This window comes from Tasmannia lanceolata, unplaced genomic scaffold, assembly GCF_043159265.1.
Source record: "Tasmannia lanceolata isolate RefF3 unplaced genomic scaffold, GAP_Taslan_0.1 ptg000007l, whole genome shotgun sequence".
NCBI lineage: Eukaryota > Viridiplantae > Streptophyta > Magnoliopsida > Canellales > Winteraceae > Tasmannia > Tasmannia lanceolata.
Window position 1 is genome coordinate 14533073 of NW_027518684.1, and position 72089 is coordinate 14605161.

The 72089-nt window shown below is 39.8% G+C and overlaps 4 protein-coding genes and 1 pseudogene across 5 annotated transcripts; 2 read left to right on the top strand and 3 right to left on the bottom strand.

The window, feature by feature from the left end:
- Positions 1 to 3438: 3438 nt before the first annotated feature.
- GFAT (putative glucosamine-fructose-6-phosphate aminotransferase) lies at positions 3439 to 15657 on the top strand. The gene is made up of 11 exons (XM_077385419.1): positions 3439 to 3804; positions 5283 to 5455; positions 8077 to 8188; positions 8311 to 8456; positions 10344 to 10508; positions 12590 to 12950; positions 13049 to 13299; positions 13429 to 13543; positions 13692 to 13947; positions 14242 to 14410; positions 15291 to 15657. Exons 1-11 carry the CDS (start codon positions 3579 to 3581, stop codon positions 15372 to 15374), a joined length of 2058 nt encoding a protein of 685 aa, XP_077241534.1. The 5' UTR covers positions 3439 to 3578; the 3' UTR covers positions 15375 to 15657.
- Positions 15658 to 18193: 2536 nt separating this feature from the next.
- On the top strand, positions 18194 to 23711 carry LOC143882034 (magnesium-protoporphyrin IX monomethyl ester [oxidative] cyclase, chloroplastic-like; annotated as a pseudogene). The gene is made up of 5 exons (XR_013252077.1): positions 18194 to 18732; positions 18880 to 18944; positions 19343 to 19670; positions 22966 to 23065; positions 23395 to 23711. The product of XR_013252077.1 is annotated as a magnesium-protoporphyrin IX monomethyl ester [oxidative] cyclase, chloroplastic-like (transcript).
- A 1626-nt stretch (positions 23712 to 25337) lies between these two features.
- LOC143880611 (uncharacterized) lies at positions 25338 to 27729 on the bottom strand. Its single transcript, XM_077383597.1, has 3 exons — positions 27307 to 27729; positions 26411 to 27157; positions 25338 to 25856 (listed from the first exon to the last, which is right to left on the bottom strand). The coding sequence occupies exons 1-3, from the start codon at positions 27727 to 27729 to the stop codon at positions 25338 to 25340; spliced, it is 1689 nt and encodes a 562-aa protein (XP_077239712.1).
- Positions 27730 to 37546: 9817 nt separating this feature from the next.
- LOC143882035 (Protein kinase superfamily protein) lies at positions 37547 to 45049 on the bottom strand. The gene is made up of 2 exons (XM_077385420.1): positions 44834 to 45049; positions 37547 to 40228 (listed from the first exon to the last, which is right to left on the bottom strand). Exons 1-2 carry the CDS (start codon positions 44838 to 44840, stop codon positions 38118 to 38120), a joined length of 2118 nt encoding a protein of 705 aa, XP_077241535.1. The 5' UTR covers positions 44841 to 45049; the 3' UTR covers positions 37547 to 38117.
- A 15952-nt stretch (positions 45050 to 61001) lies between these two features.
- On the bottom strand, positions 61002 to 67274 carry LOC143882036 (uncharacterized). The gene is made up of 2 exons (XM_077385421.1): positions 67062 to 67274; positions 61002 to 63563 (listed from the first exon to the last, which is right to left on the bottom strand). The coding sequence occupies exon 2, from the start codon at positions 63398 to 63400 to the stop codon at positions 61448 to 61450; it is 1953 nt and encodes a 650-aa protein (XP_077241536.1). The 5' UTR covers positions 63401 to 63563; positions 67062 to 67274; the 3' UTR covers positions 61002 to 61447.
- Positions 67275 to 72089: the final 4815 nt, after the last annotated feature.

Sequence of the window (72089 nt, forward strand, 5' to 3'; positions counted from 1 at the left end):
GTCTAAAAAAAGTAGGTACGGGCTACTTTTTTTAATGATCCAAACCGTTCATCTGTTTGAGTACAACGGAAATGTGAAGTCTAAAAAAAGTAGGTACGGGCCACTTTTTTAATGATCCAAACCGTTCATCTGTTTGAGTACAACGGAAATAGGTTGTGCCTAAAAAATCATTTCCATAGGATGATCCTAACCTCCAATCTGTAGAAGATTCCATAAATGATATTTGGAAATCTCTATATTCAAATCAGTTCAGATCAGAGGGTTAGGATCATCCTATGGAAATGATTTTTGAGGCACCACCTATTTACGTTGTGCCCAAACAGATGAACGGTTTGGATCATAAAAAAAAGTGGGTTTAGACCTCACGTGTTTTCACAGCCACCCATGATATAAATTCTCGTCATAAACAATGTTTTAATTTTCTGAATTTGGTGAGGGCCGAAACCGAAACGTTCCGAAGCTGAAATTTACCACCTGTTACCGAATTTCGGCTCAAATTTCAGTTTCGGATAGGACCGATATTACCTCCGAAACTAAAATTTAAAACCTTGGTCATAAATACACTGAAGGGCTGTTATGCGTAAGAAAAGGGGGTGAATATATCACTTCCCCGGAATTAGGTCAATATGGATAATTCATGGGACACGCTTGTATGGTGTCGGTCATGACCGTTGATCTTATAGGTCGCTATTAAGAGTGGACACTCCTAACTGTTCAATCTATGTGATTTTTGTTTCTAATTGAATGTGAATTATTTCTCTTTCTTCGCTCAAAGTTCCTTCAACCATGTACATTGTGGCTGCCTTCGGACTGCCAAAAATCAGAATCGGCATCCTATCTCGATTCCTATTCTGATTCTTTTATAATTTACTTTTCAGTACCGTCATTTACTCTTAGTAGTTGTCGCTTGCTCATTCAAATTAAGGAAGCAATGAATTCATCATCTTTTCAGGTGAGTCTTTTTCTTTAATTCCCTTTCCCTCTGCACTGACTGTGTTGCTTCATTAGTTAGTCAATCAGACGGTTTGTTGGTTATGAAGTTGTGGAACAACATCGGAAATTTGTTTCACGGTGAATTTTTCATCATCATCGTCTTCCTAATACACTTCACTATGCAAAACCCATTAGTTGTGGTACACCATAGGGGTAATAATGAGTGATTTGGTGGCGACGTTGCTTAGTTGTATTTAACGGGGTCTCCCCACCAAAGCACATAAACCACCGTTAAAAATACTCCTTGTCTCTCCGCCTTCTTCCATGTCCTCTCTCTCTCTCTAGAAATGGAAATCATTTATTTCTCTCAACGCCAACAACAAAGAAAATCTCCCTCCCATCTCTCCCAAACACCCCAACGTTCTTTCTGCGATCTCCCCATCTTCCACGCTCATCAAGAGAAAAGGGAAGCCTCTTCAAGACATTTCCCATGTCTTTTTTTAATAAGTTTTCCCACATCTTATGCCCAAACGACAATGCAATCCTTTCACCCATTTTCCCTTTTCCCTGGTATAAGCCATTGGCGATCCATTTATATTCCATTGATGCCTTTCTGCTTCCCATGACCGATCGTTCATTTCATTTGCTGATATGGATTTGGCTCGTTCAATCATCCATGCTGCAGATCCTCTAAAGAGGAAAGCTATAGATGTCCCATCGGTCATGATCAAGTTTATTGCGAGAAGAAGTAGCATCAACCGAGCTCTTCCATTAGTCGCGATCAAGTTTAATTATGATGGAAGCTCTTGGGTAATGGCAGAGAGAGAGAGAGAGAGAGAGAGAGAATTTAAAACTGAGGATCTGTGGAGCACGTTCTTAAGAACCGTACTTCTTGCTGCCTCGAGCTAAGCTATGGTGTCGCTAAAACACTGCTCGATGAAGGCGACAAGAGAAAGAAACCAGAAGGAGAGAGAATAAAATGAAGAATAATGATATTCATTGTCTTTTTCACGAGAAAATTGAGACATCAAGACATTTCCCATGTCTTTTTTTGGTAAGTTTTCCCACATCTTATTCCCAACCAGCCATGCAATTCTTTTACCCATTTTCCCTTTTTCCTTATACATGCCATTGCCGATCCATGTATATGCCATCGATGCCTTTTTGCTTCTCATGATAGATCAGTTCATTTCATTTGCTGATATGGATTTCGCTCATTCAATCATATGTGCCTCAAATCCTCTAAAGAGGAAGGCTATAGATGTCCCATCGACCGTGATCAAGTTTATCGCAACTTGCGAGCTGAGAAGAAACAACATCAATCGAGATCTTCCATCTGTTGTGCTCAAGTTTTATTGTGATGTAAGCTCTTGGCAAACGTAGAGAGAGAGAGAGAGAGAGATTGAGGAGAGGGGGGAGTTTCGTTTGAAACCGAGGATTTATCGAGCACGTCCTTGAGAATCGTACTTCTTTCTACCTCGATCTATGGTGTCGTTGAAACACTGCTCGACGAGGGTGACAAGAGAAAGAAAACAGAAAGAGAGAGAAAATCTTTTTTCACGCGAATTCCATGTGGGTGGTATGACAAAAGTACCACCCACACGAACTTGACGCTCGGGCACCATATAAAAAATCCTTTTTCATAGACGAGAGGCTTTTTAAAATATGCAGTTCCATGATCATCGTAAGGAAATGGTTTTTTTTTTTTACACAATTTACTAATGTTGCAGGACATCAAATGGATGGTTTTGATCACCCTATGGTGCAATCCGTACACTGCTTTCTGAAAAATAATGGTCTATACGCAGGGATGGAGCCAGGAATTTACAGTTGGGGGGGCTGGATTAATTTACACTTGTCTTCGTTGGTCATTGGGGGAAGGGAGGGGGAGGGGGGGCATGGCCACTAAACTAGCTTGGCATGCATGCATAGCCATGCACCATATAAAAGAACTTAGCAAGTCATGGGGGCCAGGGCCCCCCTCAAGCTCTATGTGCCTCCGCCCTATACGTGCTAACACTATATAAGAACTCATATACATAAAGCGGATTAGATAGTGCCATCGCATAAGGCATTTCGCGGATGGTATGTTGCATGTAAGACCAGCCACCTCATGAATAAAGACAAAAGAAACTTACTCTTATCTAATCTAATCCAAAACTGTCGTATCTGACACCTCACCTGGAAAAAAAAAAGAAAAAAAATTATCCGGTTTTCAAGTGGAGCCCATAAATGGCGCCCAAATTGGGAAATAAGTAGGCGAATTTATCGTTTCCCTCTGGTTTTTACTACATTTCTTTTGAGCAATATCAAACTCGAAATTTCCGTGACGAAAATAACCCTATTAAAAGTCTACTCCACGGTGTCATCTTTCTAACGTGTGAAGATATAATAGGTCTTCTTTTTTCCTTCCAACGAGGCAACCTCCGTGTGCGCGTGGGCGTTTCCGTAATTTCATCTTATTTAAAAGTCTTCAAAATCAAACACAGGAGGAAAGTGAGAGGAAAATCGTGTTTCTTCTTCTTTCGTCTGCGTCCTGGTTTATATCTCTCTCTCTCTCTCTCTCTCTCTCTGCAAGTCATCTATTTTCCAGATCTATAATCATCTATTTCCCAATTCCTGTAGTAGAGAAAAAGAGAGAGAAAATGTGTGGAATTTTTGCTTACTTGAACTACAATGTGAAGACGGAGAGAAGACATATTCTAGAAGTTTTGTTCAACGGATTGAGGAGATTGGAATACAGAGGGTACGATTCTTCAGGGATTTCAATTGATTCGGATCTTTCTTCAGATCCAGATGTGAAATCTCGACAGCCACTCGTTTTTCGCCAGGAAGGGAAGATCGAATCGCTTGTTCGATCTGTTTACCAAGGTAATGGTTCAGTTTTTTCAGAGAATTTCAAGAATTAGGGTTTCTAGGGTTTCAATTTTTTCCCCTTTTTTCTTTCTTTCTTCCTTCCTCTTTTTTTAGGAATCATAGTTTTTTTTTTATATATATATATATATTTTATGTAATCTGTACTTTCGTCATTTTAGTTTTTGTTTTATTGTCAAGAATTAGGGTTTTTAGGGTTCAGATGTTTTCCCTTTCTTCTTTCTTCTTAATCGCTTTTAGGGATCATGGATGGGGATCGGAATACAGTGGGAAGTTGTGTTTTTTAATATTTTCCTGTAATCTATACTTTCTTACTTTTTTTTTTAGTTTTTACTGTCAAGAATTAGGGTTTCTAGGGTTCCTTTCTTCTTTCTTGTTCCTTTTTAGGGATAATATATGGGGATCGTTTTTCAGGGATCATTGATGGGGATCGGATTCCAGTGAGAAGTTGTGTTTTTCATATTTTTCTGTAATTTATGTTAAAGTATAAAAGATTAATAATGCTATCTCCAACTGCTTAAGCTTTTGGTGTAATTGGTTTCTTCACATGGTATCAGAGCCAAAGGTCCTGGGTTCAAAACTCCTTGATATTAAAAATCCACATGTAATGGCCAGCATGTGGATTTTTTATATTTTTAGGGGCCACATAGAGGGGAGTGTTAAAGTATAAAATATTAAATAACCCATCTCTAACAGGTTAAGTTTTTGGAGTAATTGGTTGTTTCACGATCTATACTTTCTTCGTTGTATTTTATTATTTTTTTGTTTTTTTGAAAGGTTCTTCGTTGTTATTTTTTATTGTGTTGTTTTTGGGGTTTTTATTTAATTTCATCTATGGGCGTTTTGAAAGGAATTGGCGATTTATCTTAGGATTTCTTTGGATCCCACTCTTAGGATTTCTTGTTTTTATCTTGCTTTTGTCATTTTTTTTTAATTCTGAAATTGAGGAGTTGCATTACGACTGGTGGGGTTGGTTCTCTTCATTTTTATCTTATATTTTTGTCATTTCATATAATGTGTTTTTTTCCCTTTAAGTGGTGGTCAGCTGAGAATTTTTATGGTGTCCAAATGGGGAAATATACTGAAATCTTAGTGAAAAGATATTTACGTAGAATTCAGTGGTTCTTTTTAGGGGGTTTTCTCGGATGTTCATTGGAAGACATTTCAAATCCGTCGTGTTTTTCAATTTATTTTATCATTGTTCTTTAAATAATAATTTTGAGGCGATAATTGGTGCTTAAATAGTAAAAGCTAGTCAGTTCCCTTTTATTTTTTATTTTTATTTTCCGTTACTTAGCTAGGCTAAATAAGAAAAAGTTTATGATCTCTGAAAAGACTTACCTCAAATTATTGCTTTCCAGTATATGAGTGAAAGGAAATGATTTTTTGTGTTTCTTCTTCTTCTTATTATTATTATTTTTTCAAGATAAGAATTTGGAAGCTATAATGATTTTGAGGGTATTTGTTGTTTACAGAGGCAAACACGATAGACTTGAACTTGGAGGAATCATTCTCTGTTCATGCTGCAATAGCGCACACTCGATGGGCAACTCATGGAGTGCCTTCTCCAAGGAATAGTCACCCACAGTCATCTGGTGCTGGGAATGAATTCCTAGTGGTTCACAATGGCATCATTACCAATTACGAGGTTTGCTCAATTCCTTCATTATGTATTTTCTCTTCCCTTTCCATTTCATGTTTCTGGATATTGTTATGTTTTATTTGAACTTTCTCCAATTCCTCGTGCGCAATTGTTGAGGATTTGTTTGTTTGTATTCATCTTCATTACTTTTTTCTGTTTCATATTTTTTGGGATACTGTTGTTATGGACATTTGTTGATTCCTGGTTTTAGTAATTTGTTGCTATTTCTTTTCCATGCATTTATTTTTTTCTTAGAAAAATCGTAGTAGTGCTTTATTTTTTAAAGGGAGGTTTAGTAATAAAGGGGGAGGCTATAGGATATCATCCCAAATATATGTTTGAAACTTTTGATTAGTAGCTGACAGATATTCTCTAAGTACTGATGCTCCTGATGCTCCCTAGATTCCTGTTGTTCCCTTCAATATGAAGTTATTTTTGGGTTTTAAATTATTTATTAAGCTGCATTAGATGATTTTTTTTTTCTTTTCCTCATATTGGCCAGGCCATTAGGAGAATCCATCAAAAGCAAGAAAAGCAGAACATAAAGAGAAGGCCCTTGTTGGCCAGCACCCAGCATTGCCTATTCAATTCTCTATGAACATAAGTTGCAAATAGGTAGCACCTTTATTTTCGTTAGGTAAGCTGGAATTGAACCCCCGACCTCAGAGTAAAGGGACAAACCCTTAAGCAGCGAGCTAGAGTCCCAACCCCAAAATTTGGACCATTTCTCGAGTTGTGCTTGTCATCCTTGCGTAGGGGGATAGGGAGCACCAATGCTAGAGAATTATTATGAATCCTGTCGACTATGTCTGAGGTCTACCATCTTTCATGATGTGATCCGATAGCCCCATGATTAGATTGATTTATTTTTATTTGATGGACATCTTTTTTAGTATTTATCCACCGTTTGTTTATTTTAGTTGCATTTTATTTATCTTAGATGCGGGGATGTCCACATCAGCCTATGGGGTGCCATTTTCCCCTTTTCCCATGGACCACTACCTACCATGATCAGGCCCACTATCCATGACTCACTACATTAGATCGAGGCCCAACCCATCACTTAAACCCTAAAAGATCCTTCTAATCTATTGGCTAGTACCATGACCCCCACCTAAACCCCTAGTCCCCTTCTTTATTTCGCATTGGCTTACCCTTCTAATTTTCCTATTAGTTGCCCTTCATAGCCCACCACTTATAGTATTTACACCCATTAAACCTTTCTCTTGTTTCGTATTGGCTGCCCTTCTTGGCCCACCACTTACCTATACTCCCCATTCTTATAAAACATTCATACGCCCAAAGAAACCCTTACTTTAGAAAAATTGTCGACAATGAGGGATCTCCCATTCCCCACGTTTGGGTGCACCCACCCCACCCCACAACACACACACATTCTTCCCTGCTTCTTATTTCTTCAACTCCCTTCTCCCTCACGGCTGTGTGCCACAGCCCTTCGTCCCCTTTCTGCTCATTACCTTCTCCCTTACGCAACCTATTAGTACTCATGCAGTTACGTTAGTGTTTTACCCTATGTTACATGAATTCTTTTGAATGGGTGAAGAATCCGCGTCAGACATGTCTCGGAGTCCAATACTTTAGGATTCATGGAGACACTTCTAGGTCTCTTTTAATTGTTTATTTTTTCTGAATACTACTACCAGAACCTTACATGTTGTAAGTTTTATCCATTCTAATAGTAAGTTTTTATATCTTTTATTTGAAAATAAAACATTACATTTACTGAACCTACTAAAATTTTTAATATATTATTTATTATAAGGGAAAACTGTTTGTGAGCTTGAGGTCATATATCTTTTATCCATTATAATTAACATTTCAGAAGTTATTAAAATATTTTGGCGAATCCACGAAGCTTTCTTTTTAGGTTTGCCAAATCCGACACTCAATACCCATGTCGGATTTCGACACTCGTACCCGTACTGATGCAACATAGGTTTTAACAATTTTTATTATTTATTTTTTCATTTCTTTACTTAAAATAATTGTTACTGCACTTCAAGTAGCAAGAAACAGACATGCATGTGGATTATACGCTTTCCTACACGGTACAAATCTAATCAATCATGTTAAAATGATAGTCATAGTTTTTAGTTGAAGTATATATGCCAAAAAATATCAAAAATAAAAGTAAACACAATAATGTCGCCGAAATATTGTATGTTGCTCTATATTTTGGACCACAAGAATCCATATCACCTGAGTTACAGGCATATTGCTGATATGGCCAATACAAAGGGCTGATGTAGGTGATGTGATACATATTGTTTCGGCCTCCAACCAATATGCTGAGTGATACCGATATTTTAAACCTTGTGTCTGAGTGTGATTGTCATTCTTGTCTACTGAATCAACCTTGGAGGGAGTCGAATAGCAATAGCCCCAGTTCTTTTCCCATAACGCATTTACATATTTTGTGCACCTTGATTTTTCACACATTGCTGAACTAAGAGTAGGGATTCTTATTTTGACTTAATAGGAAATGAGGGATCTGAACTATTATTAGTTTGCCCAAGATGTACGCTTGTTTCAAGCAATATGCATTCAATTTCATTTCTTATTGAATAAAACAATATATGTGCTCATACTGTTTTCTTTTTTACTAGGTTTTAAAAGAGACATTAGTCCGACATGGGTTCACCTTTGAATCAGATACAGACACCGAAGTAATACCAAAGCTTGCAAAATTTGTTTTTGATAAAACAAATGATGAACAAGGTGAACACCTTCATCTTAGAGATTGACTTATTAATTGTACTGTCCTAACAAATTGTATTTATTGAGCATGGGCACACATACTTTTCCTCACTTGTTTTTCAATTGACGTTTCTATGTTGCAGGTGGCCAAGCTGTTACCTTTAGTCAAGTTGTCTTAGAAGTTATGAGGCATCTTGAAGGAGCATATGCACTCATATTCAAAAGCTCACATTATCCAAATGAGTTGGTTGCTTGCAAACGTGGTAGTCCCTTGCTCCTGGGCATCAAAGTAAGTTCTAATTATATTGTTTTCGTCATTTGACAAAAAATAAGGTTTTAGATATCGGTTTCAATATTTATGTCAATCGCCATAAAAATGAAAGCATTTCGGTTTTAGCCATAGGCTTTGATAGAAACCCTATAAAATTATAGATATTTGTGAAAATGCATGCAAATGATGAAAATTTAAGATGAAACTTCAGAAAATGCTAGAATAAGTACAAATACACACTTAGAATTCATCACATAAGACAACCATCCATAATGGTTTAACAAGATCAAACACCTAATGAGTCTGGAACAATAAGGTCCATTATAAACTACAGGTCCATGATAAACTAAAAATGTATACAATCGCAAATATATACACTTCAGATAAACAAAAACAGTAGGGCAGTTCTCCCTTACGTAATAGGGCAGTTCTCTTCCTCGATTTATTTGACAGGGGTGGAGGATGTGCATTCCTATACACCTCCAGGCCTCGAGTGGGCCTAGCCTTTCCTTACCATTCCTTCATCTATTCCTTACATAATAGAGCTCCCTTTTTGCATCATCTTTTAGTCATTAGGACTAGTGCTTATTACACGGCACTGGCTCGGAAGTATGAATGGAAATACATGTAGTGCTTTCTCTCGTTATATGTCCCGCAATTATAAGTGTGGATAGGAAGCCATCTTCAAGACCTGTTACTGCCTCAATCCAGCTGCTGTTAGTTATGAGGAAATAGGGATGCATTGGGGACGCCATGATCCGCGACGGAAAAGTATTTGCAATGCTCCATTATTCGAAACCGACCTATTTCCATTTCCATCATGACTAAAACGCATATCGAAATTGAAACATGTAACCTTGCCTACAACAATTGTAATGATTACATCAAAACATAATTAATCACTTTTGTACCATATGTAGTCTTTTTCATTTGTAAATCTACATATATTGAAAATCTCCTGCAGCTCAATCCACCTCTAGTCAACTCTGCACTCATATCAGTTTTATGCACTGTTTGCTCATTTAAGCTATGTCTTTCTGGTGGTGAAATATTAGAATAGGCTGAAGTTCGTTTTCCAGGAAGTTTATAGGATTTCTTTCAGGAACTGTTAATATTCGAGCCACCTATTACAACAAAGGGATTACCCTTGGTTCACACATAGTTATAATTTGGTTAGCGTTCATACTATCAGGATACTGTGATTTGCAACTTGTAGGCCAATGCCAAAATGAAAAGAATCCATCCTTCGCCTGTTCAAATGAAGAGGAACGGCTAACTTTGTTATGTTTAAGGTGTTCCTCAAATCACTGCATTTTTCTTTGAGCAAACTTCCTCTATGAAAGTCAATAATTATCTTCTGCACACTTCATAGTTCATAATATGATGGAACTTTCTGATTCAACCTATGTCACAAATATCTCCGATATTTTCAAAATATCCGTTTTTATCGCGACATTTTGATAAAACGACAAAATCCTGATCCCAAGATTTAAAAAAATATAGCAATATTTTCATTTTTATCATAAAATATCGCGATAATATCACGATATTATCCCGATAATTTTTCAATAACTTTATTTTATATTTTTTCTTAAATTTTATATATTTTTATATTTTTAAATAATTTTATATTTATCAATTTTCCTGATATAAACCCAAAAAATAATTTTAACATATCCCGTGATTTTCCCTTGCCGAGCAATTCCCGAGAACAATATTTGTGACATAGGATTCAACTAGGGTTGACTTACTTTGAAGCAACCAACCCAAAAAAACATACTTTGAAGCATGGTACATATTACTTGACCATTCACCCTTTATTGGGTATGAGAGTTGCTTGTATGTTTTTAATTTCTATGTCAATCTGCTATTGGTTTAAACATGCAGAGATCATTTTTATCACAGGAATCGACTCAGGATGTAAATAATGGAACACCATTTCACGATGATAAATTCCTCACAAGCAAGGGACATCCCAAAGAACTGTTCTTTTCCAGTGATACCCATGCTTTGGTAGAACACACGAAAAAAGTGTTGGTGATCGAGGATGATGAAGTGGTACATCTCAAGGTGCTTCCCCATCTTTGTTTGCATGCTGCTAATTTAACACTTCAAATCAACATATATAAGCTTTTTCTGCTTGCTTTTATCTTCTCTTTGGATTCATATTGCTTATCTATGTATGGTTCTTTATGCTATTTGTCTAGTACTACATATGAATTGGTTATGGAAAAGTATACTTTGTCCGCCTACTATATTCTCCGATAAACATACATTGTTTTGCACTTTTGCTCATGACATAATTGTTGTATGATTTCTTATGCTGGGATTCAATCTCAGATTGAAGAGTCTACCTAATCTCAATGTTTGCATGATCTGTATTCGATGCATATTGGATAACTAAAATCCTGGTATGTCAAATATTCTATTTTTCATTTAAAGCCGTTAAATTTAATATAAAATTCCATGATTAGTAAACCAAAGCACAAACTATATTCATCATACAATAAATCATCATATAATTTACCACAACAATAAACAAAGCGCATACTCAATTCTATAATCACCATCATACAATTAATCAACATACAAAGAAGTGCCAGCAATAAACAAAGCATACTAGAATGATTTCCATATTGAAATCACAACCACTTCTCAAAATTCGAAACAAATAGAACATAAATAATTGAAACATGGGGAAAAACAAACAAGGGCTAAATCATGTAACAAATTTCCATATAAAGGCCCTGTTTGTTTTGGATTAAAGCCCATATGATATGCACCATATTAAGTATATTAATTTTATGGTGATTATAGTTCTCAAAATCCAAAAGAAACAGCGACCTAAACCATTTAAAAGATTTCCATATTGAAATCACAATCAGCTCTCAAAATCCAAAAGAAACAGGCCTAAAACATTGAAATCACATCAGTTCTCAACATCCAAAATAAACAGAAAAAATCAATGGAAAAAGGAGAAAAAACCCCTGGAATAGACAAAAATAACTTAGCAAAGATATGCTGAAGCAACCATCAAATGTCCCTATTTTTTCTTTTTCCTTTTTTTGGATTTTGAGAACCAATTGTGAGTCCAATCAGTTCTCAGAATACATAGCAAGCAACGCCTAAATCGTTGTTAAAACAGGGAGAAAAAATCCTGCAATAGAAAAAAAAACCTTCGGCTGGTATGGTAAGAAGTGGGAAGGATGAGCAGGAGAAGGAAAGAAGAGAAAAAGGAGGATAAGAATAGAGTTAGGGTTTTATTTACTTGTTTTGTTTTTAGGTTATAAGTTGGGGTGATGGGTTTATATACGATTTATTTCTAATTGCAAATCGTACGATTCAAGTGGATTTTATGGAAAGCTATTCTTCCTTCCGATTTGAATCGTTCAACCCTCAATTCAATTTGAATCGTACGATTTTAACAACTATCCACATAAACACCTATGACCTACCATATCATATAGTGCACTGTTGAAAATCTGCAATAAGGCTTTCGAATGAAAAGTTTTGTGCAAGTCCCTCATCTTTCAGCCTGGAGTTGCTTTGTATGTTTTCGCTAATTAAAATTTGTTTTTCATTTGATCAAAAGGACAATGAATCTTAGCAGCACTATATAAATGTGTGGGATTATCATAGAACTACGGTGGAGGGATGAGATCTGCTTTAGTCATTCGCGCGCGCGCGCGTGTGTGTGTGTTCACCTTATGGATTTCATTTCTGGAAGTATATAAAATGAAAATTTTACTTGCACAAGTCATTGGATAAGATTTTTATAGCTTTCGTACTTTTTTGCTCGACAATTATGTTGATGACCTTGGTATTCTGTTGGGTATAATTGAAGGGAGATGATATTTTCACTCCCCTTGCATTACGCATGCGATCCCCTTGTTACGTGATTTGACGTGAAAAGTGGACAACTTTAACGCTTTTTGACGTCAAATCATGTTATAAGGGGGGGGGGGGGGGGGGGGGCATGCGTAATGCACGGGGGTGAAAATATCATCGCCCTAATTGAAAGTATGGTTCAAATTTGTTCCTATGCCTTGTGTTTTCCTCCTGCATCTTGCCATAATTTATCATGATCAGAATTGTTTTTTTTTTTTTTTTGAAAATTATCATGATCAGAATTGTTGATATTGATATTCCAGGATGGAGGTGTATCTATCCTCAAGTTTGACCATCACAAGGCAGAAAAACATGGACGTCTTCCCAGACCTGCATCAGTGCAACGCGCATTATCTGTTCTTGAGATGGAGGTTGAGCAAATAAAGAAAGGAAATTACGAACATTTCATGCAAAAAGAAATTCATGAACAGCCGGAGTCCCTTACAACGACAATGAGGGGGAGGCTTATACGTGGAGGTTCCTGCAAAGCCAAGAGTGTTCTTTTAGGTGGGCTCAAGGATCGTCTGAAAACCATCAGACGAAGTAGACGGATTGTCTTCATTGGTTGTGGTACAAGCTATAATGCAGCTCTTGCTGCAAGACCATTCATGGAAGAGCTTTCTGGTAAGTACATTTGGCCCGTCAATATTCATATTGACCAAACACCTTAAGATTATGATGTTGTTATATTTCATTCCTGCTAATTATTTGATTGGAATTAGGTGTCCCTGTTACTATGGAACTTGCAAGTGATCTATTGGACAGGGAGGGTCCAATATGCAGAGAAGATACAGCAGTCTTTGTGAGTCAGTCGGGTGAAACGGCGGATACTCTTCATGCATTAGAATATGCCCAAAACAATGGGGCACTATGTGTTGGCATAACAAATACTGTCAGTAGTGCAATAGCCAGAAAGACGGAGTGTGGTGTTCACATAAATGCTGGGTGCGAGATAGGTGTGGCAAGTACCAAGGTACTAACAGTTCTTACATTCCTTAATTTAAGTTGTATTGTCCAAGTTCTATAATGTCAGGTCTTACATTCCTTCATTTAAGTTGTATTGTCCAAGTTCTATAATGAGTTTCACACTATAATACAACAGGCGTACACGAGTCAGATTGTAGTGATGGCCATGATGGCTTTAGCTATTGGAGATGACACAATATCTAGTCAAGCAAGAAGAGAGGCTGTTGTAGATGGACTATTTGACTTGCCAAGTATGCTTCATTTGGTCTCTTCCATAATATTCTACAAATAAGCTTTTGACATAGAAGTCTAAAACTTTCTTATCCTCATAATTGAAAAGGGGCATATAAATGTTACATAAAAGGTTTTGATCCTTTTATGTCTTGTTTCTTTTGACAGACAAAGTTAGGGAGGTGTTGAAACTTGACGATGAAATGAAGGATTTGGCAAAATTATTGATGGACGAACAGTCACTTCTCGTGTTTGGCAGAGGATACAACTATGCCACAGCTCTAGAGGGTGCTTTGAAAGTGAAAGAAGTGTCACTTATGCACAGTGAAGGAATCCTTGCTGGTGAAATGAAGCACGGCCCATTGGCATTAGTCGATGAAACTCTTCCTATTATTGTTATTGCTACACATGATGCTTGCTTCAGGTTGATTTCCTGTTATAGTTCAGTATTACTTATGTGATGAGCACCGAAATTTCAGCCAAAATGATGTAAAATACTGAAATAACAATTTCAGTATTTTACAATATTTTGGCCGAAATTTTTGTAATTTCGGTGGAAATCTTATAAATTTCGGTAGAAATCTTATAAATTTCAGCAAAATTTCGGATTTCAGATTTTTGCACGTTTGGTTTGGGTCCCGGCCGAAATCCTAAATTTCGGTATTTCAGCTGAAATTTAAAACCATGGTACTGACATTGATTTTGTACTTCATGACAGCAAGCAACAGTCAGTGATCCAACAACTTCATGCTCGTAAAGGTCGCTTAATAGTGATGTGCTCAAAAGGAAAGGCATCATTGGTATGCCCCAATGGAACCTGTCGAGTGATTGAGGTTCCACAGGTTGAGGATTGTCTTCAACCAGTTATTAATATAGTTCCATTGCAGGTATGCTTAGATGGATGTAGCTATAGTCACCTTGTTCATTTGGATAAAATTTGCACATGAGAGGTTCTATTGAATAATTTATACAAATATTGATACTCTTTTCTATCTCCTGAGTACTTGCTTTCGTTTCTTGTCTACTAGATGTTCTATTATATAGCAAAAATGATAACCTCAAAAAAAATTATTGCAAAAATGTATACACATCAAGGATTCTTTAAACTTATATGGAAATATTTCTATAGTGTTTTATGGAGACAGACTTATCATTGAAAGGAGCTGTTACACTACCAAAAAAGATCAGACTGGAATTCTTAGAACTTGCCTTTCAATCATGGTGGCTTGCGAGATACAATCTGAATGTTTCTCAATAGTGCATTGTTGTTTGTGCTCAAATGCAATTGTTCACAAGAACTAATTTATAATGTCTGTACTTATTTCTAACTAACTTTGTTTTATATACATGTTCTTATTGATAGATTTAGGTTCCATGCATTCAGACATGTTTGTTTCTACTTGCTATCCTGATATTTGATGAAACTGTGTGTAAGCTTAGAAATATTGATAAAAAGAAAATGGTTAACATAATTTTAAATAGATTAGCTCTGTCAAAGAATTAGTAAAATTGCAAAATGTATTCTTGTTTTGGTGGAGATAAAGTTGTGATTAAATGAGTGAGAATGCTTATAAATTTTCCCGTGCAGTGTTTCTTTGTGTAAATATACACAATGTGAGTTAGTTTTTAGTTTTTCATGATTACTCTCGGAGTTTACTTCATGGAAATGATATCAGCACAACCATGTTTTAATAATTTCACAAACTCAGCTTTTCTCTGCATTATTCACAAGACAAGTTTTCTCATTCCTCTCTGTATTTGTGGCAGTTATTGGCGTATCATCTCACTGTTCTACGTGGATACAACGTAGACCAGCCTCGGAATCTTGCGAAGAGTGTGACAACTCAATGAGGACAACGCGTCAAGAAGAATTCTTTTTTTTTCCACCTTTTAACTTAAAGAGGGCTAATCTTAGCTACAGGGGTCCTTTTTCTTTCTGGGCCCCAATTTCTTTTGTTTGGGCTATAAGTGGTTATAGTTTGTAGTTGATGTACAAGTATCCTCTGGCTACTGTCCTCAACTTCTTTTTCTTTCTCCATTACATAAGACGGAGGGCTTTACTAATTCAGGCTGTTTTTCTTTCTGGTTTGAGAACATGAATTGTGAATCATAGTTCAATATTTTCTTCTGTCCACCAGGCCTCTAAACCATCCTGCTGAGTAGTTCTGGGCTCAGCGATCTCTTAATCTCTTTTGTGTGTTTGGCAAGTGAAATATCACATGCCAAAGCAATCATCAGGAGCCAAATGGAGGACTTGAATGTGGAGCTCTTGCGCAATACATTTTCCACCATCCATAACCAAATGGATTGATTTAGGATTGTCATATTGGAATGATTCTGCACTTTTCTCCTTCTGGGATCTACTCAAATGAGGAATTTCAACTAGAAAAATCTGAGAGGGGATGAAAGAATTGCAACAAACTTCGAATCTACGTTACAAATGACAAATCTATCGATGGAGACTTGAATTTTGATATTCTCAACTTACTACGTAAATATCAAACAAACCAGGACTGGAAAACACCCAAAAAGAACAAAAATAAAACATCCATAGAAGATTAATGGGAGGTGATATATTTGCTCCCTTTTGTTCCCTGGGCTAACCCCCCTCTAGTGTATTTGTGGACTACTCTTTCACATTGCAAGGGGGCGGCCCGGTAAGAAAAAAGGGCGAATATGACTATGGTGGAAGAATCAGACTTGTTGCCGGATTTAATGGGGTCCATCGTAGCTTGGTGGTGGTGTGAGGTGGAGGTTGCCAGAGATCTGGTGTGAAGATGGCTACAGTGCACAATTAGGTGCGCTCAATAGCCCTGGGTTTTCGAGCGGGGCTATGGAAAATTGAAATCGCAAACGAGGTGGAGAAATCTGTGTGGCATGGCGGACATGTACCATGACTTGGTGGGGCTCACAAATCTGACACTTTTTGGTTGGATTCAATACAATTTAGGCTATTGGGTAATGTAATGGGGAATGGGGATAGGTAGCATATAATGGATATGTAAGCCAATTCTATTGTATGTAATGGCGCTACTGTTGTAGCAGGTTAAGGAACAACTTTGTCCCTTATTTGGCACTCTTTGGAATAATAAATGTCAATTTTTTTTAAAAAGGAAAAAGAAAAAGGGGGAATATATAATTTCTCATAATAATTTTTTTTTAAAACATTTGATGAAAAACAGAGCATTACCCATTTCGAGCCCGGGATATCCACATAAACCGAAACTGAACCACTGATTTGATGAAAGACGATGAAGGAGCGTCTGGAGCAAGATACCTCGGCGTACGTCAAATGTGCTGCCCTTGGCCATGTTTGGCAGCTATGAAATTTTTTTCCAAGGAATATAATTATAGCCCACTGCCCTTGCCCTTCTCTCACCGCTTGGTAATCTAATAATTCCATGAGAAAAAATAATTCAAACATAGCCCGTATGAAAAAAATCAAATAGTGTTATAAATTCGATCAAATACCAAGGCGGCAACCCGTACAGGTCTGGCCCATTGGCTTGAAGTCATGGGTATACTCCTCATTGACACGAGTTCGACACCCCAGGCTTACCCGATGCACATGGTTTGGAGGTGATTGTGCATACTCTAAAAATTGGAGATTATAAAAGGCGGAGAGAGAAAACCATCTCTTCCTTGATTTTTAATCCAAGAGAAAGCCTTTTTCTGACTTTTCCTTGGTTCAAAAACCAAGGCAGCAAGTTTTGTCTCTACCCGCACTTTACATTCTCCAGGGCATCATATAATTTCTCTAAAACTATACCTATGCGACATCTTTGATTAAGTTTATCCCTGTCCTTGTCACTCTCCTCAAAGCATGTTTTTTTGCACAAATTTTTAGCTTTAGGCCCTTTTGAAATGGCAATCACTTTTAACATCAGAAAATGCTGAACTTTCATTTTTCTTAGGAAAACAACACAATTTAAAATTTTAAAAGTAATTAAAGAGTAGGGATTTGCTAGGGTCCATCGCACAAGGCATTTCATTCCTGAGGTCGCTGGTCTGACATGCGACAGACCAGCCGCGAAATGCCTTGTGCAACCAAACGAGGCATAAAGAGTATTTTCTTCAAAAGAACTTTGCTTTAGTGTTAGAGGCATTTTGGTAATATTTTTCAAGAAGCTTAGGGGCCGTTTGGATACACGGATTTTAGAATCCATGTTTTAGTTTGAAAACAGTGTAAAAGAGGGTTCATGATCAAGGTTTTGTCTGTTGTCCAGACAGCGTTTCTTGGATTTTAAATAAGAAATCCAGGTTTTAGAGATCTCTCTTCCATCATGAGATTTCTAAAGCCTGAAATATGGGATGATCAGCTACTCTCTTGTTGACGGAAAGGATGATGGGAAATCAGAAAATAATGGCTGGCCCCCTTCTTCTCTCATCTCTCATCTACAATTTTGAAGAAATCCTAGATTCTAAAATCCGCGTATGCAAACACCCCCTTAACTTCTTGGATATTTCATAAATTTTAATGGCTAAATGGGAAAATTTTTGGCAAAAATCCCAAGAAAATACAGACACGTGTCACCATTCCAACCAATCCATGGATTCCCATTGATCAAGAACACCACAAGATCATCTGACACTTGTCAAGCCTCATTAAAAACCATAGATTTGAGTGGATGAGATTCAATCACTGTCAACCAAAAATAAAAAAAAAACCCACCACATATCCTTCCCCTTCCTCCCCAAAACCCCCTCTCCAACTACTATCTCCCTCTTCTAAATCCAACTCATAAACCCAAAAATGGCAGCTGAAATGGCTCTGATAAAACCCATCTCCAAATTTAGAAAAACCACCCCCAAATTTAGCACCCCAAGGCCTTGCTCTAACAACCTCAGACCCTACATTAACATGTCAACTACTACTTCTCCACCCACAAAGCCCAAAAAAGCTGCTAAAACTGCAATCAAAGAGACCCTCTTAGCTCCAAGGTTCTACACAACTGATTTTGATGAAATGGAAACTCTATTCAACACCCAAATCAACAAGAACTTGAACCAATAAGAGTTTGAAGCTCTGCTACAAGAATTCAAGACTGACTATAACCAGACCCATTTTGTAAGGAACAAGGAATTTAAGGAAGCTGCAGATAAAATGCAAGGCCCTCTCAGACAGATATTTGTTGAGTTCTTGGAGAGGTCTTGTACTGCTGAGTTCTCTGGTTTTCTTCTTTACAAAGAACTTGGAAGAAGGCTAAAGGTATGAGTTTTGTGAAACAACCAATTACTCTAAAAGCTTAAAAGCTATTAGAGTTGGTACTACTGTGATATAACTTGGAAGTTTCGGGTGAAAATGAGGTATTCTCAATTTTCCATTTCACTAACTTTTCGACAACTTTTGTTGCAGAAAACCAACCCTGTGGTAGCTGAAATTTTCTCACTCATGTCGAGGGATGAAGCCAGGCATGCCGGGTATGCAATCAATTTGGATATGTTCTTCCTTTCTTTTCTATTATTCTGTTTATTTGATATTGCCTATAAGAAATGTTGGCTAAACAATTTTTCATTGTTTATGATAATTTTTTTATGAAATGGGTTCAATTTGATTATTAGATGTATGCTGTCTATCTATTCTGATAAATAAATAAAAAAAGTTAAAATGTTTAGCTAAATCATGATTCTTGATGGCAATAATTTTTTACAATGGCACTGATAGTGGTAGAAGTGAATGACGTGATCCAATGGTGCAGCCCTTGTACCTGGTTTATGCAAGGGCTCCTGTGAGTTTAGCATCCCTCATAAAAGAAATATTGTGCTTGATTAGACCCCACACTCCCACTAATTTTCTGATTTTCTTTTATTCTTTGCAGGTTTCTTAACAAGGGTCTGTCTGATTTCAATCTGGCATTGGATTTGGGTTTCCTAACTAAAGCTAGAAAATACACATTTTTCAAGCCCAAATTCATTTTCTATGCCACATATTTATCTGAGAAAATTGGATATTTGGAGATATATAACTATCTACAGGCATTTAAAGGCCAACCCAGAATTCCAAGTTTATCCAATCTTCAAATATTTTGAGAATTGGTGCCAAGATGAGAACAGACATGGAGATTTCTTCTCTGCATTGATGAAGGTGCAACCGCAATTCCTCAACGATTGGAAGGCCAAGTTGTGGGCACGATTTTTCTGTTTATCGGTTTTTTTCTAACTTTCCTTCTTATCTCAGCATTAAGCATGGAAAGTCGAAACCGTTCTGCCATGATTTTGGCCCTATTTGTTTTGGATTTTGGGAATTAATTTTGAGTCCAAAACGGATTCTCAGCAAAGTTGAGTGTTTAGTTTGCTGTATAAAATCAATTTTGGATTCAAATCGATTCTCGATGCCAGCATTATGCGTATTTTACCTGGAATGAAGAATTGACGAGTCGAAATTCTATTCTTGGCTTAAAATCAATTCTCAAACTCCAAAGCGAACAGGGCCTTTGGGTTTGAGTCATGTTAGAAACTGTTCAAAGCTAAACTTGTATTTAGGTGTGCAACTCAGGCCGGGTTGGGTCAGGTTGAGGCCAAACCAAACACAGCCCAAGATAGCATTACCTCAACCCTAACCCGGCCCAACCCAAGCCTAGGGTCAAGGAGGGTCAACCCTAGTCCAACCCGCCACTAAATCTCTCAAACTCTAACCCAATCTGTCTAACATGATTTTCAAAATTGAGCCGAGTTGGGTTCGGGTTGGCGCAGGGTAAAAGTAGGAAAAATATAAATAAAACATAACACTGATATTAAATCGCAATAAAATTGCAATAAAATTAGGAGGATATGGGTCAACTTTCAGGGCAGGATGGGTTGCCCAAGGCTTCAACCCTAAACCGGCCTTACAATAAATCGGGTTGGCTTTTCCCAACCCTAACCAAACCCAATGAAATTCCAACCCAACATTGGCTGAAATTGAGTTGAACCCGCTTGGTTCGGACTGAGCCTGGCTGAAGTGGGAAGAGATCCACATCAGATTCTTGGTAGAACAAAGCAGTCTAAGGATCTCCACGTTGCAGAAAATTCTGTCATTACAGTTAGCAGAAAATTCTGTCATGACAGTTAGCCTTAACGTTTAAGCTAAGATCTTTAACAAACTAGTAGAGTTTTGTGAAGACTCACAATTTCTGAGTGTTCTTAAGACTCTTAGATCTTCACGTCCCAATTTTCTGCACAGGTAGCAGAGAATTCTGTCATGACAGTTAGCTTAAGGCTAATGTTTAAGCTAAGATCTTTAACAAACTAGTAGAGTTTTGTGAAAACTCACAATTTCTGAGTGTTCTTGAGACTCTTAACTAGAGACCTCGTTGTGATTCACACCAGAAGTGCCGAGTCAAAACCATTCGAATGCTTGAGCTTCCGTGCATTTCCTCCCCTCCCACATCACTGGCTGAGGGTGCAACCTTACTTATATTTGAGTAAGAGAATATATTTCGCAATCTTTCTTAAGGGGCTTAGCCCACACCCAAACATTCCCCACACAAACGTTAGAAGAGACCCAGAAAAAAAATAAAAGAAAAAAAGGAAGGGAAGTAGAGGCTACAAAGTTCAATCTCTGCATATATACACCATCAAATTACTAAGGCACTGTTCACTTGCCTTCTCAGGAAACGAAAGGAAAGGAAAACACCGCAAATTTTCCTGAGAAATCGCAAATTCTGTTGTTTGCTTGTTTTCTCCGGCAAATAAAGTTAATGATGTGGAAACATAAAAAAATACGTGGAAAATATGGATTCTCCCGAAAGGTGCTACCCATTTTCCGCCTAAATCGATAGGAAAATCAATTTCCTTTCTCGCGAGAAAGCTATCATCGTGTTTTTTTTTCACAACTCTCCCTCGAGCAAAAACCCTAGGCGCTCCTCCTTCGTCAACCTCGACCACTCCGGCAACGATTCTACCTCCGGCGGGCAGCAAAAACTCCGGCGAAGCAAATCTCAGGTCTCATTGTCAAGGTAAGTGGGTTTCATTTTTCTTTTCTTTCAAATCCTCAACCTCGTTTCTCTTATCTGCAACTTTTTTGTTACTTTTTTTCCGGGAATAGGATTTCTTCAATCCACGACCTCCTTTCCCCTCTTGATCTACAAGATTTGTAAAAGATCTAGAGGTGAAGCAAATCTCAGGTCTCATTGTCAAGGTAAGTGGGCTTGAATCATCACATCACCATTTCATAAATGGAAGAAAACCCATTTGCTTAAAAACCTGAAGTTGCTAATATATGTATATATGGGGAAAGAAAAGCAATCCCAGATGATGGAAAACGAGGTTTTTTCCGCCAAATTGCTAGCAAATTAAAAAGCAGAGAACCGGGCAAGAAGTGCACAAGAACAGAATGGGCAAAGAATGTGAAGAAGAAGATGGAATTCCTTGAATTTTTTTTATACCTGTTGATGCAATAAAAACATGAATTCCAGAGGTTGTGCTGAAAAGGCCCTTTGTTGGTGTTCCATTTACCCCCTGACCCACACAAAGAAAATTATAAATTTAATTTTCTAAAGCTGCCCAGGTCAGACACTCAGAATGGGCAAAGAATGTGAGAAAGACCTCTTACAGGTTTGGTTACTTTGAGAAAGACGTTTTTTTAATTTTCAATTTGTAGAGTAATTAGTTGCATTGGAATGTAGATTGCGCAGAGAAATTTCAACAGCCGATATCGATATTTCATTTTATGCAGATTGAAATGGAAGGATCCTATATAGAAGCTTGCTAGGTTCATTTGGATGGATTAGGGATCTATGTACATGTTGTTTATGCGGTAGCATTTAATGCCAAAAAAAAACCTTGTGCAAAATATGTTTAATATGGGTTTCTGCATATTTTTCCTTGCTTTCTGGGCAAGTGAACAGCAAGAAAATAACTTTCCTGCATATTTTCCCTCCCTTTCTGGGCAAGTGAACAACGAGAAAGCATGGAAAAATCACAATTTCTTTTCCTTTCCTTTCCATTTTGCCACGTCAGATTCCTTTCCTTTCCTTTCCTTTCCCGGGAAAACAAGTGAACAGAGCCGAGAAAACGGTTCCTACACATATGTGTAGAAAGTTCTCTACACACTAGCTTAAAAATACAGTGGGGGCCCACATTGTTTGGGTGATCCAAGCCATCCATTTTAAAGGCCCTTACATAGATAGGGTGTCTACAAAAAATCAGATCCATAGGATCATCCCAACCCTACGATTTGTGGAGGTAAAATGGATGTCTTTAAACCTTCACAAATTTGTCCATTTTTTGCCTCCACAGTTCGAATGGTTAGGATGATCCTATGGATCTGATTTTTTGTGGATTCCCTATCTATGTGAGGGCCTTAAAAATGAATGGTTTGGATCACCCAAATAATGTGGCCCCCACTGTATTTTAAGCTAGTGTGTATGTAGGAACCGTTTTCTCAATTACTAATATACTTGTAGGGTTATTATGAATTTTTATATCTATATATCGTCTGACTGTTTCGATTTCTAAGGCTGGTCTACGTGACAATGTATCTTAACGATTGCCAGCGAACTGCTTTCTATGAAGGAATCGGTCTCAATACAAAAGAATTCGACATGCATGTCATCATCGAGGTAAGCGTTTTTTTTTTTCCCGACCAACAGAACAAAGTAAAACGCAATTACCATTGGAGTTCAATTGTCATATTGGAGTCAATTAAAAATTAAATGTAATTTTGAGTCCAATAATCAGTGAGAAAATCATCTAACAAATGTGAGAAGTATCAATCTTCTCCATTTAGCAAGAAAATCATCTAGCAAATATGCAAGACTTAGGGGTTTGCTTCAACTAAATGTAAATTTCATGCCAAGAAAATACCAGATGTGTTTCAGAAACTAACTGTGAATGCATTTTTCAAGCAATTTGCAAGTGACTGCATTGTTTTTTCTCAATTCTGGTGCAGACGAACCGGACAACAGCGAGGATTTTCCCCGCGGTTTTGGACGTTGAGAACCCAGAGTTCAAGAGGAAGTTGGATAGGATGGTAGAGATCAATAAGAAGCTGATTGCAATTGGGGAGAGTGAGGACATTCCTCTGATTAAGAACTTGAAGAGGGTCCCCATCATTGCAGCTTTGGCGTCTGAACTTTTGGCTGCTTATCTCATGCCTCCCATTGATTCTGAATCTGTTGATCTTGAAGAATTTGAGACACAGCTTGTGTATTGATTTTGTACAAGACCCATCTCATCCTTTCATGAAAAATCTGATTATTGTTTTTTTTTTTTTGAATGGTAACAGAATTCATTAAAAGAAGACTGAGAAGGTCCCCTTTTCAGTACTAAGACACACATACAATCCAAGAAAGACAATTACAACCCCGTCATATGCAATTAGGGCGGAAGAAAATCAAAAAGCTCTAAAACTTGCTTATAAACTCTATCTTTTGCCAACTTATCTGCCATTGCGTTAGCAGATCTTCTCACATGCTGATATAAAACCGAAATCCCTTCTGAAAGATCTTTTATCTCATCAAAGAAATGAAGAAATCTCCACGGAGGAATCAAAGAGCCCCTGAGCCATCTTATAACGTTAAGCGAATCTCCCTCTACAATACAATTGCCTAACCGATCCCTTTCCATGCTCAGAATGCCTTGGTGAACTGCTCTTACCTCTGCTTCACTCGAATCTGCTGTGCCGATTGGACCAGAGAAAGCCTTAACGACCTCTCCGGCGCAGTCTCTCAGGGCGCCACCGATCCCAGCAGGGCCAGGATTACCTAAGCTGGAGCCATCGAAGTTTAACTTGACTAGCCCCTCAGGGGGAGGGCGCCAGACCTGAGTAGTAACAGTAATATTCTCCTTACTATTGCATACTACTCTCCATCCCTACCACAGATCGAAGGCCGAAATAAATTGGAAAAGCGGAAGAACCCGAGCCCAAGAGATAGTTAACGAAATGGCCTTGATGAATAAAAAATAAGAAGATTTAGCTTTACCTTCGAATACTCTATTATTCATTTCAATCCACAGAACCCACATTATGGCCATCAATGAGGAGAGCCACCATAGAGTTTTTCCTTTTTTCCTCCATAGATTACATAGCCAGCCTTCGAATAATTCTTTAAGAGAGGAAGGAAAAACCCAGTTCATTCCAAAACTTTCTAGCATCCTTCCCCATACCTCACGAGCTATTTTGCAGTGGATGAAGATGTGATCTACCGACTCCCCTGATTCAATACACAAAGCACAATGATCGATAATCAGCATATTCCTCTTTCTCAGAAAGTCCACCGTTTGGATCCTATTGCCTATCGCTGACCAGCCAAAGAAACAGACTCTTGGAGGTGCATTTATTTTCCACACCCTTGCTGCCAATGGATTTTCGTTATAAGGAATTAGGCTTTTATAAAAAGACTTGACCGAAAAGCAGCCGGAAGAATCTAAAACCCAAAGCCGTTTATCCACCCCTGATAAGCTGATGTAATTCTGTTCAAGGACCTGGAAGAAATTGAGCACCGAAGGCATTTCTCTATCAAAGAAATTCCTCCTAAAAAGAGGTTTCCATATAACTTTACCAGCTATTCTCTCAAAATAATCTTTCACTAACGCTGACTTATCCTCAGCAACTAAAAATAGATCAGGGAATAACTCTTTCAATGGGGAGCTAGAGCACCATCGCATGGACCAAAAGGAAATCCTGTCTCCAGAATACACTCTGTATCTAACACCTCGATCAAAACTGAAATTTAGACAGAGAATATCCCTCTAAATTGTCACTGCAGGTTTGTACAAGCTATTTAAAGAAATCCAGTTACCTGGAGCAACACCATATTTCCCTGATATCACTTTAGCCCAGAGTCTCGATTTCTCCTCCCCGAACCTCCACAGCCATTTTCCCATTAAGGCTTAGTTAACCTGTTTTATCCTTCTAATGCCGAGGCTTCCTCCTTGGACTGGCTTGCAAATATTTTCCCAACTAACTAAAGCCAGATACCTCTTCTTCTCCGATCCCCCCCACAAAAATCTTCTCTGAATCTGTTCAATGCGCTTAGCTACATACACAGGACATTTAAATAAAGATAACTGGTAAATGGGAATATTGGACAAAACTGCCTTAATCAAGGTTAATCTTCCTCCTTTAGAGACCAAATTCCTCTTCCATGTATCAAGTCTTCTTTCGATTCTTTCCACAATGGGATCCCATTCACTTTTGTGAGGACGACCCATCCCCAAAGGCAATCCCAAATAGGAAGAAGGCAGACTTTCCAATGGACAACCCATAATATTGGCTAGTCTAGAGGCTTCTGCCTCATCGATATTCATAGCATACAATCTAGATTTGGAGAAGTTTGATCTGAGTCCTGTAACTATTTCATAACATCGGAGAATCGCCTTAAGGTTGAGAATCTTTGAGGCCTGGGGGAACTAAAAAGTAAAGTATCGTCCGCAAATTGTAAATGCAACACCTCGATCCCATTCTGGCTGCATTTAACTCCTGAGATCAGACCTTCCGATCTTCCTTTCAACATCAGCACGCTCAAAGCTTCAGCTACTATCACAAATAGAAAGGGAGATAAAGGATCCCATTGGCGCAAGCCTCGCAAGGATTTGAAAAAACCTTTTGGAGAGCCATTAATAAGAATGGAGAACTAGGCCGAAGATAAACAACTTCTAATCCAACCCCGCCACTTCACACCGAAACCCATCCTTTCAAGAAAATAATCTAAATAGTGCCAATCCACTCTGTCATACGCTTTTTCCATGTCCAGCTTCCTCACCTAATTTTGCCATCCAATCCACCATTTCATTTGCCACCAGCTAGCAATCCAAGATTTGTCTCTGGCTCACAAAGGCACACTGATTCTCGGAGATGATAAAAGGAAGGACCATCTTTATTCGATCCGCCAATACTTTTGACAAAACCTTATAAATACAACCCACCAGACTAATAGGCCTGAAATCAGAGACTTTCACCGTACCTTTAACTTTTGGCACAAGAGCAATAAAGGTGGCGCCAGTTCCTCTGTCCAACTCCATGCCATCATAAAATTCTCTAAAAATGACAGTATGTCACCCTTCACACTCTCCCAACAAACCTGGAAGAATGCAAGGCAGAAACCATCCGGTCCTGGAGCTTTGTCACGATTCATCGAGAAAACCCCTTTCTCCACCTCATCTAGCCTAGGCCTGACTATATTTTCCGAAGAATATAACGATCTGTAGTAGTCCACAATTTCCTTGGTAATCACATCTTTGCTACAAGATAAAAATCCCTTAACCTCCAATGCCTCGATTCTATTGTTCCGCCTTCTGGCACTTGCCATGCTATGAAAGTAAGCAGTGTTTTTATTACCTTCTTTTAGCCAATTTACTCTGGACTTCTGCCTCCAAAATATTTCTTCCTGTAGGAGAAGAACTTTGTGTTCCTCCTTGACTTTTCCCAGAACATGCAAATCATCCTCTGAAGCTAACCTTTCCTCGTCAGCTATAGAAATGTCCCTGATTCGATTTTGTAACCATAATTTTCTCTCATAGATTGCCCCTAACCTGTGGGAATTCCACTCTTTGAGCCTCTTTTTTACAAATCTGAGTTTCTCCCCTATAATAAAATCCACCGCCCCTTCAACCTTGTATGATGCCCACCATCCCCCATCATCTCGTCCACTTTCGGGATTTCTAACCACGCTAAATCGAATCTGAAAGGGGAGGGCCCCCACGAATCCAATCTTGGATCCAACAAAAGCGGGCAATGATCAGAAACTGAATGAACGAGCGCCTTCTAAGACACTTCCGGGAAAAGGGAGATCCAACCATGGCAAAACAAAAAACGATCTAATCAACTTTTACTGGGATTTCTGGACGAAGAGAATCTAGCCCCCTTCAGCGGAATATCAATCAATTCATTCTCAGCAATGAAATCTGAGAAATCAATCATATTCTGAGTAGTTCTACACCCCAGCATTTCTTCGACACTTCTGATTTCATTAAAATCTCCCCCCAAACACCAAGGATTAACCCATTTACTTCTAATCATAGTAAGTTCCTCCCACAGCTGACGCTTCTTCATCCTATCTGTAGGACCATAAATTCCTGAGAAAGTAACCATAACCGCTTCTCCCACCTTTATGAGAACTACTGAAACGGAAAACTGGCCTACCCAAGACTCTTGAAGCTCCCAATTTGATTGATCCCACATAACTAAAATGCCTTCTGCAGCTCCAACAACATCCAGAGATAAGCAATCCCAATTCGCATTGCCGCCTAAACTCTTGACTATAGATCTGTTAACCGCCCCCATCTTTGTTTCTTGGATGCAAACTAAAACCGGCTTATTAATTTTTACTATTTCTTTAATAGGGGCCTTTTTTTTCTAAAGACCCCAAACCATTTACATTCCGTGATATTATCTTCATGAAAAACCAGACGACCGCGTACCACTTCCTCTTGAGCAATTTCTTCTAAGACCCCTCACGTTACGAACATCCTGCTTTCTGGCGGCAGAGTCTCCATAATTCACATCCGATTTTAGTTTTGCTAGTTCCCGTAACAACTTCCTGACGCCTTCAACACTTGAAGGATCTGAAAAGCTCTGATGATCCATTTCTCTTATCTCCGCAACTCTTAACATAGACCTCAGCTGATCTTCCGGGCCCGAGTACGACAAACCTAAGACTCTGCTAGTGGAAATGATATGGTTCACGAAAATCTCTAAAATTTCAGATTTAGGGTCGACCCAGGAAATGGGTCTAAGATTGTCCTCCACTCCTAGAACTATAGCTAGGCTATCCCTTTCTGAAGCTTCTCGGGATGGAGACCCACACCCGCTATAAGCTTCCTCTTCCATATTATACCAACTATCGATCTGTGTAATACCAACCGTCGGATGGCTGGAACAAACAGAGATTAGGCATTTCTCTATTGAGTCCACCCATAATTGACTATGACATACTCCCTTTCCTGAGTCAAACCCCCTGCGTGCCTCCTCGGAGTTTTGAATCGCTTCACTTGGAACAAGAGAAAAATTGCCCTAATCTGTAGATTCCAAATAAAATTGACCCTGGAACCCCCCCTTTAATGGAGCAAGTCTGAAAATCTGATGTAGGGGGGTCCCAAGTTATACTAGAATGGCAACACAATGAGGAGGGAGAATATGGTTGTTTTTAAGAAATAGAATCTGCCAATTTAAAACCTTTAAACCGATTTTAAAGTTAAGAGATCAAGAATCAATATTCAAGCATACAAGTTAAATCTAATGGTGCAATGCAAATAAAAGAGCAAAGAGATAGAAAGAGTGCACCCGAGATTTAAAGTGGTTCGGTCCTCAAATCCGAGGCCTACTCCACTCCACCAACCAAACCCGTTGATGGCTTCACTATTTGATCTTCTTAACCTTGGCGAAGATTGAATGCCAATTACAATAGCTTTAACTTTGGTGGCTATCCTCACCCCAACAGCTTTAACCTCGGTGGCTATCCTCACCACGGAGAATGGGCTTCGCTTCTCCGAATACTCGCCCGAATACAACTCTCGAAGGTTGAAAGAAAGAAATGAAAAATCCCTCACAAGGGTTACAAAATGGATGTACAAATTTGAGCCTATGATCCAAATCCTAAAGATGGTGATGAGAGGCACAATTGAAGTTTGATTCACTCTTGGATATTCAAATGAAGTTTTAGAGTGTTAGGATTGATCATATGTATGTTTAGAAAACCCATATTTATAGGAAAACCAAAATATGACCGTTCAATGGCATTGAGGTAATTCCAGCAAAATTCCAAACGGCTCTTTTTCAGACCGTTGGAGTGTTCTCGGAGTTCCGAGAATAATTCTCGGAGTTCCGAGAATAAATCTCGGAGTTCCGAGAATACACACAGAAGTTGGAAAATGATCTACTGGACTATTTCTCGGAGTTCCGAGAATAATTCTCGGAGTTCCGAGAAAAACTCTCAGAGTTCCGAGAAGCCTATGCAGAGCAGATTTTCAATTCTGTTTTGGGCTTCCAATTCTCAACCATGATGGGATTGCTATGAGGGTTCCAAGGTGTTGGAACTCCACAAATACAATCACTTGTTTATTTAGGGTGTGTGAGATTAACTTAATTTTGCCTCTAAAAGCCTAATCTAGGTTTGGATCAAATACATTCTAAAAGACAAAAAATGGTCTTCAATATGAATTTCTTCATGTCTTCAAGTCTTCATGACTTCTTGCTTGATGACTTTGGCCTTCTAATTGGTGGTCCAATGTGAGCTTCTTGGCCTTCAATCCAAGCATCCTTGATCTTACTTTATCATAATCTACAACTTAGACATTCAAACACATTAGTGATAAAAGATCACTTGTGTATTGGAATCATCAAAACAAGATGGGAATGCCAAGGTGAAAACCATTGGGCTTACAATCTCCCCCTTTTTTATGATGACAAGCACAAGAGATTTACAAATTAAGGTATATACTCTTTTCATATTTTTCTTACTCTAGAGTCTTTACTCTAGATTCTTCTCCCCCTTTGTCATCAACAAAAAGAAGGGGTAAGAAAAACAAAGGGTTTAAAATTTACAATTTTAAAGCTCCCCCTTTTTCAAAGAAAAATTCAATTTTAACTCCCCCTAGTTAAAATAATTTTACAATACAAGAGGGGGTTAACAAAAAACCATACAAATGAAATATATTCAATTTTAAGTTCAAAAACCCCTAATCTATACAATATGAATAACATCATATGGGGGTTTGGGGAACCCAAGATTTCTTGGTCCCACATCTAGCCCTACTCTTGGATGCACATTGGAATTGGTAATGACCATTCATTCCACAAAAATGGCATCTAACAAGAGGGTTAGATACACTAGTCCTATCATGATAAGCATGTTGAGGTCTAAGACTAGTTTTACTTAGGATTATGTCAATAATTTTATTTCCATTTAAAAATCCATGTAAACATAATCTAAGTCTCTCATTTTCATTATGAAGATGGGATGTTTGAACTAAAAGCTCATTTCTTTCATCTTCATAAGAATTGGAGGAGCTTGCCATATTTTGAAGTTTTAAAAGTTGGCAAGTTTTCTCATCCAAACTACCCTTAAGGGTATCAATCTCAAGTTTATGATTTGCAAGATTAACTTGTTCTTGAGATATGGAAGAAGATAAATCTCTTTTCAAAAAATCAAGTTCTTTTTCTAATTTTAAAATGGATTTTTTAAGAACCTTGTTTTTGGAAATTTGGGTATGCAAGGTTTCACACAATTCATCATAAGGTATGCTATCACTTTTACTACTAGATGAAGAATATGAGGGGTTAGAGTTTACCTCAACTTCATGGGTGAATGTCATGAAGCAAAGATCATCTTTTTTATTTTCTTCCCCTTCACTTGAGCTTTTGCCCGATGTGCTTAACGCATCCCAACCGGCGGCAAGAGCTTTATGCTTCTTCCAATCCTTCTTACCCTTGTATTTAGAGGAAGTTGATTTTAGAAGTGAACAATCCGGTCTTTTGTGTCCAATCTTCTTGCAATTGAAGCATCTTAAGGCTCCATCAACATCACTTTCTTCTTTCTTCTTCTTATCTTTCTTATGCTTCTTTCTCCACAAGCTCTTGAATCTTCGTAAAGCTTCTTCTTCGTCACTATCCGCTTCACTTGATGAGTCTTCCTTGGAAGCCTTGAGTGCTAGGGATCTAAATTCCCTCTCCTTCTCCTTTGGCTTCTTTTCCTCTTGTCGACTAGTTAGGAGCATCTCATGGGTGATGAGAGATCCTATAAGCTCCTCTATGGTTAGCGTCTTGAGATTTTTTGACTCTTGAATCGCGGTCACCTTTGGATCCCAATGTGGAGGAAGAGACCTAAGCAGCTTACTTACAAGCTCATCAGTAGGATAAGATTTACCAAGATTAGCCAGTTCGTTAGAAATAATAGAAAAACGAGTATACATTTCCGAAATACTCTCGTTTGGACTCATTCTAAACATTTCATACTTGCTCTTTAACAAGTTTATTTTGGAATCCTTGACTTGTGATGTTCCCTCATGGGTAGTCGCAAGGGTATCCCAAATAGTCTTGGCGGAATCAAAAAGAGCAACTCGATTGAACTCCTCGGTAGCTAAGGCACAAAACAAAGAATTTATTGCTTTGTAGTTCAAATTAGCTTGCCTTTTCTCTACCACATTCCATTCTTCAAATGGTTTGGAAGGTACATTGTATCCATTTTCAACAATGTACCAAAGTTCCACATCTATCGAAAGAAGATAGATGCGCATCCTTGTTTTCCAATGTCCATAGTTTGACCCATTGAAGAAAGGAGGTCTAGTTGTGGAATGGCCTTCCGGAAGTCCGGTTCCAATTTGGTGTGCCATTTCACAATTAGAAGTTGCCAAATAAAATCTTTCCCTAGTTAGATTTTGAAATAATTTTCTTAAAAATTTTAAAATCTTTTAAGAGCCAAGGCTTTGATACCAAGTGAAAATCTGATGTAGGGGGTCCCAAGTTATACTAGAATGGCAACACAATGAGGAGGGAGAATATGGTTGTTTTTAAGAAATAGAATCTACCAATTTAAAACCTTTAAACTGATTTTAAAGTTAAGAGATCAAGAATCAATATTCAAGCATACAAGTTAAATCTAATGGTGCAATGCAAATAAAAGAGCAAAGAGATAGAAAGAGTGCACCCGAGATTTAAAGTGGTTCGGTCCTCAAATCCGAGGCCTACTCCACTCCACCAACCAAACCCGTTGATGGCTTCACTATTTGATCTTCTTAACCTTGGCGAAGATCGAATGCCAATTACAATAGCTTTAACTTTGGTGGCTATCCTCACCCCAACAGCTTTAACCTCGGTGGCTATCCTCACCACGGAGAATGGGCTTCGCTTCTCCGAATACTCGCCCGAATACAACTCTCGAAGGTTGAAAGAAAGAAATGAAAAATCCCTCACAAGGGTTACAAAATGGATGTACAAATTTGAGCCTATGATCCAAATCCTAAAGATGGTGATGAGAGGCACAATTGAAGTTTGATTCACTCTTGGATATTCAAATGAAGTTTTAGAGTGTTAGGATTGATCATATGTATGTTTAGAAAACCCATATTTATAGGAAAACCAAAATATGACCGTTCAATGGCATTGAGGTAATTCCAGCAAAATTCCAAACGGCTCTTTTTCAGACCGTTGGAGTGTTCTCGGAGTTCCGAGAATAATTCTCGGAGTTCCGAGAAGAATTCTCGGAGTTCCGAGAATAAATCTCGGAGTTCCGAGAATACACACAGAAGTTGGAAAATGATCTACTGGACTATTTCTCGGAGTTCCGAGAATTCCCGGAGTTCCGAGAAAAACTCTCGGAGTTCCGAGAAGCCTATGCAGAGCAGATTTTCAATTCTGTTTTGGGCTTCCAATTCTCAACCATGATGGGATTGCTATGAGGGTTCCAAGGTGTTGGAACTCCACAAATACAATCACTTGTTTATTTAGGGTGTGTGAGATTAACTTAATTTTGCCTCTAAAAGCCTAATCTAGGTTTGGATCAAATACATTCTAAAAGACAAAAAATGGTCTTCAATATGAATTTCTTCATGTCTTCAAGTCTTCATGACTTCTTGCTTGATGACTTTGGCCTTCCAATTGGTGGTCCAATGTGAGCTTCTTGGCCTTCAATCCAAGCATCCTTGATCTTACTTTATCATAATCTACAACTTAGACATTCAAACACATTAGTGATAAAAGATCACTTGTGTATTGGAATCATCAAAACAAGATGGGAATGCCAAGGTGAAAACCATTGGGCTTACAAAGTCCTTCTTGATCACCTCCTAAAGAAGGCTCCTCATAGGAAGCTTCAGAAAAATCGTCAAACAGGTTGACCGATAGACGAGAGTTTCCACTTGAGGCCTTATCGCCTAGCAAAACAATCCTAGATTCTGGAAGCTTGAGAAGATGTTCAACATATACCGTCAACCGAATCAACGATGAAGATGGACTACTCTCACCAACTTTTAAAAAACCAAAATGGACTTCACCCCTTTTCGATGGCCACGCCGTCTGAAAAGGCGAAAGCCCATTAATAACATCTTCAGGAAGGCCCATTGCATTTGGCGGGCTGCATGGGGCCCATGAATCAATAAGACATGAATCAGACGGAGGGGGACTCTCCAATCGGATCAACGGAGATGCACCATCTTAGGGAATTGAAATGTTAAAAGCTGATTTCCGCCGTATGGGAGAGCTTTCACCACGAGGCACGTCACCCGTCCACTGTAGCCCAGAACCTGCATGCATGTCTCTTGTCCCATCTTTCCCTTATCTCACGCTATCGCTGTCTGAGGGATACACGTAGCTGGGTTGGTGACAAGAGGAAGAGGCGCTTATTAGCCCCACTACACCTTGTTTGCTACCAAGCACCATCATCTTCTCCGACGGACCCTTTCCAAAGTAATAGAGAGAACCCGACCATGGTTGCTGAAATAAAGCTGATGTTTCCTCCGATTGTCGAACATTGTATACAGAAGGGCGAGTGACATTTCTTACCGCCAACACCCAATATACTGTTTCATCAATGCATACCGGAAGCTTGATTAAATCTGGTGCGGATAATGTAGTCATAAGCAGGATTAGCGCTTTCTCATAGCCACCACCTTCATTACAGGAACCATCTATTGCTAAGACTCTTCCAATTCGACATCCTATTTTTCTAAAATTTTCAACTATCCATGCATGGGGAGGAAGACCTTCAATCGACCACCACGAAGAAGTAAAAGTCCCTGAGAATTTATCCTTCCATTCACACAACTCTTCAAAAGGGTTATCCTCTGCATTAGACCAGTGTAGTCTGCAATCAATATATGAAGCATCCGGAGAGGAAGTTATAGGGAACTCCCCTTTGGCAATCTGCAGAATCTCAAATTCTGCTGAAATCCCCGAGGATTTCTCTAACCACCTCTTCAACTCCCTAGAGTCTTTATCTGCCCCTTTTTTAGTTTTACCCCATATGGTTCTTTGGATGCCAAATCTAGAGCCCAACTCTATGGATTCAGCCCATATTTCTTCAGGGCATATAGTAAGACTGTCGATCACTTTCGGGGCTACCCCTACAGATTCCTCCACCTGCTGACTCCCAAACTCCTCTACTGGACTCCTTAATACCTCCTCCACCGTTCTTTTATTCATAAGATTTCTGGGTAGATGCTTCTTTAGAGTTCTGATTGAGTTCGTTGGAAAAATTTTGTGGAATCCAGCTGGGAAATTGAAATCAAAACCAGACCACATCTTCATGCATCTGTAACATTCGGTTCTTCTTCTGAAATTAAGAAATTGCACCTTGAGCACCTCCAGTCCCCAGATTACTTTCTTTTCTTTTAATTGTTACCCTTTGCAAACGCTCCTCCCTACGACTCCGTTTAACTTTCCAGTTGTCGCCTGAGCTTTCCCCTCCATTGTAGTTTTGTTTTTTCCGGCCATCGTTGTTACGATTTTCGAAAACGGCCTGGGAGGCAGTTCGACTCTTCTCCAAACCAGTCGAACGCATATTCTTCGTATACTCCTCCATTCGAGCTGGTGAGCCAACCCACTCTTCACTGACTCACAATGTGCGGACCAATCTCACCACACCCCTGTGAGGATGAGACGGAAGCAGAAGAAGATAACGAATTGGGAATCGATTCAGAGACTGATAATGAATATGATGAACCAGGAGTGTATACTGTTGGGAGTCAGACTCGGAAACAGAGAGTACTTCCACTAGTACAGACGAAGAAGAAGAAGACGAATACGAAACAAACAGAGAATCCGAGACAGAAAGGACGGCCGAAGAAGAAGAGACAGCAGAAATGGGAGGAGATATACCGATACCAACCAGGAGAAACCCCACCAAGACGACTGGGACACGACGGAGACGGCGCTCCACACCAAACACCCACAACTCAGAAAATTTTTCTCAACCCTTCAAAACCCATCTGCTCCCCAGATGATTAGTCCGAACCGACACAGTAGAAGTCCGAGCCCCATGTTCTACTTAGCTTCGACTTCGGACGACGAACCCCACTCACTGGACTAAAGTTACGCCGGCATCCCTGGAGAGTAAAGTCTGTGTTCGTGTCACTTGACGACAGCTCATCCGTTCCAACAATTTTAAGCAACCAGATCGGACATGAAAGCTTACAATAAAAACTCCACATACTTGGGTCAGAGACATATCTCCGTATAAAGCCAAAGCAAGTGTCCTCGGAATCTTGCTCCTTCTTTCTCCTTAAGATTGCTAATCAATAACATCACCGACACACCTCTTGTGATGATGGAGGATCAAAACATACCTCGCTTCCCCTGCATCTAAGTTAGGGTCAAGTTGTCTGTCCATTAAAATCTGATTATTGTTACTATTATAACATTCTTGTATGAAACTAGGGCTTTATATTGACAAGAAAAAAGCACATGCTAAGCATGAACAATATTCATGAAAAAAGTATGCGGTTTTATGACTAAATTTAGGTAAAAATAGGGCATGGGCATAAAATTTTAAGGTATACCTAATAGCTACAAAGAAACCAACATCTGTAAGGTATTTAATAGCTATAGAGAAATTTACATTTATAAGATATTTAATAGATACAAGGAAATTTACATTTGTAAGATATTAAATAGTTACAGAAAACCGACGCATTTATAAGGTTTCAAATAACCTTGTCAGTAAGCCAAGCTTTCCCATTATATGTGGTATATATATTAGTAGATAAGATATAAAGTATTTAATAGCTAATGAGAAATTTACACTTATAAGGTTCAAAATACCCTCAGGGCCACCCCAGTTTTCCATTAAATATAGTATATATTTAATAGTTAAGGAAAACTTTACATTTGTATGGTTTTAAATTACCTGTTGGGCCACCCAAGTTTTCCATCATATGTAGGAAAGATGAGGGTACTTTTCCCATTGTAAATATGGTGCTGAAAGAAAAAAAAACCTTAAAACAGAAATAATACATTTAAGATCTGCTCAAACCATGATTTTCCATCCACTAAAAACGGTTGTTTTGAAGTACAGCAGAAAATTAGAGAGCAAGCTTGTATAGGTCAAAGCTTTCTGTGTCTATGAAAAATGTACTGAAGTTCTCCTAACATTTTTGGGTCTCAACTATGAATAGTGATCAAAATACTCAACTTATATCAGAAAAGCATATGCATCTTTCAACTCCTTGCAAAAAATACGACTGAAGTTACGATGAAGTTACGAAAAGTCGAGCAATAATACTCAACTCAACAAAGCCTTTGTCCCAAACTAGTTGGGGTCAGCTAAATGAATCCTTTAGAAAAATTTCACGAAGAATGTGAAAGGAATATATCCAGCTCTAATCCTGGCTCTAGTTGGGTGCTTCTATGTGGATCATTTTCTTCCATTCTATCCTATCCAAGGTCATCAAAGTTATGAAAAGTAGAGCAGTACTAGAAGATTAAAATGAAGGCTATGAAATCTCTAGCGACTAACAAAAATTTTCAATAGTAACAACACACTTTGCTAGTTCTCGGAGTTGCTAGGTTTGGTCTATCCCGGTTCCCCCCGAGTGGGCGTTTTTGGTTGGGCAGCACTTTAGGATCGTATTCAGACGATTGGATTTTTTGAGGGAGCATAAGATGTTGATTGTGGATCACTGTGCACTTTGCATTCAAGACAGGGAATCTGTTGATCATTTATTCATCCACTACAAGGTGGCTAGGTATGTTTGGAGTAGCATCCTGGCAAGATTTGGAATATCTTGTGTGTTTTCAAAAAATCTTATGGACTTGATAGATTGTTGGCAATCGGTCCCTCGGGGGAAAGAAGAAAGAGCCTGTGGAACATCTCCTTTCCTGTAATGATTTGAGTGTTGTGGAAAGAGAGGAATGCTAGAATATTCAAGGGGTTGCCAAACATAATTCCTACTTATCCACTAAGGTTTTGGCTTTAACTATCTTTTGAATTAAGCCTCTTCCAATCTTTAATTTTGTATCTGCTTTCGACTTATAAAGAAAGAAGAAATAATATTCTAAAATTCAGCTACATATAATGAAAGAAGAAACACGGATAAAAATGGCATCACATTTCCTAGGATAACATTATATTTGCTTTGGAGGTAGCGAATTCTAGCACACCCACCAGCCATGCTACTAACTTTAAAAAATAACATTTCCAGAAAACAATACTGTCCTGAATGTTGCAGATGTTCTCCTGTACCATAAACTTCAATTCCAAACAATTAAACAGAAACCTTCAAGATAAGAACGGAAAACTCATCTTTGCAAAAATACAATAATGATAATAACGATAATCATAACATTTCAATATTGGGGAAGGACGATGCCCCAATTTAGAAGATCCAAAAGAAGAGCAAGACCTGCATGGAATTATACAGAGAGCCAATGAATCTAAGGACGGACGCATGATCCATCTGAAAAGTCCATCTCAGGTTGAGGGAAAGAATAATGTTCCAGGTGCTTCAGAGGACCTCTGAAATTTGCATTGTCCCGAGTCCATTCAAACTATATAAAATCTGCACAGCCCACCTCAACCTCCAGCGAGAAAAGGTTAAACCTTTAAACACTAGTGATTGGAAACGTCTCCAAATCTAAATAAACAACTCCAATCTTGGGCAACAATCACCTTCCAGATGCTTTAGAGGGCTACGCTGTGCCTCTCTGACTACAAAAAAGGCGGAAAAAAAGAAAAATAAAATCTAACCTGAAGGATCAATTTCTTTCCCATGTTCTTCACCATGAATAGTCTTCCTCAACCGCCTCAACCATATTTCATAATCCATGGGATAAGGTGTACCACAAAGGCTGTCTACATAATCAGCAAAAGCTTTAAGCACAGTAGAGATGTCCCCGAGTTTCTGCTGAATCAACCTTCTTGACCACGACGCCTCTCTCCACTGTAGTGCCCCTTCAACTGAATCCAAGTCCGGTAAAATGCCACCGCAAGAAAAATACAGCAAATAGATGAGGCTCTCTGCATCCGAAGCCGAGCACAGCTTTCCTTCTTGAAGGGCATACGTTGAAGAGAAGAGAAGGTTCATGGCTGGGCGATCTCTATCTTCCAAAATGGCATGGCCCCACCCAATAATGACATAATAGGGATGCTTTACACCAGAGCTAACACGAATCACATTCTCCGGGCGGATGTCACTGTGCCGAACTCCAGCAGAGGCTGCAACCGACAGTGCAGATAAGCAATCGTGGCAGCACCTAAGAGCCTCATCTGAACCAAATTGCCCACTTCTTACCATGTCAGAAACAAATTCACCAACTGGGGAGGTAACAAGGATTGGGGTCCCACACCATGGGTGGTCACAGTTCCCAACAGAGCTTGGTTTTCGACATTGACCGGGGTGAACTATCCTGCCCGATGCAACCAGCAGAGGAAGATACTTGCTGTTAACACCTCTCTGTTTCATTACAGTCAAGATTTTTGTCTGCCGCTGAACCTGGTACCATAAGCTCATATCCTCCCATGCGGGTTCCAGCTGAGAAGGATGAGAACCAACATACAATAGTAGTGCCTTCCCCGGTTCTTCAATAGGCGTTGCACAGTAAATAGGAAACTCCCCATCAGTCAAAACTTCATTAATCTGAAAACCCTTTTGCAGATTTGAGTCATCCAGCCACAAAATCGATCCTGGCTCTAGTTTCATTGTCTCTTCGGACTCAACTTTAATGGATTCCTCCTGAACTTCAACAATTTCAGGGGAGAAACTGCGATTTTGGAACCGGAACAAACCATTTCCATTCATTCGAGTGTCGTCCAATTGTCTCTCACTTCTCCGACTCCGGAGACGATTGCTATGATGTGAGGCTAAATCTGAAACTGACAGTTTTGGCATTCCAGAAAACTGAACTATACAATGAAATGTTGCGAGAAGCACCTGTAGAGCTCCAATATCTCCCCAATTGGCGTTTCCGAGCTTGTTCCAGATCCGATCAACCGGAGAAACTGTAATTTGAGAATGCTCTTTAATCCACTCAGCGGCACATTCATAAACATTATTCACATCAAGGTTCAATTTGTTCACATCTCCTTCAACTTTGACCACCCCACCATACTGAGAATCAACAAGAAGCACATAAACGCAGTTAGAATTGTGAAGAACGTTAGATCTGTTGAGGCTTCTCGACAATAGTACACGGAGGGCAAAGAAAAGTGCCTCCCCTAAAATAGAAAGAGAAGGCCGTCGATCACTCTCCATTGGATGGGTCCCGACATCAGGCCTCAACAGTGCTAGTTCGAGAATTTGGTCCCATTTCCCATGCGAGTGACGGCTATTTTTCAGCATTATAGCAATCGCACAAAGACCTCCGAGCTTCCCACTAGCAATTGCCCTCTCGGCCGGATAAAATTTTGAACCTGCACCGCCACCATATAAACACGAAACTGAGAAAGGCATTGATGGGTCCTGACCCCAAAATGTCTCCCACAAGCCCTTTGCACTCGCGTGTAGGAAATCTTCTATAGCAAGATAGGCCGTTGCTTCAACAGAATCTGAGGTCGAAGCATAAACCGCACTGGGCATCCGAATAAGCTGCTGAAAGGAAACCCCTTCCAATGCATAATCAAACTTTTGAAGTTCTGTTAGCTCAAAAGGAACATCAAAGGCAGGCTCTCTACATGCTGACTTTTCTGAGATTTCTGAAAACCAGTCTCCGAGTTTTTCAGTCAGCATTTCACTGTCCATAAGTTTCCTGAAAAACTCTTTACGACCAGAAGACGATGAGACACTGGTTCTACCTCCTGATGACACGCTGTATCTTTTTGCCCCAGATTCCGCAGATAACCGGTCCGGGGATCCCCCTGTCAAAAGTAAATTGTTTATAATGTACATAGGCTTCTCTGATTATGCAAGTCCTTAAAAAGAAAAACAGCAACTACTAAAACATTTTTTTTTTTTTAAAATAGAACTACTAAAACATGTTTAGAAAGAAATCAATGAAAAAAAATTGAACATATAGAATCGTCCGAACAGAAGAAAAAAATAATGTACACAAATGATATAATCTCCCTTGCCAATATGGAGGAAAAATCAAGTTTCTAAATGCAGCATTTACATAAAACAAAACAAGTAACATGACAACCAAAAACCAGTGAAAAAAATCAGGAGTGTTATAGATAAAAAAGAATAGCAGATTTCTGACGAAATCAGAGATCGGGCTTGTTATGTTTCCAGTGCAAAGGTCCAATTTGGCAGTGTGCAGCTCAGACCTGAATTTTCTAAGTTCATAACATGCAATGAAGAATTCACTGTTGGTCAAGTCCAAAAAATCTGTTAGGCGGAACGATATGTCCATTCTGGCATCTACTTCGGTTATGACATTTGTGTGATACTACGGTTTTTTTTTTTTGTTTGGAATGGTAACATTGTGTGATACTATCCGTTTATAACTTTATATAATGATATGGTATTCAATCTTTCATTGAAGATCTGGACTTTGATACATCAGTCCCACTGAAAAACTTAATTTTTCTATATGTGAATAGGTCAATAATTACTATGTTGTATCTAAGTAGGCCAAAAATTACAAACCTTTGGCCAAGGGTGTGTAAAATATCACTCTGATGGTACTATAGAGAGCGTTAAGGCTAGGCTTATGGCCGAGGGAGCCTTTGGTGTAGCTTATTTTGAATGTTTTCTCCCATGGCCAATTGTAAGAAGAGGTTTACATGGAGCAACCACCAGGTTATGTTACTCATGGGAAGTCTGAGAAGGTGAGTAAGATCTAAAGGACATTTATGGTCTGAAATAGAACATGGTTTGATTACTTTAGTGAGGTTATTGCGATGTACATACTTAAAAGGGCTAGGGGTGCAACTCGGATCGGACTCAACCCGAACCTGTCGGGTTCAACCCCAAATATTCACAGGTTGGGGTTGCGTTCTAGACAATCAGGTTGGGGTCTCAGGTAACCCGAGACGACACAAAACCGACTAAATTTTCACTTTTATCAGTTTTAATGCAGCTCTGAGTATATATGTACAAGGGTAAATTACTAAAACCGGGAGGTATAAAACCACTTTTAACAATTTTTTTACTTTTAACCCTAAAATCATTTCAGTTCCAAATCTCTCCTCTAACCCTAAGCATAGTAAGAAGAAAAGAAGAAGACCAATTCGATTTGAAGTTCGATTTCCTCATCCCTTGTGGTTTGATCTTCTTCATTATATCCTGTCGTCCAAGAACTTGCCACAGAATGAGAAGAGAACGAAGAGAGGCGGAACATGGATTTATAGATTGGAGGAGGAGAAGAAACGAATGAGATTGGAGGAGTGGCGAAGGTCGAAGAAACAAGTGACGATCGGTGGTTTGTTTTTATTTAGCGTTTTTTATGGATTTCTTCCAATGCCTCCCTCTCTCTGTCGTTTCTACTAGACTTCTCTTTTTTCATTTTGTTAGGATTCAGCGGAAGGCTTAAACAGAATCGGAGCAAGCTTCAATCAAAGTTCTAAAAAAGGCGAAGAGTTGTAACTGCTATTCAAGGGCTAGGTAGGTTTTCTTCCTCTTGTCACTTTTGCTCTCTCCTTTGCCTCTTGGATTTGTTAGGGTTCTGATTTCGGGCTTTGCTATGAATTTGATGCTTTCTTCTATCTTGGATTGTCTCTTTGATATGGAATGTGTTTTTGCAGTTTTTTCCCCAATTTTCTGTTGGTTGCATCATGTACATTTAGGAAATCGGGTTGGGTTGGTGGTGCAAACCCGGAGGCTCACGACTTCTGCAAGAACTTTTAGGAGCTCCATGGAACCAAATCTTCACATTCACATAGCCGAACCAAAAACATAAAACAGATAACAGGCATTGATGACACATTTCAGCATAGGGAATTATGTCGATTAGCCTTAAAGATAAACAAACAATGAGAAAATATTCTATATTAAGCAGTGTTTTTTTTTTTTTGATAGGTGTAATATATTATATTAAGCAGTTATTGCAAGTCACAACTTGAATAAAGCAAAATATGGAAATAGATGGTTCAACTTTATTAAAATAAACAATGTCTAACTGCTGTCCATGAAAAGAAACATAAGGTAAAACCAACTAAACAAAGGAAATCAAAGGAAAAGTGGTGTGTGCAAAAGGTGCGCAGTGGGCCCTAGATGATGTGGACATCCCCCACATCTAGGTCTAAAATAAAATCAACAAATAATCTATAATGCTCAAATAACAAGAAAAATAATGTGCTAGGTAATAAAGTGACAATCCAACGGTCAGATCACATCAGTTGGGTTCGGGTTGGCATAATCATACGAGGGTTGGGTTGGGTTGGGTTGGGTTGGGTTGACCATCCTCTGGTTGAGAGTTGAGTCGGGTCGGGGTACGGTTGAGAAATTCTCCTCCAGAGTTGCACTCCTAAAAAAAGGCCTGTTCTGATCATTCTATATTTATTCATCAGCAACAGTCAGGGGTGATAGTTCTGGTGATGTATGTGGACGGCATCATTATTACTACGAGCGATCAGGGTGCTGTTGCTGATATGAAAAGTCACTTTCCATGAATTTTTTAAACAGGAGATCATGGGTATCTAAGCTACTTCTTAGGTATTGAAGTGGCCATATCCAAAGGAGTTAGCCTCTCCCAAAGGAAGTATGCAACTGGCCTATTAAAGGAGACATGTTAGGAACAAAACCTTCTGACACACCGATGGATCCCAATGCAAAACTCAACGCTAATCAAGGTGAATTATAGAGTGATTGAGGATAGTAAAGAAGATTGGTTGGCAAATGATAAACTTAACGGTCAATTGACCTGACATAACCTTTGCAGATGTGATGGTTAATTAGTTTACGCACTCGCCAAGAAAACAACACTGGGATGCAATTTGTAGGGTAAATATTCTACATATAGACCTACCCGATTGGACATCACAACTTTTCTGATGTTAACTGAGTTAGAGATATAAATGATTGAAGGTCCATTCCTAGGTAAGTTTGTACTCATCAATTTAGTAATCTGAAGGAACAAGAAGCAGAAGGTTGTGGCCAAATACATTTTTGAAGTCGAGTATAGGGTTGTAGCCAATAAAACGCGTGAAATGATATGGGCAAAGTCTCTTCTACAAGCTTTATTGTTCCAAGTATTACGAAGATGCATTGCAGAAAACCATCTACATTGCCAAGAATCATGTATTTCATGAAAAACCCAAGCACATTGAAGTTGACTGCTATTTCATCAGAGACGGGGTCCTGAGTAATAAGACAATTACTCCATTTGTTATGTCTAACGACCAAGTTGGGGATGGGTTGACTAAGGCGCTAAGTAGAAGTCAAATTCAAATGACTTGTAATGAGTTGGGCATGGATGATATCTATGCTTCAGCTTGAGGGGAAGTGTTAGAAGTGAGATTATAAGCCTATTTACCCAATAAGGCAATTTTGGTTAATTTGATTTTATCACATAATATAAAACTGGAGAGTGGGGGTGTCGAACTTTTCTAATTGACATACTCCGCTTTATTCCTCTTTTCTCTCCATTTTTATCCTTCTGAAACAAACAGAATCCAACCCTCTTGCTCCCCCACCTTCGAGGTTGTTAGAATTTTTATGGCAATATTAATTTTAGAGGTATCTTCCCCTTAACTCATACTCCTCATCTGTGGGACTCATGATCACAACCAAGCTCGTCATGATGCTCCTCCATGACACCCTCAGCTCCTATATGTAGGTTTGTAGTAGTATAATTATAAGGATACCTCCGGTCAGCAAAACATATCAACATTACACTCATATCTCTCATATAATCAGACGAATAAAAGAAATTAAAAGCAGGGCTTTCATAAAGAGTCAAATTCAAAGCAGAAATTCTGAAAAAAAAAAAAAGTAGATTCTGGTTTTTATCAACTCCTAATTTCAATTTCCAAACAACTAAATCTCACCGTATCAGAATGAAAAGAAGAAAAAAAAAGTCTTCTCTCAAGAAAAGAACTCCGCGGTACTCAAAAGGAAAAACAATAAACAAATGGAAGAGATTATAAAGGAAGCAGAGCAAAGATTTAGAGAATATCAACTGAAAATGAAAGAGAGTAATTTAATTTCTTTAACCTAATCCTAGCTTCCAATCTTCCCAGGCCAAACCGATCCGGAATACAGTCAAATTTCAAAAAATCCGATTCAAAATCCAAAATTAAAATGTAAAAAAAAAAAAAAAAAAAAAAATCATTTTTCACATTCAACTCGAAAAATCGCCAAAATTCCTAAAAAGCAAAGGATTCGAAAAGGAAAAAACTTACAGCAATAAAAAAAAGATATGAAAATAAAGAACTTCAATAAGAGAGAGAGAGAGAGAGAGAGAGAGAGAGAGAGAGAGAGATGAGAGTTAGGGTTTTGGATTTACTGAGCAGTTAAAATCTTGAGATGAATTAAAGTAAGAGAGAGATGAGAGTTAGGGTTTTGGGATATTGAGAAAGTACCTTCCATTTAGGGTTGGGGTAGGGGGGGTAGGGTTAGGGTTAGGGTTTTTCTGAAAGTTGAGATCGTCGCCCGAGAACAAACATTCGAAGCTTGAGAATCTACACAGCGTTCGAAAACTCTGCCTTTTGTTTTGTATTTTATGTGTTTTTGTTTTTCGTTTGCTCACTTCCGCATGACGACTCCATGTTTTTACCTTTGAAACAAGTCCTCGCAACTAACTACTCTCACTTTTTTATCGCTATTTTATCGTTTTGCAATATATTGGAAGTTATTATGTTCCTTCTCAGATGCGTCCGGTTTTTTTCGCCCCACTGTAGGATAATGCGCCTCACTTTTAACGTGATTTGACGTCAAAACTCAAAAGGGTTCAAGTCTGCCGACTCTGCCCACAATTCACGTTAACTGGGGGGGGGCGAATAATCCCACAGGCGGTGGCGAAAAAATGAGCTCCCCTGGGTGAAAAAATCATCTCCCTAGCTAATTCTGCTTACTCTTTATCTAATAGCCACCCCGCCTTTTTTCTAAGATTAAAAGCGACCGTAAACTCAATTCCACCGTACACGTGGTATTACGTGTGATCAAGACCATTGATATTTTGCATTTGTAGATATGATGTCTATAAGATAATGGCCTTAATTGCTCGGGACCCAAAAGTGGACTGTTAGAGTGGGCCCTAATGATGAATATGGACTTTTCTTAATGGTGATTGCCCTCCTCTCTTATCCTTACACTTACTAATTAGTTTTAAGGCAAAATGTTAGAAAGGATTTCTTTCTCTTAGGCGCCTTCCTAAGTCCTAACAACAATTTTGGGTCCACTTGTTCTGCCTTTACACAATCGGGTCCACTAATTTGATTGGGGACAACATATCGGGCCAAATGCCATTGAGAACACCTCAATCGGATAATCCTTAGCCATTGATCAATCAAGTCTCGTTTAGGGCACGTTTAGTAATCATGAAAAACTATTCCGGGGAACATAAGTGAGATAACTTGTGAGGGATGAGCTGAGAGGTATGTCACAAATATCTCCGATATTTTCAAAATATAGTGATTTTATGGCGTTATTTTGATAAAAGGACAAAAATCCAAAAATATCCAAGAATTTTAAAAAGGGAAATGTTATCAGCACAACCATATGTTTTGATATGTGATGTAATAACCTTTTGATAGCTCTTTAAAGGATAATGCCCCCCACCCCCATAACGCATTTTGATGTCAAAAAGCGTCGTAAGTATGCCCACAACTCACGTTAAAAGTGGGGCGCATTATCATATAGGGCGAAAAAACCATCTCCCCTTTTAAATACTAAAATACAAGATGGTTTGTGGAAACATCAAGATATGCTTTTCTAATATCATATCCCTTTAAAAAATAGCGATATTTTTTTATCGCGATAATTTCATGATATTTTTAATTAGGAAATGATTGCACTACTCCATTGTTTTGATAAGATGAGTGAAGCATCTCGTCGTTTAGCATATAAGGGGCTTATAAGAGCTTTTTGAGAACTGTAAAACGCTTTTGACAGCCCTTTAAATGCTAGACGATAAGATGCTTTGCGCATCTTATCTAAACATTGATATCATTTCCCTTTTTATTTTAGAATTTTTCTTAGTTTATGATGACGTGGAGCCAATGGTGCCGCCCTTCTCTCCCGTTTCAGCAAGGGCTCCTGTGAGTTTAGAATTCCTCTTTTAAATAATATTATTTTATCATTTTTACCTGATATGAACCTAAAAATATATATATATATATATATATATATATATATATATATATATATATATATATATATATATATATCTCTTGAGATTTTTCCATGCCGGAAAATTATCGAGAACTATTTTGTGACATAGGCTCGGAGGGAGAGAATAGAGACGGTGGAGTGAGGGAAACATGAAAAGGTTGTTAGGATTTAATCTTAACGGCGGATGTGGTCTTAGCAAGATCAATGGCCAAGATCATTTTAGTTATTTACATGTTTAAAGAATAAGACGTATCTCTTTATTGTGAAAGGGTATACTTGGAACATGTGTAAATAAATAGATGTTTGAGAGAAAAGTCAGCGTGATGAGGAGTTGCATTCCTTCCCTCATATGTTTATAAGAGAAACCTCCGGTCCCTACTTGTACACAACTAATCTTTCCTTTATTTGTGAATCCACATCTAAGAGAAAGAGGAAAACAATCACATCACTATCTGTTGTGGAACAAGGAGATATACCGGAGTAGAACCATTTCAAGAGTTAACAAAATAATATTTATGGCTTCCGGTATGTTCTTTTACTATTTTAATTTCAATCCATATTGTTATCAGCGTTTTTTCAAAGTTGGCCTATGTTCCTATTGTGATGAACACTAACAAAAGTGCCTTATAAGGGTGTGTTATTATCAAGATAAGGGAGTGCGGAATAAACAGCCTGTACATAATAAAATATTGAGCTTCAATTTCATTTTACTGGACGTCGTCATTCTAGTCTGCATATCCGCGCCAGCAAAAGATGAGGCAAGTGAAAATCTCGCGAGAAGGCAATAGACGCCTCGTCTCACTCCTTTATCTCGCAAAAGGAACACTCTGTTTTTCTGAACGCTTATAAAACAGGCACAGTTTTGGTAAAAAGTTGACCATGAAAAGGGAAATGATATTTACGTCCCTTTCATCACCACGGACACCCATTTGGCAGTGTACTTTGCAATCAAAGCCACTGGATTTTTTTGACATAAAGTACATCACCTCCCTTTTTGCCATTGATACACTGACGTTGGGTGTCCCTGGTGATCAAAAGGGGCGTAAATATCACTTCCCCATGAAAATTACCCTAACAAAAATATCAAAGAGCTGAGATTGTATGGTGTGAAGTTCAAACCTTCATTTGTTGGGTCAGAACGTAAATACGATCTTCAGAGGGACTGCACATTAAAGAAAACTCTATAGATTGGAGGGTTTGGATCATCCTATGGAGGTTATCAATGAGACACAGCCTATTTATGTTGTAGCCCAACAAATGAACAGTTTAGATCATCCTTTGAAGGCCTCTCTACTTTTCAAAAAATACTCACACGTTCAAAGCTAAGGCTGCATTCTTTAACCATTCTCATGATTCTCATTCTAGTAGTAAGGATCAATTCTTATTCTTTTGGGTGCTTCCAGAATTAGAATCATAATTGATGGGGTGTAAAAACACCAGCCTCTCACAGGCCGCCACCTGTCCTGGACACCTGTCCTGGAGTAGGTGAACTCCAACCTATCACAGGCCGCCACCTGTCCTGGAGTAGGTGAACTCCAGCCTATCACAGGCCGCCACCTGTCCTAGACACCTGTCCTGGACACATCACCGAGTTTCCCTCTATAAAAGGGGGTTCAAAGCTCAAACCAATGGTAATACGAAAAACCCTCTCCACCCTCACTCTTAAACTAGCTTTGCACTCCTGCTCATACTGACTTGAGTGTCGAAGGGCCTGTCCGGAGTGAAACCCGGGTTGGTCTTCTGACCTCGCTTGCCTTTGTGCAGGACTCAGCCCTCATAGCAGGACTCAGCCACTTCGCTCCCCTTCACTCCGGTCCCTCAGGACTCAGCTCCTCTGGTCATCCAGCTCAGCTCTTACGTCACTGTCGTACCTGTTACCGATTTTCGGTCTAACAGATTGGCGCCATCCGTGGGACTCTAGAACTAAAAGCTGTTCAGATCTCTCAAAAAAATGGCAGGGCGCAAGAATGCGCGGGTACCAACTGCACGGACTGATCAAGCCGTGCTACCTCGCAGGACTCGAAGTGAGCGAATCGCCTCGCTGGTGGTGGCAGCCTCTGCTACAGTTGAACAGAGCCCTGCTCGCTCAGAACACCTCAATCCTGCACCTACTCCGGATCAAGTTCAAGCCCTTTTTCAGCAGATGACGGCCCTCGTCGGTCAATATCAGCAGCTACTCCAAGCGCCTCCCCAACCTCCCCCAGAAGCTTCACGACCTGTACAGGAAAGGTCGAATATTAACAAAGGGGAGGCAGCACGCCACGATGAAGACCGGACTCACCGCTCAAGGCAAGTCCATCACTCCGGGGCCAGGCATGCGTATACGGAGCCTCACCTCCGCCGATGGTCACGCTCCCGCTCTCCGCAAAGGCCGGGAGCTCACTCCTGGTCCGGAATAAGCCGGACAGCAAAAACCAAAGCCGCCTGGAAACCCAGTTCGCTAAAACTGGTTACTCGTTGCTGAGAAACCCAGTTCGCTAAAACTGGGTACTCGTTGCTGAGAAACCCAGTTCATTAAAACTAGGGTACTTGCCGCTTGGTTCGCTGCGGCTCGTCTCCACAGAAACCGGGAGCCCACTCCTGGTTAGGAACAAGCCGGACAGCAAAAACCAAAGCTGCCTGGAAACCCAGTTTGCTAAAACTGGGTACTCGTTGCTGAGAAACCTAGTTCATTACAACTAGGGTACTTGCTGCTTGGTTCGTTGCGGCTCGTCTCCACAAAAACCGGGATCCCACTCCTGGTTAGGAACAAGCCGGACAGCAAAAACCAAAGCCGCCTGGAAACCCAGTTCGCTAAAACTGGTTACTCGTTGCTGAGAAACCCATTTCGCTAAAACTATGGTACTCTGGAAACCCAGTTCGCTAAAACTGGGTACTCGTTGCTGAGAAACCCAGTTCATTAAAACTAGGGTACTTGCCGCTTGGTTCGCTGCGGCTCGTCTCCACAAAAACCGGGAGCCCACTCCTGGTTAGGAACAAGCCGGACAGCAAAAACCAAAGCCGCCTGGAAACCCAGTTCGCTAAAACTGGTTACTCGTTGCTGAGAAACCCAGTTCGCTAAAACTAGGGTACTCTGGAAACCCAGTTCGCTAAAACTCGGGTACTCATTACTTGGAAACCCAGTTCGTTAAAACTAGGTACTCGCTACTTGGTTCGCCACGGCTCGTCTCCGCAAAGATCGGGAGCGTACTCCTAGTCCGGAACCAGCCCGGATGCAAAAACCAACGCCGCTTGGAAACCCACTTCACTAAAACTCGAGTACTCTGGAAACCCAGTTCACTAAAACTCGGGTACTTATTATCTGGAAACCCAGTTCATTAAAACTAGGATACTTGCCGCTTGGTTCGCTGCGGCTCGTTTCCACAAAAACCGGGAGCCCACTCCTGGTTAGGAACAAGCCGGACAGCAAAAACCAAAGCCGCCTGGAAACCCAGTTCGCTAAAATTGGTTACTCGCCGCTTGGAAACCCAGTTCACTAAAACTCGGGTACTTATTATCTGGAAACCCAGTTCATTAAAACTCGGGTACTCGCTCCTTGGAAACCCAGTTTACTAAAAAACTTGGGTACTCGCTATTTGGTTCGCCTCGGCTCGTCTCCACAAATAGCGGAAGCTCACTTCTAGTCAGAAACGGGCCTGGGCAGAGAACCAAACCCTTGCAAAAACCCAAGTTCAATAAAACTTGGTCATCTCCAGCCAGACTGGATATAACGCGTGGGTAAAACTCAACCTGAAGAAGGTTCATCCGTTCCTCAAGCCGGACAGGATATCGCGCGTTCACTACGCGACAAAAATGAGTCCGGCCCAAGCCGGACAAGATATCGCGCGTTCACTACGCGACAAAAATGAGTCCGGCCCAAGCCGGACAGGATATCGCGCGTTCACTACGCGACAAAAATGAATCCGGCCCAAGACGGACAGAATATGACGCGCCCGCTAGATGGCTCACTAATATTTCAGGCCGAACTGACGGCTTGGCCGCACTGATATTCCGGGCCGAACTGACGGCTTAGCCGCACTGATATTCCGGGCCGAACTGACTGCTTGGCCGCACATATTTCAGGCCGAACTGACGGCTTGGCCGCACTGATATTCCGGGCCGAACTGACGGCTTGGCCGCACTGATATTTCAGGCCGAACTGACGGCTTGGCCGCACTGATCATCTCAAGCCGAACTGGATATAGCGCAGTACGCTACAGGACAAAATTCAGTTCATCTCAAGCCGAACTGGATATAGCGCAAAGCGCTACAGGACAAAATTCAGTTCATTTAAAGCCGACCAGGACTCGGTGTGATTCGCTACAAGACAAAATTCAATTTTGTCTTTTAGCATATTGCGCTATATTCAGTTCATCTCAAGCCGAACTGGATATAGCGCAGTGCGCTACAGGACAAAAGTCAGTTCATCTCAAGCCGAACTGGATATAGCGCAAAGCGCTACAGAACAAAATTCAGTTCATCTCAAGCCGAACTAGATATAGCGCAAAACGCTACAGGACAAAAGTCAGTTCATCCCAAGCCAAACTGGATATAGCGCAGTGCGCTACAGGACAAAATTCAGTTCATCTCAAGCCGAACTGGATATAGCGCAGTGTGCTACAGGATAAAATTCAGTTCATCTCAAGACGAACTGGATATAGCGCAGTGCGCTACAGGACAAAATTCAGTTCATCTTAAGCCGAACTGGATATAGCGCAAAGCGCTACAGGACAAAAGTCAGTCCGGCCTCATTTCCGGACTCAATTCCGGACTCATTTCCGGACTCAATTCCGGACTCAACTCCGGACTGGATTTCCGGACTCATTTCCAGCCGGACTAGCTCAACTCCGGACTGGATTTCTGGACTCATTTCCAGCTAGACTAGCTCAACTCCAGACTGGATTTTCAGACTCATTTCCAGCCGGACTAGCTCAACTCCGGACTGGATTTCCGGACTCATTTCTAGCCGGACTGGCTCAACTCCGGACTGGATTTCCGGACTCATTTCCAGCCAGACTAGCAAATTCCGGACTCATCTCCGGACCCAATTCCGGACTCAACTCCGGACTGGATTTCCGGACTCATTTCCAGCCGGACTAGCTCAACTCCGGACTCATTTCCAGCCGGACTGGCTCAACTCCGGACTGGATTTCCGGACTCATTTCCAGCCGGACTAGCAAATTCCGGACTCAACTCCGGACTCAATTCCGGACTCATTTCCGGACTGGATATGGTGCGTCGTTAGAAGCCTGTCCGGCCCAAGCCGGACTCATTTTCAGGCCGGACTAGGCCGGACTCATTTTCAAGCCGGACTAGCAAATTCCGGACTCAATTCCGGACTCATTTCCGGACTGGATATGGCGCGTCGTTAGAAGCCTGTCCGGCCCAAGCCAGACTCATTTTCAGACGCGGACTAGCAAATTCCGGACTCAACTCCGGACTGGATTTCCGGACTCATTTCCAGCCGGACTAGCAAATTCCGGACTCAATTCCGGACTCATTTCCAGACTGGATATGGCGCGTCGTTAGAAGCTTGTTCGGCCCAAGCCAGACTCATTTTCAGACGCGAACTAGCAAATTCCGGACTCAACTCCGGACTCAATTCCAGACTCAATTCCGAACTCAATTCCGGACTCAACTCCGGACTGGATTTTCGGACTCATTTCCAGCCGGACTGGATTTTCGGACTCATTTCCAGCCGGACTGGCTCAACTCCGGACTGTATTTCCGGACTCATTCTTTAGACAATGCCTGCCCTTCCAGGAATGTGATCAACCACACTTCCCCAAGTCACTCAATGACTTGGAGAACTGGGGGGCAACTGATGGGGTGTAAAAACACCAGCCTCTCACAGGCCGCCACCTGTCCTGAAGTAGGTGAACTCCAACCTATCACAGGCCGCCACCTGTCCTGGACACCTGTCCTGGAGTAGGTGAACTCCAGCCTATCACAGGCCGCCACCTGTCCTAGACACCTGTCCTGGACACGTCACCGAGTTTCCCTCTATAAAAGGGGGTTCAAAGCTCAAACCAATGGTAATACGAAAAACCCTCTCCACCCTCACTCTTAGACTAGCTCTGCACTCCTGCTCATACTGACTTGAGTGTCGAAGGGCCTGTCCGGAGTAAAACCCGGGTTGGTCTTCTGACCTCGCTTGCCTTTGTGCAGGACTCAACCCTCATAGCAGGACTCAGCCACTTCGCTCCCCTTCACTCCGGTCCCTCAGGACTCAGCTCCTCTGGTCATCCAGCTCAGCTCTTACGTCACTGTCGTACCTGTTACCGATTTTCGGTCTAACAATAATTTTTAACTTATTACTAATTCTTGATTCTTTTAGCCACTTAAAAGTTAAAACAATCAATAACTCGCATTCGAGAACCGTTCTTTAAGAACTTCTTGAAGCTACCCTATAAATCCCTTTTCCACTCTAATTAGCCTCCCTATAATTTACCCAAGATTCCCACCACAATTATCTTATTCAATCAACGATTTCCATTAGTTTCAATTACCTTTTTCTCCCTTTCTACAACTCCTCCTACATTTTCAAGTGTCCTTTTCAACAATTTCTACAACCTTAAGTCAATTCCTTCTGAAGGGTCTTTCAAACCCTAGGAGAGTTCAAGGGCACCTTGGAGTTTCCGGGTTTTCTAAGATTAAAAGGGACTGCAAACTCAATCTCCACCGTTCACGTAGTAGGGAGTCGTGATCAAATTGAGCAGTCAATGTCTAGATCGATCCTATAATCAATTTTTGGGGGGCCCACAATGGGACATTTACATGTAATCAAGACCGTTGTTTTTTGCAAATATGATGTCAATAAGATAATGGTCTTGATTGCTAAGCTCGCATGTGCGACCCAAAAGTGGACCGTTAGAGTCATAGGGTGGTCGTGATGAATCTGGACTTTTCTTAATAATCCCCTTCTTTCTTATCTTTATACTTTATTAACTATTTTAAGGCAAAATGCTAAAAACAAATGGTTTGTTTGGGTAATTCCTAACAAAAACGTTTTGGGCCCACTTGTGCTACGTTGTGCAATCAGGTCCACCGAAGTGATTTGATTGGAGACCATGTATGATGTATTCGGCCAAATGCCATTGAGAACACCTTAATCGGATAATCCTTAGCCGTTGATCCATCACGTCTCATTTAGGGCTTGGGTGCCAAGAAAACCTAAACCATTGATTATCATATCCTTTATTTTTAAACATGGGATTTCCAATCAGCATGGGACCAAAACCAGTTGATATTCTTCGGGAAGTGATATTTACGCCCCTTTTCATCACCAGGGACACCTGGTGCCAGTATACCAATGACTAAAGGGGGCCTAATGTACTTGATGTCAGAAGAATCTAGTGGCCTTGATTGCCACGTACACTGGTGCTGGGTGTCCCCGGTGATGATAAGGGGCGTAAATATCACTTCCCTATTCTTCAATGTTAACAGTCACAATTACGCATACATGCCCCCCCTAAGTACATGGAAGAATTGATCTTGAATTCCAGATATCAAAAAACATGCCTTATAAATGAGTGTGCTATTATCAAAATAAGGGAGTGCGGATGTCACACCCTATGCATAATAAAATAAGTATCACTCACCTTTCATTTCATTTTACTGGTCGTCGTCATTCGTATCTGCATATTCTTGCCAGCAAACAAAAATTTTGGCAAGTGAAAATCTCGCGAGAAGGCAATAAAACGTCGAGATGACGACGGAAATAATTAAAAAATATGATTTTCTAATTTCTATGGTGTGTGCGCCTGAAGTCCAGTATTTTCAAAAATACGGTGGGGTCTACTTCGAAGGACGATCCAAACCGTTCATTTGTTGGGTCACAACTTAAATAGGCTGTACAGCAGAGATTATTTCCATAGGGAGATCGTAACCCACCGATCTGTAGAGGGACTGGACGTTATTATAGAAACCTCTATAGATCAGAGGGTTAGGATCATCCTATGGAAATAATCTACTAAGCACACCCTATTTATGTTGTGGCCAAACAAATGAATGGTTTGGATTATCCTTTGAAGTGGGCCCCCTATACATTTGGAAAAATATTGGCTCCCGGCATATATGAAAAAAGGGAAGTCATATATCCACCCCTTTTGATTACTTGAGACACCCGGCAGCAGTGAATCAATGACTACAACGGGGCTGATGTACATCATCTCAGAAGAATTCAATGATGCTGATTACCACATACATTGCTGCTGGGTGTCCCAAGTAATCATAAGGGGCTGAATCAGCTGATATATCACTTCTCTAAAACAAACATGGATATGAGATTACATGGGCCATCTTAAGTCGGGCCCATTTACACTGCTTCAAATGGGCCCACATCGTTTGGAGGTACCACACTGTCACAGTGTCACTCTACTTCTCAGCTTTCTCAGATAGAATATATTCTATTTCTCAAACATTAGAAGGGTAAAGAGGTTTTAGTGCTCTGTTGTCCCCATCATGCACTTATGCTTTTTGACAGAAGGTGGGCCAGGTGGGCCTCATACAACTGGAGGAGACACCTTTCATCCACACTCAAACCCAACAAAAATGTGCATAATTCCTTCTATAGCTTCCCATCAAAAAGAAAATGCCAGCCCAATTCGCAATGCCCCATGGCATCTCAATAGTGACCCATGATGTGTCAGTTCTGGGCAACTTGGATATTTTGTGCAATCAAGGCCGTTGATTGATCAAGAGCCAGAATAATCCGATCAAGATGTTCTCGAACAGCAATTGGTTGGATTTGCGGTCCACGGTAGAATTAACAGCTCTGATCATGTCCACATGGCATATTTGGACCTGAAGCACCGTCATTGTTCCACTACACAGAGTTCCTCACCTTTGATCTAGACCGTCCATCCGACAGTGACGTATGTTGGAACTTTTATGACCAAAAAAATCATTCTGATGTTCTGATCTTTGGATAATCGGAGATCCAACATAGGGCCTATCAGATGAATGGTCCAGATCAACGTGTTATGTGGACCATTACGTAAAATTGAGTAGATAGATGGTCTAGGTCAGCCGCATGTGGGCCCATTATGTAAAATTGGGCATGCACAATGAGATTGCACCATATTGAAGTATTCATCAGTGCAAGAAATGATCTAATGGGTATTAGAGAATTGGATTGTGCCCTTAGTTAATGTAGATAGTCCACTTAGTCGAACCCATCTTGGATCTCCACAACGGGTGGATGCTTCAACTTGATTAAAGGTGGGGCCTACCATTGGAATGCCTCATTGGCTCATCAATTCACAGCTAAATATTTATCAATGCAATTAGACGAAGACATAATTAATTATTTTGTGTAATTGATATCCACACTTCTTTTTTTATAATAGTGGCACTCCTTTGATTTATACTAGTAAAAACATTTGTTACAGGCTCTTATAATTCCTAAGAAGCCATCAACACCCAATCAGACAAGTGTGAAACAAAGAGGAGAATGCCCTTATCAAAACACGGTGATTTTATCATAAAATTAGGGCGATGATTTTTTTCACCCCCTCTGCAGTACGCATTCGCCTCCTTTTTACATGATTTGACGTCAAAAAACTTTAAAGTTGCCCAATGTTCACGTTATAAGGGGGCGAATGCGGTGAAAATATCATCTCCCTAAATAAATTACATGTAAAATTTGGTGTGTACTAAATTATCAGACAAGTGTGACAGTCTCTGCAGTATGATGGTTTCTAAGTGCGTATTTGTGCTTCTTCAAGCATTTTCTAAAATTTCATCTTTAAAGTCTATCGTTTGCATATGTTTCCACATATTTTTGTGATTTTACAGCATCTTTACCAAAATTCCCAATCGAAACTGAAATGTTTCCATTTCCGTAGCAACCGAAACCAAAATTTAAAACCTTGGATTGGAAGCGTCAACACTTTCAGTACTCCCCCATGAGCTTTTAACTTGTTTGGACCAACTGTCATTAACCAATCCTCTAAAGCCGCCAAGCTTGACCCCAATGTCACTGATCATTGTACCCAACTCATCTTATACTTTGCGCAGCGACCCAAGACTGGTCTGAGAAGCGGTGGCACTGTATGCCCCTTTGTCCAGGTCATAGGAGAAGTTTATACCATAGATCATATTGCCTGTTTTCCAATCCATTGTCAACACAGAGTCAACCTTGAATGATAGTAGGCCGATATGTCATCTCCATTGCACCACTACACGTATTCACATACAGTGATGCCGCTAAAGTAGCATGGGCAACTACCAGAGGGCCACCCTGCTACTCACCAAAGCCAAATAGTCCCCTGTTGTTTCCTGTCATTCTAGTCTTGCCCCAACCCTCAAAATCACCGAAAATCCATCCGAAGGAGTGCTTCCCCGTCTGCAAAGGATCGATCCCGCCCTTAAGAGGATCACTATTAGCTTGCCTAAAAACAGGCCCAGAACTGCAAGACCATGAAGACTATGCACAACCATCCACCATCACCGATCCCGCTATATTCGAACCTCCTCGATCCCTCCGAGACCATGCCCGCCAGAATCCATGTTCCTCTCCTTGTCTGGGACATTTTGCCTTCTCTGGGCATCAATCTCTTGAGACCCACTTAAAAACACCATATCACCCCTTTGTGAATGTTGAACTATTCCCTCCTAGTTATACCAATCTAAAATTTAATATCTCCTAACTATGCCTTGACCTTAGAAATTACCTTCCCTGTTTTGAAAATCCATGCAGAGAAACCGGCATGACCCTCAACTCAAGCTCTACTAATTTCCCTCCTCTCTAGGCAACCGCACCTTTAAATGATTCTCCAACATTGCTCTAGGTTCCATTCAATTAATGCTTCGCCAGACGGGTGGCCACCATAGAAGATCTCTGTCATTACCGCTAGTTGGTATGAAAACTGTTTTGATATTTACCTTGAACGCTTCCAACATCTAATTGTCAAACTTGAAGATGAGATCCCTGAGCCCAAAATGGCGTACTCTTAGCCAAATATGCCAGAGACAAAGTATCCTCCCAATGCAAGATATTCACACCCTTGGCCGAGAAGGCCCTCATTCTACATAGGGCTGCAACCTAGGTCAGGTCAGGTTGAGATTTTGCTGAAAATGAATTGGAATCAACAAGAACGCTGCCCTATTTTATGGTAAAAGCTCAACCCGAATTCACAAAAATCAACCCGAGTTGCACCCCGAATTATAGAAGGCCTACTGAGTCACTCCCCCTTTGGCCCGGCTGCACCGCCACTTGATCCCTACTCATCACCACCATTAGGGGTTGTCACAACTGACCTACTCGGACGCGAGCCACTTCTTTCCAAAACAATGAGTATTGTGACACAATTGCCCTCTCCCCTGCGTGGACAAAATTTGATATGGCAACCCCAGTGCCCTATGGAAAACGAAGTGCCCACATCGCGCAGTTGTCCTCAGTAACATCTGTTGGAATCTTTTGGAAGTATCCAAACTATTATGTAACACAGTGTATGGAACGCCATCTTGATTGGAGCATCATCCCTGATTCTATCACTACAAAAAAAATCTAGCTCCCGATCAGTCATCGCTTCTCCAAGTATCTCAGCCTTCTTATCTGAACAATAAAGTGTTGGCTTCACATATCCCTCACAGCCTGTGTTACATGGATTCAGATACGTGTGTCGGGATCCGACACGGAATCGAGGTGTCAGATTCGGCAAACCCCAAAAAGTAAGATTCGGATTCGGTAATTTCTAAATAAAATAAAAATTTTAAATTAAAGATAATATATGTATATTTATGAAAAAATTGAGAATCAAGGGTCGAGGCAGAGTTTTGATAAGTTTTTATCAAAGAGAGTCGAAGGAATAAGGGGGTCGAGGCGCTAGGCTTTTTATTAAAAGAGTATGCCTTGTCCTTTCATATAAAATAAGTACAGAAGAAAACACACTTAAAGGGAAAACATATAGGATTCACATTTTTAAAGAGGCAACAATGAGTCGGATTCACCTGAAAAAAAGAGGATTCGTGCGGGACACGGTTACGACAAGAATCCGGGTGTGTCCCACGCAAATCCTAGTCCGATTCGGGTGCGGAGACGTGTCGACACGGATTCGGCACAGGGGGCAAAGAATCATGCAACATAACTCACAGCCGACTGTGACATCTCGCTCCCCTCACCAAATGCTCCACAATAAGGGGAATGAATGACTTGCCTTCACCCCTAGTCAGGGATCCAGAGGTGCCTTCCTTTAACCTCCTGCCACCTCACTACCTTCATCTTTGGACGCACAAAATCCCACCATTCCCTTCTCCAAAGTTGCAAAATGGCCAGCAGCGCTGTCAATATATAAGTCGCCCTCTCCACTGCCAACCCAGTTAGCACTAAATCCACAAAATTTGTCATATCTACCAAGATATTCGCCATCACCAATGGAAGCCAACACCCACCTGTTCAGCAACCACCAAAATCACTGTAGTGAACCCTCGCACTATCCCTGACCATCCTAACCAGGCATGCAAATTGGGTCAGATCGGGTTGAGATTTTGCATTAAAAATGAATTTGAATCAACCCTAACATGACTCGATTTTATGGCAAGAGATCATCCCGAACTCCCAAAAATTCACCCCATTTGCACTCCGAATCCTAACACACCGAAGGATAACCAATACATTAAGAGTCGATAGTGTGATCTTTGAACACCACGAGCCACCCTACGTTGTCTTTCACGATCGCATCCAGTCGGCATAACCCTCCTTTCCATGATATGATCCTCGTTCTACTCTCACCACATCCTACAGCTTCACTAAGTGCTCTTCATGCTTCCCTCTCTTCATCCAGAGGAGCATCAAAATCCCTCCCAATATCATCAAGCGCGAAACCATGTGCACATCCTCCGCGGTCAACATAATCTCTTGTTGCGATAAACTGAATATCCTAGTCAAAGCCTCGAAAGTAGATCATCAATGCCAGCAGCACCTCCTAGTCCCTATATACAGAGGCTCTGGCCATTTGCATCCGCACTCCCACCTTCCAACTCTTAAAAATGTTTTAGAAGGATGGAAACTACACCTTTGAAAATTACTACTCCCACCACCCAACTCCAGAGTCAACAGCGACCCAGATGGAACCGTCGCCTCTTCATCTCCTTCCACAAGCCCCAACATGACTCCACTATTGCAGCTCCCACTGGGATCTGCTCCTTATCATGTTCACCATTTTCGGCAACTCAAATTGAAACCTCTCCACTTTCGCCTCTCTCCCATGCCTGCTATCCATGCCACAGCTGCCACCTCCCTCCCAATGCAAATATCACTTTCACTAACCTATGTGTTCAAACAACCACCCTCTTGCCCCCACCACATTTTATTCTCACTTCATCAAGGATCCTCGGGTTTTGTAAACCAACACCCTTGATATGATAGTGCCTCCTAGGGCATCAATTTCAAGGGGGTGCTAAGAAATTATCATCATTCAACACGGATCTGTAAATTTATTTTTTTATTTTTTTACTTTTTTGAGAAAGGTGATTTTATTGATTAAGGAACAAACATACAGAAAAAGATGAAGGGGACAAGTTGCCCCCCATCAACGTATGATGCACATATATATGGTAACACAAGGGATAAACAATCTCTACACCTCAGCCAACAGCCCTGGACCATCGATAAGGCAAGACTCTTCCATACATCTATAATATGAAGAGCTAACTCACATGCACATGCCACACGGGGGTGCAATCTCACGCATGCAACCCAACAGTCAAGCAGCCTCCAACTAGTATATATGCTAAATCATTCATTGCTGCTCCTTGGAACGTGCTTACAAGAAGGGGCTAATCATTGTTCTAGCTAGAAGGGTGATTAGCCCCTCTAGCTAGTATTTCCAAAATAAAGTTGGCCAATCACCTAGCTCTCAGGCTCAATCTCTTAAAGAATTATGATTCAACCTGAGGGTGGTAAATACTATGGGTGCATTTGGATTGCCAGAATCAGGCACTGGAATCAAGATGTGATTCCAATACTGCCCGATTCTGGCATTCGGTTAAAAATAATCAAATCAAGGGGCAGAATTCACACGGGGGCAAACTCGGAGGGGGGAAATGCCAGAATCTGTTTCCCCTCCCAAGAGGTGGTATTCTGATTCCACCCCAGTCATAATCTGTAGTTTTTGTCATCCCAGCATTGTCTGAACCATACCAACATTCACAGCATCATATCCTAAGGTTGTTCATCCACAGCAGAAGTTGGCGAAGTCTGTGTTGATAGTATTTCTCATCATTGCTGTTGATTCTCAGTCATATTAGCTTGTAAAGCAATTTTAGTAAAGACTAAAGACTTCACAACTTCTACTTCAGTATTACAAAACACAACAAAAATAGTAGAAGATGATTCACATTCAGGCAAAACCCAACTGAGGTAAACCTGTGTAGTAAATATAGCAAGCAAAAATATCATATGCTTCCAGGCAATAATAGTTGCCAACACATCAATTTATCTAAAATATTGGACTTATGAAGGAGAAACTCTGCACTCTAGTACAAAAATCGATCAGCTACTTGTACAAAGAGACATGGCCGCCCTACAGCTTACCACTCTTCGTTCCACCCTTCAACTCCCACCCCCACCTTTCTATTCCTCATTGTAACACAAACCAAGAATGGCAGTGATTATTGCCTGGAATCATGGAAAAAAAAAAGATATGGTTTTAACATATGTTACCTTTTAACACTGAGATGAGTGGCGAAATTCTGGGAAGTTATCCATCTCAAGTGCTCCCCAATCCAGAATATCAGACAAATCTTTGGAACAGAGCAACAACAAAAGCCGTTGTCAGAAGAAAAAATTGCTCTCTGTAGCTAACTCTATCAGCAAAAGTAACATAAAACCCCATTTTGATAGACAGAAATATTATCAGGGATTATCAAAGGGAGCCCAATTAATCGGCATTTTTCTTGCTCCTAAAGTTCTCCTTCAGTGCTGCAAACTTCTTCTTACACTGGTTCACCGTCTTCCCAGGAACTGCAGTAGCAACTCGTTCCCAACGCTGGTTAGTCTCCTTTGGGAATGTTTTTAGAGCCTGAATGAGTGCCCTTTCTTGAGTAGCAGACCACACATCATGTTCCGTGGTTGGAGAAACACCATTTAGAACAGACCCACCTTCGGGAATATTGTGGCTCCCACCACTTCCGGAAGGCTGCTCGAGTGCTATTTTAGGAGCACCATTGACAATCGCATCAGCAGCCACACCTTCCAATTCATCTCTGCTTGTAAGAGGCGATGCAATGGACGGTGCTGGCTTTCTCTTTTCAAGGAAGGAATCAAAAGCTTTGGTGGGGTCAGGCTTCTGAAGAAGAACCGTTTTTGTCGCCTTAAGAATCTCTTCTACTGATCTCCCAGTGCCAATGTACTCCGATATCACTTCCCATCTCCGAGATGTTCCCTTTGGATATTTCTGCATGCCTTTCCTCAACATCTCAACCTCCTCTCTGCCCCATGGTTTTTCTTTCTTCTCATAACTACTTAATGGGTTTTCCGTCTTGACTTGTGCAGCAACCCCATTTTCATTTTGCGGGTTCTTCTCGTCCTGCCTCATACCATTTGTCTTACTCTTATCACTTCCTAGTGCATCTTTCAGAATTTGTGCTCGCTGAGTCCCTTCTTTGCGTTCAATTTCATCACTTAGTCTCCTTAGCTGCTCTGTTTCGAGGGCCATGCATAAACTCTCCACGTCATTCTCAGAGAGATCAAGCAAGTTCTTGGATACTACTGGTGCTGATAGAGTGCGTAAGCGGATCCTTTCTTTGCGCAAAAGTTTCTTTTCTTTTTCTTTCAGCTTCTTCTGATTCAAAGCTGCCTCAGCTGCGCGTTTGTCGTCCTCCTCTTTCTGCCGCCTCTCCTCTTCGGCAGCTCTTACGGCCTCTTCCTCCTGTAGTTTCTTTGCCAAAAACTTGGCCTCCTTTCTTCTCTGCTTTTCAGCTTTTTCTTCTTCCTTCCTCTTAAGAATCCTCATGTCCCTCTTATAAGCATTGTCGACAAGAGCACGTACACGCACATATTCTTCCCTCCGCGCTTTTTCTCTAAGCTTTGCATTCTGCCTCTCCATCCATCTTTTATGGTCACGAGACTCAGCTTGCTCAAGGTCAAATTCATCCTCATGTGGGGACTCTCTCCAGCTCTTAAAGCCATACCAAAAATTATAAAAGCTGTCCACTTCCGACAATGGGGTATTCTCTTCGCCTAGAGTTGGAACTGGTTGGTTAACTGACCATCGCCCATTCCTCATAAAAGCCGGGCCAAATACCTTGAAGAAATCCTGCGGAGCACACTCAGTCGGGATTTCATCGTCAAACTCATCTGTGGAGTCATAAATCCTTCTCTTCACGGGATCCATCAGAACCTCATAGGCTTCTTGAATGGATTTGAAATGATTCTCTATCTCATCCTTTTTCGCTTGCTTTGCGGCCTCGGTTTCCTCGGCAAGTAGAAGAGCAGCCTGTTTGTCAGGGTGATGCTTTAAGGCAGTCTCACGGTAGCACTTTCTTATCTGTTCCTCTGTGGCGAGAAAACGCAAATGACCCAATCCTAACAATGCATAATGGTCTTGTTGTTGGCCTTCGGCGCCTGATTTCTTTTTCCCTTTACTGCTATATGAATCTGAAGATGGCAAATAAGCATGACCTTTATCATATGCCACACTCTCATCATCGGCATCGGCATCTTCTTCCTCAAATAAACCAAGAAGTTTAAGTACGGCGGAATGAAATGCAAGTCCAGCAGGTTCAAAATTCAAAGCTTTCACAGGATGGCAATTTGATGAAACAAAGATTGGCTCCCCATCAACAATCTCTTCCGAATAAGTAATTAGCTGGAAATTCATTTGGGCATCCATATTATTTACTGAATAATCTCCTGACACCCAAAAAGTTGACCAGGTGGCTCAAGTCAGAACTTCAGACAATGACAACGTAAACCCCCCAGTCTTCAGACTTGAAACCTCAAACATAAACAGTCACCCCAACTCCATACAGGACGAGCAATATGCCAGATTCCAACTGCATTTTAGATAAATGACATCACGATCCAGGAACATCAAAAAAAAAAAAAAAACACGATATAATAAATTCTAAGAAATCCAACGTTACAGGCAGAATCATAGATGAAATGGTTTACATCAAAAGATTTCTGCTAAAGGCCTGAAGTTGAATACCATTCCATCCATACCACATAATTTTTTAAACATAAAGAAACCCACAGATCATTGAAACAAGCAGAGGCCATATTATAAACAATAACCATGTCAGGAATGCCTATAAGATATGGATGTTGAAGATATGAACACAGGGAAGTTTTAGATTTTTTTTGTAGGAATTATTTGTATATATTTATACAAATCTATACCATTCAAAAAAATATTTATATAATCCTACTTCATTCCTATTAGTTTATAGTTCTATATATGTTTTCCATTTATAATTTTAGGAACTACAAATAAGACGCACATAACTTCATCAGCATGCCAGTTTTCTTCATTCTCCATGACTGACACCAAAAAACATATCATGTGCCGAAGCAACATGGCTGCACATAAATAAATTTTTTTTTTTTGAACGATAACTGAACATGAATAATCAAAGCCATTTTTCAATTGGCAAATTAAATTCTAGTTGCATCTATCTGGATAGTAACTTTTTATAATCAGAATTTTCGCAGAAAATACCTTCACTCAAAATATAACTAATCATACAAAAACATAGTTAAAAGGCTAGAAGTCAAAACCCAATAGACCAAGTCTGACTTGAACATCTTGCGGCTGTTCGATTCTCTCTTTAACATTTTTTACTCCCACTCACTGAGAATTTACTCTCAGTCACTCAATTCACAAGTCCCAGCCGAACAAAACAATTCACCGACGAGATTAAATTCGAGAAGAGCCACGGAGATTTTAAACCATCAGTCACACACTTATAGGAAAGACCTATACTCATTAGTCATTACACTAGATACCAAATAAATCAACAGAACAGAAAATCAAGAAAACTAAAAAAATGCAACATCACAATCATGAAATAACAATCAAAATGATAGCTGCCAAAGTGGGAAGCAAGTGCAAGAAGCGGTGCGAGAAGCAAAAGTAGGAAGCGAGGAGTTTAGACAAGCAAAAATACAGGAAGCGGAAATGCTCTAAAGAAAGTTAAGAGAAAATATGTGTGAAACCTCATTGAAAGTCAACATAAAGCAAGTAATAAGCCACATTGGAAGCGGAGAAGAAGTACATAGAAATAGTATAGTAGGATTATACAAGTAGGGGTTTCAATGGACCCAGACGGTCCGATGGATAGTCCGAATCCAAACCTCAATAGACAGGATATATGCACATTAGAAGGATCCAGGGACATATGACCCTTTTCATAAGATCCGAAAAAATTCGGATCATGATCCAGACATGGCAAAAAAATCTGATGGATAGTCACGATCCAAAGTCCTTTTACTAAAATACCCTCAAAATATTTCTTATATTAAGTCTTAAACGAGGGGTATTTTCATAAAAATGAACTAAATATTGCTTAGCTTATGACTTTCCACTTCCCCCCTTTTCAAGACATCTTTTTCTCTTCCTTCCCTCATTCGGTTTTTCTTCATGCAAACTTTCCACTCACCCTCAACAAGAATTAGTTACTAGAAAGTTTTATCGTCACGCACCCTCGAACATTGGAGTACTTTTCAACAATAAAATCCTATTCTTCATCAAAATCATGGATTGTTATTAGATATAGTGACTAATTCTTTTCTGAATTGAGGAAGTTTAGGAGTTCATTTCAAATGAAGAAAGCTGAGATTTTTTTCCGTTTTGTGAGTAGGATCTACTAGGACACTCCAATGGACGGTCCGATTTGAAATGGATCGTGACCGGGACACAAGAAGTAGGATCCGAAGAACACTCCGAATCCGATCCGACCGATAAGGGATTTGAATGGATCATGACTAAGACATGGGTGGATCCGATCCGAAGTGGATCCGTTGACACCCCTAATTATGGGAGATTAAGAATGGCTACTAAAGGTAAGGATTACAACTAGAAAAGAATACTTCATGACTAATAAGAATTATAAGTTTTCGAAATTTACAGTTCCACGTGTTTTATTCATGTGTATTTAAAGTTAAGTTTATGGAACAAAGATCCACATAATTTTTATTCGAAACTTAAGATGAGTTTTCAAGTTTTAAATGCACTCTTTTTTACATACATTCCATCAAAATTATCAAAAGGAGAAAATCTTCTTTTAGGAAGAAATAATCACCTAAACAAGAAGCGTGCTCTTAATTAAGAGGAAATGCATAGGAAGCGTCTGGGAAGCGTGTTTCTCCTAAATTTGGGAAGCGAGAAGAATTTAGCTTCCAAAGAGAGTTTCTGGGGAAGCAAGCTTCCCATCCAACAAGGAAGTTTCCGGTATTTAAATTCAAAACCATAAAACAAAAACCACATCACAATACGACAGACCCTAATACTAAACGTCGTCAACAGTCAGACAGAAAAAGGAAGATATTCAAATATTCATTCCACGACAATAAACTCAAACAGAAAATAAAAACCCTAAATCTATCCCATCTTAAACTTTCAACGGTGAGATCATCGGAACAAGTAATGAAACATGGCCCACATCCTAAATCAACAAATTCAATAAGAAAAACAAGCGCAATCATACAAATATGGGAAAAAAATCAGAAAAACAAAACCCAAAAAACACTAATCTTTGATTTCAATACTTCAACCATAAAAATTATAAATGAAACCAAAACCCCACATCTCAAACATACAAATCGAATGCTAAATTTCAAAGAGGAAAACAAAAACTCCGAAACAAAGAGGAAAACAAAACCCGAATGCTAAATTTCAACACTGCAATCATTAAAACAAGAAACCAAACAGAAAACCCTTATCCCAAACCAACAAATCCAATGAAAGGAGAAAAAAAAATCACAAAGCATAGAAAACAATCCGAAAAATCTCAACTCTCGATAACATATTCATATGGAGGGAAAAAAGCCAAAAAGCCAATCCCAGACCAGCCAATTCAATCAGAAAAACAGAACCAAAAAAACCCGGTTATCACACCTTCAACAATATAATCGTGAAAAAAAAACATAAACAATGAAAACCCACATGCCAGAACACCAAAATCGATCAAAAACAAAACCCCAATACCACACCTTCAACAATATAATCGTGAAAAAAAAACATAAACAATGAAAACCCACATGCCAGAACACCAAAATCGATCAAAAACAAAACCCCAATACCATACCTTCAACAATATAATCGTGAAAAAGAAAGCATAAAAAATGAAAACCCACATGCCAGAACACCAATATCGATCAAAAACAAAACCCCGATCATAACCCACATAAGTACGCCAGCAAACACATGAGCAGGAAAAAAAATACCATCAGATGAAGCATGATATTGGAACCAAAATAAAGTCTTGGATCGAGCTCGATTTTAAATGGAAAAATAAAATAAAATGAATGGGAATATATTCTGATACACGTACCGGGTAATCAAAGAAACCCAGATGCCAATGAGTCCGAAAAATTGAATTGGAGATTAGAACAAACGGAGACACCAAACTAATCTAGGGCATGAAAGGAAAGATAGTAGCAGGAAATCAGAGAGGGAAGAAAACAGCTGAAAAGTGAAGAAAAGAGAGACAAGGGTTTTTAGTGGCTGCTCTCTTTTTTGTTGTGGGATAGAATTCAATAAGGAAGGCGAGTGCGAATACTAATATCTAGGGCACAAGGGTACGTTGGGCATTATAGAAAAAAAGGGAAGGTGCATGCGTATAGAGGTGGGCACGTTGCCTAGTTTGGACTTTGGAGAAATGGTGCCCATATTCACAAGGGAAGTGATTTTAGCACTCTTAGTCTTTTGATATGTGGCGAAAGCTTCTTGTCTTTTAGTGCTAGAAGGGCAGTCAAAAGGCTATTTACAGTTCCCATAGAGCTCTCACAATGCTAGTTAAACACAACAACGACAAGAAGCTTTCGCCACTTATCAAAAGAGGGGAGTGCTAAAATCATTTCCCTATTCGGAATACTATGTTTCAATAACACCCATTACTTATTGCCTCATAGCCAAACACTACTTACCACTATTCTCCCATGTAAATACAGGCAATTACAATGCTCGTCTTCTCCACGTTAACAACTTATTCCACTACTCTCCAACCACTATAAATTCCCCGACTCCGTGCGTAGTAGTCTAAGGGTAGTTTAATGCAATATAGACTTGTAGAGTAGGGTAATAAGTAGGGGGTGTCATTATCGATACAGAGAGAAAAGAGGGGGGGTAGAAAAAAGAGAGCACAATTCCGAATACTTTTCGAGTCAAATTCCATCGTTTTTGTGGAAGTCTGCCTCAAAGTTATAAGGAGGGGACAAGTATTTTACCGTAGACATGGAATGATTACTCTAGAGACATCTGGGAGTCTCGGGGGAGTTCACTGCAATATTAGTAGAGTTCACTGCAATATTAGTAGCCAAGCAAAAAATGGCATCCCGAAACCAGACTGAATTCCAATGGTGGCTAGGATTTTGTGCAGCCAAACACAATATAAAAAGAGGAATGGTAGATGTAAGAGTGCCCTTGCGTAAAGGGCTGAAAAAGGCCCTTGATTGGATCCATATCATTAAGTGCCAATTGAGTTTACTTTTTCAACTGTTTTTAAAAGGTTACCAAAAATGACGCGCATCCAACAAGGGTTCTTTTCCGGTCCTTTATGCAAGGGCACTCTTGCATCTATCATTCCTCATATAGGAAACTTCAAGACTTCTAATCTAGAGAATTTATATGATGGGTGACCGTGAAAACACATGAAGTCTCAAATACAGCCCACTTTTTTTTTATGATCCAAACCGTTCATCTGTTTGGGCACAACATAAATAGGTTGTGCCCCAAAAATAGTTCCATAGGATGATCCTAACCCTCCCATCTGAACTGATTTGAATATGGAGATTTCCAAAAATCATTTATGGAATCTTCTACATATCGGAGGGTTAGGATCATCCTATGGAACTGATTTTTGGGGCACAACCTATTTATGTTATGTCCAAACAGATGAACGGTCTGGATCATAAAAAAAAAGTGGGCCATACCTACTTTTTTTAGACTTCATGTGTTTTCACGGCCACCCGTCATATAAATTCTCACTAATCTAACCTAATAATATAATAATATATAAGTAAAACAGAATCATGCACTCTGTGAATGCGCCACGTGACAATCCTTCTGTATGCAGCTATCGTAATATGTTGCTTGCTATCTCACGAATCCTCCAAGATTGAAGCCATCCTTTTGCATTCCACCACTCCAAGTTTTCCCTGATATTCCAGACGATTTTCACGAAATTAATTGCCCGAGACCTTTCTAATAGGGCTGATAAAGGGGATGAGCCTTTTGCATATTCATTCATTTTTTCCTCTTGCAGGGGGGGGGGGGGGGGGGGGAGGACTCCCAACTTCCCAAGGTTCTTTTTTTCTCTCTGTCAAGGTGCGCTTTTTGCCTCCTTTGTGATTTTTTTTTCTCGTGGAAATTCTTCACTTATGTCTTATTTTTAAAATATATTTAATCATCTCTAGCCTCTATTGTTTTTTTAATCGATTTTGATGCCTTTTGCTTCATGATATCAAGCCTCTATGTTTTTTTAATTGTTTTGGATGGCTTTAGTTTTCTTTTCTTTGTTGTGATATAGATCCTAATATTCGATGACTGCGGTAGATGACTTAGATATAGATCCTAATTTCCAATACTGTTAGATATGATCTTTAGCCTCTATGGTTTTTTTAATCAATGTAGATGACTTTGGCTATCTTTGCTTTGTAGCAATTTAGATATAAACTTCATAAACCAACTTTTGATTCCTTTTTATTCGCCACCGCCAAGCACAATCCCCTCCGTCATTCATGTCTTACGTTTTTGTGGTTTTTGGGTGATATCCCCAAATATCTTTTCCTATCCTTCACCCTCTCCTCCTCGGCTGGTGTTGAGTCCTTCGATATTACTTACTGTTGGATGTGCCCCGGTTGATATTTCATGCGTTCTTTGCGTAGGTTCATGTAAGTGGTATGTGTAAGTATTCGATTTTCCGTGGGGTTTTTTCCATACATTAATTTTACATATTATTACTTCAATTGCCTTTTGTTTTCTTTGTTTTTTCCATTTTCTTTTTGTGTTTTGAGGTTTTCTCCCACTGTCTGAGACCCATCAAGACAAGATGAGTGAATTGGGATGTTGTTCAATTGATTTTGATTTTTTTGGTGCTGCTTCTACCCATAAATCCTACAAAATGCTGTCTGTATTATCTCCCTATTACTGATTTTTATTTCATATGTTTATCTCCATACATTAAAAGGAAATTATATCCCTTCCATCTAACTAATTTTTCCGTTCGCTTCATTTGATTCTTTGTTTTTCCTTGTCTTTCGCTTCCGTGGTCTCCAGTAAAACACGAAATTCGAACAAAATTTTGAGGAAAATTTTTCCTTATGGCTATGTTCACTTGCCTTCTTGAGAAAGGAAAGGAGAAGAAAGTAACCCAAATTTTCCTATGATTGGACATGATTTGACATTTTCCGCCGTTCACTTGTTTTCTCGGGAAAGCAGAATTACACTAGTGGAAAATATAAATAATGACGTGGAAAACCAACTTTCTTGCACTTTCCCTCTAAATTTTCTCACCAAAAGGATGAGAAAATCACTTTCCTGAGAAAACCACTTTGCCTTCATACTTTCTTTTCCTTTCTCGGCAAGTGAACAACAGAATTTTCTCACAAAATGGAATTTTCTCATGGCCTGTTCAGTTGGCGCAGGAAACGGAAAGGAAAAGGAAATGACGTGGCAGAAGGAAACGGAAAGGAAAAGAAACTGCTAAGAAAGCAGTAAGAGTGCGCATTCAGTTGCCAGGAAACGAAAAAGAAACAGTAAAGAAACAACAGGAATGTGCATTCAGTTGCCAGGGAAACGGAAAAGAAACATCACAGAATATGTTCTTTACCACATAGGATTCCATTTTAGGTGGAAATGTTAAAAATAAGTGGTGGAAATATCATTTTCTATGAGAAATTATACGGAGTTAATTTGTATTTTTTCAGGTAAAAATATGGGCAAGCAAACATTAATAATTAAGAAATCAAGGTACTTATTGGGAACAAAAAGGCCATGTTTGGAAATGTTGAAAAAATATTCCATGGAATATTTGTGGGGTCAGTTGTGAGAAGGGCCGGAGAGGGAGAAACTTGAGAAGGTCGGTTGAGGGTAGCATGAAAAGCTATTAAAATAAGGAAAATAAAGGGCCAATTTTATACATGTATTCTTCTTTCACCAATTTTTAGGGATTTCTTATGCTCTCTTCACTCCTGCCTTATCCTCCGAATATTCCATGGAATACTTCTTCATGGTTGCCAAACATGGTCGAAGTGTAATAACACGCTTAAAACAAATGAAGGATGGAGTGGACCCTAGTACCATATAAAGCATAATGAACACGATCAAGCATAATGAAGGCACTTTGTGGGCTTAGGGCTCCAAATGTGACACATCAAAGGAAATTAAGGATCGACAACACATTTTGTGGGCACCCACTGTTTTGTGAGCAACGGCTTGATCCATCGAAGCCTCATGGACCCCACTGTACACAAGAAACACCTTAATGCTATTGAATCGTTGATCTTCTGGGCCACCACAATCCATGATCACGATACATTTAATTGGGTTCCACATCAAATGGATTATCATAGCTACCTGATCATGACTTGTCATTGGAGACTGAGGAAGTTTGAACAGAAAGTAAAAACTCCTTCACTGCTTAAATTAAACTGACTGTCATTTGAGTTGGTTCCCAATTCATTCTTTTTCTTTTATCTCACACACACACAGAGAGAGAGAGAGCACTATGTAGTACTAAAAGTGATGCTTTCAATGATAAAATCTTTTCAAAGAACTTAGGTTCAAGCATCTAAGAAAGTACTATGTAGGACAAATGTTTGAGAAAGCTCAGAAAGACTGCAGACCCTATAAATGGATGTTTCACATGCCCTCTTCTCTTGTAATCCTGAGAAGTGTGAAACCATGTTCAGATTCATTGAAGTCCGATAAATCTAGGTGGAAGACTCAATCCTCAATCACCAAAAAAGCCCTATGCCAAGCCAAAAATACTAAGAAAGAGAGAATATGATCAGCATCAAAGAGCAAATACACTTCCTCTGCAACAAATCCATTTACCCATTTCATCTCCAATTTAATTTTCTCTTCTGCATAGTGTAAAGACAGTTTTAATATTTCTCCCCAGCTTTTTGAAATATGTGTCAAGGTAACATTACAGGTTACACCATGGCAAATCATGACCATTGCTACTAGGCAACCCACTGTATTCATTGGGCTTGAATTTTGTAGTAGTTACCAAGTAGATTCGGAAAGCCTAAGATTTTTTAAAAACCCTATGCCATAGTTTGCCACTTATTGCAAAATTAAGTTGCCTCCAGGCAATACAAAACAAAATATAAATATCAACCAACTTTACTAAAAA

Excerpts from the sequence above, each read along its gene's own strand:
- LOC143880611 (XM_077383597.1), bottom strand. The coding sequence starts at position 27,729 with ATGGGGGCGGTTAACAGATCTATAGTCAAGAGTTTAGGCGGCAATGCG. Across the intron at positions 27,158-27,306 it reads TTGATATTCCGCTGAAGGGG|ATTGGATTCGTGGGGGCCCT; the intron begins GCTAGATTCTCT and ends GTTGGATCCAAG. Across the intron at positions 25,857-26,410 it reads TCTTGTGCCAAAAGTTAAAG|TTCCCCCAGGCCTCAAAGAT; the intron begins GTACGGTGAAAG and ends TTTACTTTTTAG.
- LOC143882036 (XM_077385421.1), bottom strand. The coding sequence starts at position 63,400 with ATGGATGCCCAAATGAATTTCCAGCTAATTACTTATTCGGAAGAGATT.
- GFAT (XM_077385419.1), top strand. The coding sequence starts at position 3,579 with ATGTGTGGAATTTTTGCTTACTTGAACTACAATGTGAAGACGGAGAGA. Across the intron at positions 13,300-13,428 it reads TAGGTGTGGCAAGTACCAAG|GCGTACACGAGTCAGATTGT; the intron begins GTACTAACAGTT and ends ATAATACAACAG. Across the intron at positions 13,948-14,241 it reads ACACATGATGCTTGCTTCAG|CAAGCAACAGTCAGTGATCC; the intron begins GTTGATTTCCTG and ends ACTTCATGACAG.